The sequence below is a fragment of the Siphateles boraxobius genome, unplaced genomic scaffold, assembly GCF_051911475.1.
Source record: "Siphateles boraxobius isolate OS27281-9 unplaced genomic scaffold, OSU_SipBor_1 11, whole genome shotgun sequence".
NCBI lineage: Eukaryota > Metazoa > Chordata > Actinopteri > Cypriniformes > Leuciscidae > Siphateles > Siphateles boraxobius.
In genome coordinates this window covers 15322106-15382500 of record NW_027508711.1, presented here as the reverse complement: position 1 = coordinate 15382500, position 60395 = coordinate 15322106, and the positions used below count along the sequence as shown (strand labels likewise).

The following is a 60395-nucleotide window of genomic DNA, read 5'->3' as shown; positions in this document are numbered from 1 at the left end:
AAATCAGTCTGAAAAGATATAGCACACTAAGTCAGAACAGTCTGAAGGTCTGACCCGAGTTTGGAGTTTGTAGAGTTAAAGCTCTAGGAGGAGTAGCAGTCAGAAAATTTTGGTTAAGAAAAAGAAGAAGAAAAAGAATAATAATAAGTTTAAATAGGATTTCAGTAAGTTGGCTTTCACAAGCCAACTTAATAATAAGTTTAAATAGGATTTCAGTAAGTTGGCTTTCACAAGCCAACTTAATAATAAGTTTAAATAGGATTTCAGTAAGTTGGCTTTCACAAGCCAACTTAATAACATTGTGAAAGTCTGCTCCAAAATTATTGGAATTCAAATGCGCGACCTTAACTCTCTTTGGGAGAAACGTGTTCTTCAAAAAGTAAAAAGCCTGATGAATCAACATCATATTCTGGGGGATGAATTTGTCCTTATGTCATCAGGTCGGCGTTACTTGCAGCCCCCTAGAAAAACCAACCGCTATGGTAGATCATTTATTCCCTCAGGAATCAGTCTGTTAAATATTGAGCTGAGGAAATAATTATGGACTGATCTGGTTTTTGGCACTATGCACTTTAGGAGTTACGGATTCGGAACTTGAGATTTCTTTTATTTATTTATTTATTTATTTATTCATTTATATATATATATAATCTGTATTGGACCCAGACCATATCATGTTACTCTGGTTATGCATTACATGCTATGGCTGTGGGAATGGTTGTATGTATAGACGGTGTACTGTAGGAACTGAATTGCCCCTTGGGGATTAATAAAGCTATCTGTATCTGTATCTGTATCTGTATCAGTCCATTAAGGTTAGTGGCAAGGTCCAGCATATATATCTCCCTCTGGACACGATCAGCCAACCCATGCAGGAATCGGTCCCACTGCGCCTCCTCGTTCCAACCGCACTCTGCAGCCAGGGTGCGGAACTGAATGGAATATTCTGACACCGAGCCGTTACCTTGGCGGAGATCAGCTAGTAGTCTGGCCGCCTCCCTACCCGCTACCGCCCGATCGAACACTCGTCTCATCTCCTCGGAGAGTGCCAGGAACGAGGTGCAGCATGGGTCTTGGTTTTCCCACACCGCCGTGCCCCAAAGAGCCGCCCTCCCAGACAACAGGGTGAGAACGAAGGCAACCTTGGTCTGTTCCCGGCTGAACGTTAGTGGCTGTAACGAGAAATGCATCGAACACCGAATCAAAAAGGCTCTACAGTACTCTGGTTCACCTGCATAGCCCTTAGGTGTGGGAAGACGAGGTTCACGTTGCTGGTGACCCACTGCGCCACCCACACCGCCTGTTCAACCCACTCCGGTGGAATGGGTTGAACAGGCGGTGTGGGTGGCGCAGTGGGAAGTCTGAGTTGTTGAAATTGTTGGGTGAGCTTGGACACCTGTGTCACGAGCGCTTGAATCGCCCGACCTGAATTGGCAATGTTCTCCTCTTGGGAATCCATCCTCGAGATGCTTCGAGCGGCGAATTCGTCCCAAGTCGTGGTCTCTGCTACATCCATAATGAGGGTCAGATCGTTCTGTAACGGGTCACAGAGACGGATGTAAATGCAAAAGAATCCTTATTAAAGTGTTCGAAGACACGTAGGTCAGACACTAAACACAGGTAGTAGATCTCCACAGGTGCAGGTCAAGCGATCAGCGCTAGATGGAAGGTGACACAGGGACCTTGGTGAGCGACTGGTGCTGGTGATATCCTGTGAAGACCCAGTGCAGTGCTTGGTAATCCAGTGCAGGTGAAGAATCCAGATGAGACGAAGTACACAGGGAATCCACGATCCAACACGAACACGATCCAACACAAACACGATCCAACACGAACACGAAACACAGGAACACACCGGGGAAACCACAACGATCTGACAACATGAGACACCAGTTACTGAACTTATAAAGAGACAAACGGATTGAAACCAGCGGGCGCTGCTGATCAGCAGTGATCAGTGACCACGTCCACAGACACACACACACACACACACACACACAAACAACCGTACACGAGACGAGAGAGAGAGACAGTGAATTCATGAACCGTGACAGCATCCTGCTGCACTTCCCTGAATAAGCTTTTGAAGAAAGGTGTTGTAGGCTATTTTAAGTCTTTCTGAGTGATTGAACTGAACTGAAAAAGCTACCATCTCTATATCATGATTTTCTCTGAATTTCATAGCTCTAATATTTCAAACGCCAGACTCACCTATTTTAACTGTAGGCTACAAACAGTGGTAGGCTGTTAATTAATGTCTTTGTATTTTTCCTTATAATTTTTTTTTATATGTCAAACTGATTATTATTGTTTTACAAGTAAGAGTTAAAAGTTATATGATAAAGGGTTTTAATTTCAAAGTCTTCAATGCCATGGGACCATGTTGTCATTAAGTGCCCATTGACTTTGACTCTTGTCCTGATCCTGATCGATTGCTCCTGTCTGCCTAGCTGCCTGCTGTGTTTTGTTTCCTTCGAGGCTGTAAGCTCCGTTTAAGACTCGTATTAGCTTTGTCTTTCTTTCTGTTTTGAACCATCATCTACTACCATTTCTAGTTGTTCATACTAATAAATACAGCTTAGACAACATCTCAGATTAACCTGACATCGCTAGCTTCCGTTAATGTTAGCACAACACGCTAGTAACTCGCTAACCTGTTAACGCGCCACCCGTGCGCTCAGTTATTTATTCATTTTTCTCTCGCGCGCCCGCGCCTCTGAGTTCATAAAAAGCCCAGGTGAGTAAGAATCAGTCAACAAACACGGTGAGTAATGTCTTGCCCTGTTATTGTCACCTGCACTTCATGGTACATGTTTAGCATAGCCTTCCCCGTCGGCAATATAGGGTTTATATGTGATAAATGCAAGAAAACAGTCAGGCTGACGGAGAAGATTTCAGAATTAGAAACACGCATCCAAACTTTAATTGAGGATAGTAAGTGTGCTAGAGCTTTAGATTCTATTTTGGATGCGCCTAGCATAGTGAACTCTTTACATGATTCGGTTCCGGCTGAATTATTGCCTGTGCAACCAGGCAGATGGGTGACAGTGAGGGATCGCTCTAGTCGCGGATCAAAAAAACACTCTTCCGTTCCGATTACCACAACAAATCGATTTGCCCCACTCAGTGAAACACCCACTGAGAATTCTGTTGATTGTGCCCTGGTAATTGGCGATTCTATTACACGGAACGTGAAAATAGGGACACCAGCCAACATAGTCACATGTTTGCCGGGAGCCAGAGCGCCTGACATCAAAGCAAATTTAAAAGTGCTGGCTAATACTAATCGTAAATTCTCTAAGATTGTTATTCACGTCGGCACTAATGATGTTCGACTCCGCCAGTCGGAGATCACCAAAATTAATATTAAAGAGGTGTTTGAACTCGCAAGTACGATGTCAGGCACTGTAATTTTCTCTGGCCCCCTTCCAGTTTGAAGGAGTGATGAGATAGTTAGCAGATTGTCAATACTCAATGGCTGGCTGTCTAAGTGGTGTCCGCAAAATAATATACAATTCATAGACAATTGGAAAAGTCTTTGGGGCAAACCTGACCTGTTGAAAAGAGATGGTATTCATCCCTCCTGGGATGGTGCTGCTCTTCTCTCTAGTAATTTGGCTTATAGTCTTAGAGACAAAACATGAAAATGCTGTCAACATGCTGTTGAAATTCTGCAGCAGAGCGACGACATCTCAGATCATTATCTAGTCTCATGTAAATTACATTTAGCCAAGGCTGCAAAGCCAACTCCGTGTTACAAGTATGTTAGACCTATCACTTCTGCCACTAAAGATTTCTTTATCAATAATCTTCCTAATCAGTTTCATCGTCTCAGCATCCCAGATAGAAGAACTTGATATTGCAACAGAAACTTTTAACTCTCTCCTTTCCAGCACTTTAGACACAGTTGCTCCGTTGCGCTTAAAGAAGATTAAAGAAAATAGTCCAACGCCGTGGTACAACGAGCACACCCGGGCCCTTAAGAGAGCACCCAGAACAATGGAGCGCAACTGGAAGAAAACTGTCACATGCCTGTCCTGTCTTGTGTTGCACATGGGTGTTTTTGTTATTGTGGGCCATGTGCTCTTGTCCTTGTCTGATCCCTCCCCCTCGTTACCTGATTATTGTTTGAGTTCTTCCACCTGTCCCCTCTTGATTTGTTCCCTTCTTAAGTCTCCTCTTGTTTGCAGTCTTTGTCGGATCGTTGTCTAATGTCTCCTGTTCCCCGTGATTCCCCGTTCCCCACTTCATGTTAAGGTTCAGTTGTTTCATTCTTATTTATTGTGCTTTTCCCCCTCGTGGGTTTTTGCTTTGTGTTTGTTTATTTTTGTAATAAATTACCATTCTCTGCATTTGAGTCCTCACACCTTTTTTATCTTGCACGTTCCGTGACATAACGATCCGACCAAATGAGGACTCAGCGGAGAAGAGGGGCCATGCCAGAGACTGTTTACGTTCCGTCTGCCCAGCGAGAGACTGTTCACGTTCCGTCTGCCCAGCGAGAGACTGTTCACGTTCCGTCTGCCCAGCGAGAGACTGTTCACGTTCCGTCTGCCCAGCGAGAGACTGTTCACGTTCCGTCTGCCCAGCGAGAGACTGTTCACGTCACGTCTGCCCAGCGAGAGACTGTTCACGTCACGTCTGCCCAGCGAGAGACTGTTCACGTCACGTCTGCCCAGCGAGAGACTGTTCACGTCCCGTCTGCCCAGCGAGAGACTGTTCACGTCCCGTCTGCCCAGCGAGAGACTGTTCACGTCCCGTCTGCCCAGCGAGAGACTGTTCACGTCCCGTCTGCCCAGCGAGATGTAGATGTAGATTTATTTATTTATAATATTCAAAACACTGTAAATAGGTTCATAATCTGTAAATCTGAAAATGTCTATTCTGACTAAACCAAACTGTGATAGTTTTATTCTCATATATTTATATTTATATTTTTATTTTTTTTATTCTTATAATTTGTAGTATTATGTTTCATGTTTCATGTTGTATTTGTATTTGTATAGTCCACTGGAAGCCTCAGTACCAAAACAAATTCCTTGTGTGTGCAAGCACACTTGGCAATAAAGCTCTTTCTGATTCTGATTCTGAGAGACTGTTCACGTCCCGTCTGCCCAGCAAGAGACTGTTCACGTCCCGTCTGCCCAGCGAGAGACTGTTCACGTTCCGTCTGCCCAGCGAGAGACTGTTCACGTCCCGTCTGCCCAGTCTGAGACAGATCCGGAAATGCCCATTTGTGTGGCCGCCAAGGCACTCACGGACTATCTGGAGCGTCTGGCTCGGATCCTGGACATGCCCGTGTCTGCTGTTCCAGAGCCGGAGCCAGTGTCTCCTGTTCCAGAGCCGGAGCCAGTATCTGCTGTTCCAGAGCCGGAGGCAGAGCCAGTGCCTGTTCCAGAGCCGGAGGCAGAGCCAATGCCTGTTCCAGAGCCGGAGCCAGTGTCTGCTGTTCCAGAGCCGGAGACAGAGCCAGTGCTTGTTCCAGAGCCGGAGACAGAGCCAGTGCTTGTTCCAGAGCCGGAGGCAGAGCCAAGGCCTGTTCCAGAGCTGGAGCCAATGTCTGTTCCAGAGCCAGCGCCTGTTCCAGAGCCAGTGTTTGTTTCTGTGTTTGTGTTTGTTCTTGTGACTGTTACAGTTCTTGTGTCTGTTCCTGAGCCGGTGTCTGTTGTTCCTGAGCTGGAGGTAGAGCCAAGGCCTGTTCCAGAGCTGGAGCCAATGTCTATTCCAGAGCCAGCACCTGTTCCAGCGCCAGAGCCAGTGTTTGTTTCTGTGTTTGTGTTTGTTCTTGTGACTGTTCCTGAGCCGGTGTCTGTTGTTCCTGAGCCGGTGTCTGTTGTTCCTGAGCCGGTGTCTGTTGTTCCTGAGCCGGTGTCTGTTGTTCCTGAGCCGGTGTCTGTTGTTCCTGAGCCGGTGTCTGCTGTTCCTGAGCCGGTGTCTGCTGTTCCTGAGCCGGTGTCTGCTGTACCTGAGCCGGTGTCTGCTGTACCTGAGCCGGTGTCTGCTGTACCTGAGCCGGTGTCTGCTGTACCTGAGCCGGTGTCTGCTGTACCTGAGCCGGTGTCTGCTGTACCTGAGTCGGTGTCTGCTGTTCCTGAGCCTGAGCCACCGTCGTGGCCACCCGAGGGGTCTTCACCGCCCTGGCCGCCCGATGGGGGGTCTTCACCGCCCTGGCCGCCCGATGGGGGGTCTTCACCGCCCTGGCCGCTCGATGGGGGGTCTTCAGCTTCGCCCTGGCCGCCCGATGGGTCGTCTGCTTCGCCCTGGCCGCCCGATGGGTCGTCTGCTTCGCCCTGGCCGCCCGATGGGTCGTCTGCTTCGCCCTGGCCGCCCGATGGTTCGTCTGCTTCGCCCTGGCCGCCCGATGGACTGTGTGCTTCGCCCTGGCCTCCCAGGACTAAGCGTTCTGTCCCGCCCTGGCCTCCCAGGACTAAGCGTTCTGTCCCTCCCGTCCCGCCCTGGTCTGTCCCTCCCGTCCTGCCCTGGTCTGTCCCGCCCGTCCCGCCCTGGTGTTTCCCTCCCGTCCCGCCCTGCCCTGGTCTTATGGAGCGTCTGGTAGCCGCTCCGTAGGGAGGGGGTAATGTCTCATGCCTGTCCTGTCTTGTGTTGCACATTGGTGTTTTTGTTATTGTGGGCCATGTGCTCTTGTCCTTGTCTGATCCCTCCCCCTCGTTACCTGATTATTGTTTGAGTTCTTCCACCTGTCCCCTCTTGATTTGTTCCCTTCTTAAGTCTCCTCTTGTTTGCAGTCTTTGTCGGATCGTTGTCTAATGTCTCCTGTTCCCCGTGATTCCCCGTTCCCCACTTCATGTTAAGGTTCAGTTGTTTCATTCTTATTTATTGTGTTTTTCCCCCTCGTGGGTTTTTGCTTTGTGTTTGTTTATTTTTGTAATAAATTACCATTCTCTGCATTTGAGTCCTCACACCTTTTTTATCTTGCACGTTCCGTGACAAAAACAAAACTAGAGGTATTTCGGATTTCATGGAAGGAGAGCTCGATTTCTTACAGAGAAGCTTTAAAAGCTGTTAGATCTGCTTATTTTTCAACCCTATTTAAAGAAAATAAACATAATCCATGGTATTTATTTGAAAAAGTGGCTATACTACCGAAAAAGAAAGCTTCAAGCCCAGAAGTTTCCAAGAAACATAGCAGTAATGACTTTATGAACTTCTTCACTTATAAGATTGATAATATTAGGGAAAAAAGTATAACTATGCAACCGTCTACTACAGCATCACATCATATAATTTTCTGTCAAAGATACTAGAAAAGGCAGTATCCTCACAACTGTGTTCCTTTCTTGAAAGAAATGGTATCTGCGAGGATTTCCAGTCAGGATTTAGACCGCACCATAGCACTGAGACAGCTCTCATTAGAAGTATGTAGTAACACTTTAGTCATTACCAGTTAGTTACCATGATCTTCACTTTAGAATACAGATCCAAATAATTAGTAATTCCTTTAGAGGTATGTAGTAACACTTGAGTCATTACTAGTTATTTACCATGATCTTCACTTTAGAATACAGATCCAAATAATTAGTAATTCCTTTAGAAGTATGTAGTAACACTTAAGTCATTACTAGTTAGTTACCATGATTCTTACAGTAGTTACTAATGAAAAGCCAATCCTAAAGTGTAGTATCTTCTAATCCTTCATAAGATATTTGCACACACATATATGAGCTAGGAGACATACATAAAACATATTTTTTGTGAGGTTGGTTAAATAATAAAATCACTGTATATGGTATCTGGATGGCTGATAACTCAATATGTTCCAGTACTCACCGTGTAGGGTCTGGACCAATCGGACACACACTAATTATTCATATTCACTATATTTAATGAATATAAAGGTCTATGAAACTCTCCCCCAAAACTAACCTCACAAATGAAGTTACTTTGTCAGCCGGTTGTCCGGTTACAGAACACTTTAAGACTGATAACAGACGTTACGACCTCAAAGGAATGTGGCCACATGCGCCACATGCTTAAGAGAGAGAGACCATCTTTAATTAAATAAACTTTGCGGTGTTACTCTGATCTATGAAGGAACATGCCTCACAGAAACTGTGATGATTTACTGTCTCGTGTACTATTAGGTATAACAACATGGTATGTTTGATTGGGGTGTATGTGGTTGAACAACCACCCAACGGTCAATATAACCTCACCTGTATCATGCTTCCTAGCAAATTAATCCTCATTTAATGACACACACTTTGATGTACATCACCTTCTCTTAGAATGCAATGTGAATTTGTTATGTCTATTTGAGCTTGAATGAACAGTCTAAGCATGCTGGGGACAAAGACCATAAATCAACTAAGAGCCGCTTCCCCTCTCGGACATGTCACCTTACTCATAGGTCCATTCAAACCTTAGGGGTTGGTTCTTTTCTCAGGGTATATCAGAGGCAGGCAACAGTGACCGCCCTCTCTTAATTTTTTCATCCAGCCGCAACACTGTTCTGGTGAGACTGGGGAGCCCCTTCCCCCTCCACGGGGGCCCCAGGGCCCAGCAGGCCTCGATTCCAACCAAAGGTGGGCTCAGGCAGGAGAGAGAAGACTCTCTCACAAAGAACCAAGGACAATCTCAGGAGTTTTGGAACAAAGACTCCAACCAACAACGACTCCAATCACCCATCCTTTTGACTTCCTCACTTCCAATCATGCGTTCCTGGAGAAAGAGAACGCTCAACCAACTTCCACTTGACGCTGCCGGAACCATCAACGACTTCAATTTTCAACAACTTCAAGAATTGTTCCCATTACAAATGCAAGTATTCAATTCAATGAAATGTGAAAATGAAATTCTGATGGTTCTTCTCATAGACCCTCTTCCGGTTTCCAATTTCATCCTATCACTAACCTATTTATGTATTCATGTGTGTATGTTGTTTAGTTTATTTATATTCATATAAATATCTATATTTAGTTAATAAAACTTGTACATAATATGTATTTGGTTCTGTTTGTTTGCAATACAAGTCACTTTACGATCACGGTTTTTGCTACTGGCTCAAAGTACTGTACAGGCGAAGAAATAATTATTCTTCGGTGGCCATGGAAGATACCCTTTATTAGAATAAATTAATAATCAAAATAGTTCGTTGGAAGAACTGATTAATTGATTGTAATATTAATTCAGCCACATCAAGTTAATCCAATTAACTGACCCAAATATTTATAATTAATAATATCAAGATATTATTGATTATTAATATTTCCAAAAAGCTGAGTTCCTTACATAATGGTGGAGAATGCAGGCATCGTATTAAACATTGTATGCAAGCAGACAGTAATCAATCATATGTTGTCCCATAAGTTTTATTAACATCTCATACATGCACGTACAAGTTTCTGAGTAAATCAGCAAAACTATAGCTTGAATATGCCTTCCTACGAATGGCAGAAAGTTCACAAATGCTATAATGCATATTTAAATCGTACGATAAGAAACTCCTGATATTAGCGAAGAAAGCCTAATTTCAGATATAAATCGAGCATAAGCCTTCTCTGACGAAGAAATCTCAGATTAGCCGAGCGCATAAATGGTACCAGAACTAATTAACCTGATATGGACGAAGAAATCTCCATTTTCAGCATTTTTGAATGTGATCTGAGCGATGTTCCTCAATCACCGATTAAGGCCTTATTAAGCGTTACGTCATTGTATTCATATTAAACCGCTGAAGCGCTCATATGAAACAATCGCGTCGAATTAGTGGTATAAATTCTAGCTTAGCTAACTAGTAATTTGCCATTGTCTGTGAAAGAACGGTGCTGTTTTGATTTGTTAAAAAGAGTCACTCACACGCAACGTCGTGTCTAAGCGAGAGACTCAGTGCAAACTGTCAGCACAGCTCGATCGCTGCTCCGAACGATCTGTGTTGTTGGTTGGCATTGCGTCCGGAACGCGAGCAGGCGTTCCTATCTAGTTTTTCTGACAACAGCACCAATCTCACAGACCCTCGTGTAAACAAGCGACGGTTGTAGCCAATAGCTCCCTCAATCCTAACTTACACGCATGACTTCAGGTAAAACCCTCTACTTCGAGTGATAGTTTTAGCACCGCCTAAAAACTTAGACACGTTAGAGCGTAAAGTGTAACCTTAAACCAAAGACTATAGATTTTGCGTGATTTGAACTGAGTGATTTGAACACGAGTAATGAGAGTCAAAGCTCTTCGAGGCTTTGAATCAAAGGAGTCAACTGAGTCACAAATGACTCTTTGTTTGAAGCGCCCTCGCTGGCGACCCCTGCTGGTCAAAACAGTGGAAGTGTAGCGGAAACTCAAATCAACGGAACACCTTTTACAAACCAATCGCAAAGGTTTTATCTAAAGGTGTAATCAGGTAATGGCAATCCGCGAGCTACCTAATATCGTTTAATATGAGGTGTCTTTCAAGGCATAATATCTTGGTAAACCGTAGGGCTCGTTTTATGAAAGCTTGACTTGAAAGTCAACCAGACCCTTTATCAAATGCGTCATTAAATGTGTACGAATCTATAAAGTGATACGAGATCACATAGAGACCAGATACACAATGGTTCACGAACCGTTGAAATTTAAAACAATTTCGAAACAGCTATGACGCGTAACGAAGCCCAGTTTAATAAAATCACGTGACCTTAGCAGTGATACACTCCGAATGATTTGAGACGAATGATTCACCCTGGTGTCAGAGCTTCACGAAGCACGTCTCATAAGAGGTTTAAACCACCCTCTTCTCTCTCTCTTTCTCTCTCTCGACCCCTTCCTCTTGGTTTCACTTTCAGATTGAAACCCAGATACTTTGGGTTTTTATTTGTGTTTCTTTTATTTTTACTTAAATCTACCCCTATTTTATTTTGTGTATTTACACCTGTTGAGCCTGAATAGTCCTATTCAGTTAAATTGAATTTAATTCAATTGGGAATTTAATTAAATCAATTTGCTTAGTCAAGTTCCCCTCTAGTTACCAGAGCTATGAGAACACACAATGTTTACATACATTTTTTTATTTTTTTTTATTTTATTTCAATTTAGTTATTTACGTTTGTTTCAGACTGAATTCTTATATTCAGCTAAAGAAAAAAAGAAGGGCTTAACTAAATTTGAAATTTAATTAAATTACTTGATACGCTTCCCTTTCCTTTTAGTTTTCTTAGAGCTATAAGGACGTTCTAACTTTACCTTTACCTTATTTTAGATCACTAGTCACTATCCTCATCTTCTCTCTCGCTATAGGATTACAATATCTAGCGACTGTTGTTTCCATAGTGAGTTACACAGGTCATTAATATCCTACTTCCTGTCTGTGTTTTACCCATCCTCACTCCTTAGCACCAAGCTAAGTACATGAAGTACGGCTAAACACAAACGCACAGTAGGCCCCAGACAGAACTGGAAACACTTCCCATTGTTTCTTCTTCTTCTTTTGGACCTTGAGATGTCTGATGTGTCCCTGGTAGCTTAGTCTAACAGCAGCATAACCCATAAGTGACTACTGTTTACCTATGTCTCCTAGCTAAACCTAAATAGGTAAAACACTCCTTTCTTCCTCTTCTTTTCTGGTTTCATCCCATTGTTTTATTTTGGTTTTGCTCTATCTGTTACTCTCATAGCACAACATGTGAGAAGAACCATCAGCATTTTTGAGTAATAGGTTATGACATGTAAGAGCCCAGTCATCAGTCGATGCTGCTTAAAGCACGTCAACTAAGATACTCAAAACTTTTTTTTTTTTTTTGTTGTGTGTGCTCACCAACACTAAATTTTAGCTGCTCCACATAGCCATTCTCCCACACAGATAGCTCACCACCTCTGTAGAAACTTGCATTTGCCTTTGCCATTTCTCTCTCGTGTTCCCACAAGTGTTCCAGTAGGCCTCAGACACCCAGCCCTGCCACCAGGACCACCTGAAGACCCGGCAGAGCAGTGTCATGGACATCCTTCAGCCTGAAGCAGGCAACGACCTGCCACGGCAGAGGAAGGAACAGTTAGGCAACAATGAAAGCAGACGTCTGACACCCAGCCTGAGCCACCAAGAGCTGACCAGCATTATCTTCTCCTTGGCCATGCTCCCGCAGGCCTCAAACAGGAGGTAAATGAACTAACGCTGCCAGCCACAGGACTCCACAGAGAACGAACCCTGCTCAACGGGAGAAGGCACAGGACAGATGCAAGGACCCTGACAGAGCAGAGCAACTGAAAGAGATCATCAGTTTTCAGGCGGACGACAGCTCTGAGCACCTGCAAACCGACGGGTAAAGAACTGTTTCACTCAAAGAACTTAAAGAAATGGTTGAACTCAAAGAGAGCTAAAGCCATCAATGTGCAGCGGAAGTCCGAACACTGACTTAGCGATGCTGTAACATTATTGACGCACTCCATGTGGTCCAAAGAGAGCTGCAACAGTCCAACCCACTACAAATGGACCACACAAGAAAGATGGACCCTGCTGACCTTCACATTAGCAGCGTAAGCTTCCCCAGCCCTGCACAAAGGGGGGAGGAGCCAAAGCCCTCGGCTTAACACTTCACCAGACAGTGCCCTGAGAGCCCCTGCAGCTGCAGGAGGAAAAGGTAAATCAGACAAACCCTGAAATGGCACATGAAGTGACACTCAACAATCTCAAGTGAAAGGTCAGAAACATCCCTGCCAATCTACGAGACATTGATTTTCACCTGCAGTCTCCAACCGGTATGGCACACCGAGACAGACTCCATCTGATCTGGACACATCCAGCCCAGCTGGGCCCTGCCCAAACACCAAGCAGGACAGACCTAGAAGGCCCTGTGCTACCACCACCAACTCCGAACGAGTTGTCTGTGGAACTTACAACGAACCTGTGACGGAGGAGGACACCAGCTTCAAGAAACTTTTCCTCCAAAACCAGTTAGTCACCATATTTTCACCTGCCCCCACGCAATGCCCACTCAACGATGTGTGACCTGATGCGGAAGGCCTCTAACACAGAAGGCCTCCCCAGAAAGGGTTCCTAAGACCCCATTGATCCTGAACTGCAAAACCAGAAGCCACACAGCATGAACACAATGCAAGACTCTGCTAAAAAGTCTCTGGTCAGCATAGGACATAAAACTTTTAAAGTAGATGAAAATGGGTGCTCAAAGAGCAGCAAGACTCTGCATTAGTAAAAATAGAATTTTACTGATATAAAGAAAATCTTGAATGGACGTGTAAGCCTCACCTGCCAACAGACTATGCACAACTCTTTTGAAACAAACATTTGCTACATGCTGGTTGAATTGGCACTGCTACATTAGTTTCCATGACAATGAAGGGTTACAGGAAACACTAGCTCCAAATAGGGCATACCTTGACGCCATAGTGTAGGAAAACCACCTGAGTTTTAAACTACTGTTAACCTACAGGCGTGCATTTGACCATTGCGGTCCAACTGGAACACAACATGCGATACGCATTTTGATCACTGGTTGCTGGCTTGTCTAAATGCAGATAAAACGATAGCGGGAATTGACATCTCTACTGTAAGTGAAAGAGTCTTAGATTTCCAACTGGTATCAGTAAGTTCAGCATTAAAGCGTAAGTCTGTTTGACAAAGGAATCTCATCTCAGCAGCTTGTAAACTGTACCGATATCTATCCTGCTTTGGTTAAAGAAATCCAAATTGCAGTATTGCTAAACCTGTTTCTGAAAAAGAAAGCTCAGGACAGTGTTATATATACGTAGACCTGGGTGATGCTCCCCTTTCTACAATGTAAAGGCCTTACAAATTATTGTTAGATTGATGTAATTCACCTAAATTTTTAGCTGCATCCACAAGCAGAGAGCTACCTAGCATCCATCCAGCTTAGGCTAAGCTACATAATAACTTCTACAGTTAGCGGTTGGCATCATTTACTTGAAGCCTTAATTACAGCTTTTATGTATACAGCGCAAAGTATTCTAAAATACTTTCTTTAACCCCATTTAGGGTTTCTAATTTTTCTCTTTCCTTACTTTCAATTCTTCTCAGCTGAATTTCACCTTCACTAGTTTAGGCATAGTCCTTGCTGAGCGCTGTAGGCTAAATTTGCAGATGCCCTGGCAATTAAACCCAAGTTTAATTACATGTAAGCTGTGTAGCTAGAGAAGAATTATTATAGTTATGAGAATTTTCATCAGCATATTGACTAAACCTTTGGAGGGACTCACACGGTGTGGTCTTAAACACGCAACAGCTGTGACCCACTAGGGAGTGTTGGTCCAGGCAAATCTAAAGGTTAGTCACTAGTGCTATTGATTATTCTCAATTTCAGATCATTACCGCTGTTTTGATTACTTACTTTATTTTTTTATTTTATTCTTTTATTTCCACTTTGATAATAATAGCAGTCAGCTATTCCCTTGTCTATTCGGTCATCTATATGATTTAATTCCATTTCCTCTCTTGTTCGAATGTGGTTCTATTTCCCATTGGGCCCAGAAAGGAAACAGAGACACCTTTATTTGTGATTGTGTTTATTTTCAACAAGTGCACTCATTTTTGTGACCCTGCGACACAAGTAATTTCAACAATTACTAGGGCATAACTATAGTCCTGAGGATTGATAATAAGCATAATTTGAATAGGAAAGCTGTCCCTTTTCCTCCTATCCTTCACTTCGTCAAGCCGCAGTGATGATCCACCATTTAAGTCCAGAGAAATAATTTAGTCATAAGAACCATCTTAAGTCATTTATTTCATCTCGGCTATGCCCTTTCCAGGAAATACTCTAGGAACCACACAAGTCTTAGCCTCCTAACATCCACAGCTAAGATGATAAAGATACAAGAGACACATCACTAGCTAGATACACATGAAACACCTAACTTTATGCTACATATCTAGCGAACCCATTAAACAGTGGTTCTGAACTTTTAGGGTCATGAATTAGTCTCTCACCACAAGTGTGCCAAAATGTCACAGAGCCTCTGCTTAACCTGACCCCAACCTTCCAGCTTACCAAAGACTATGACAAACCAATGGACACTATGAGAAACCACCTCTAACCCCTCCAACCACCCACGAACGCCGTCTGCACCCACCGACAACCGGTGCCCCAGACAACTGAAATCAACAAGCACACGCTGCGTGCACAGGACAACACTCTGTGTTATGCACCTGATGACATCGCTGCGCCAAAGCTTGTGGTGCCACAGTGCAAAAGGGGGGTTCATGCCAGTGTATGCCCATGACGCAGCATGTGCTGCACACCGCAGCACCAGAACACCGAAGCAATTGGCATACCGGCGTCCTCGAAGCGGAAAGACTGTCCTAGCCAACAAAGGACGACAGTCGCTGAGATCTTTCCTCCCTTTCTCTCTCCCTCTCCCCTTTGTCTGTTCCAGGATGCTGCTGTGGTTAGTCTTCCTGTGCCTCCAGCCAACCAGAGGACAGCCGCAGTCGGTCATCTCACCAGGTCCGGTATCAGGCAGCGTCCCGAAGGAACAACCGGGACTCCTTATCACCAACTGCAGGACCCACACCCAGAGAGTGTATGTTCGACTCCACTCCCTCGCCCACGCTGAGGCCAATGTCGAACACATGCTCAACCAACTTGAAAAAAAAATGTCACACAAGCAGAGCCAGATGGACACAACCGCCACTGCCGTCGGAACTCTGTTAACATTGGCATGTCCAGTGTCAACGCACTGAACCTAGCCACCGTGAGACAACGTGTGGCTGAAATTCAAACTGAAATCCCACAGCTAAAAGGGCAACTCACAAAACAGAGTGCCTCTCTGCTGTCCATCGGCAAGACATCGAAGGGAACTGTGGTAATTCTCAACACCCACAGCGTTCGGCTGAACCAGACAGTGAACTCCATGAAACAGCTGTTTACTGTCTTCCAGAATGACTTTACTCAAACTCAGCTGGTCTGCAGTCTCTGATCCAAGACACACGCTGCCCTGCTGAGGCCAAACCTGAATCAAAGCTGGAAACCTCATCCTTCTTCAAGAACCACAATTTCACCCTAACTCCAGAATGACAGGTGATACCCAGTCAAGGCACCTTCTGCCCCAACACCTGCTGCAGAGACCTGTACTGGGCTACTGTCCACATCAACCGCCGTGGAACGACCACCACTCCAGAAGACGCGAGCAACCAGAGGCCACCATGGCCTTCCAGCCTTCTATGACAAAGGTGTGTCTGATCTGTCGGCACTTTCAACTTCGATCATGGCTGTCCTTGAGGGGGACAACAACGGTCGAAAGGGGGGGATATAGGGTCTGGACCAATGTACATTGATGTACATCACCTTCTCTTAGAATGCAATGTGAATTTGTTATGTCTATTTGAGCTTGAATGAACAGTCTAAGCATGCTGGGGACAAAGACCATAAATCAACTAAGAGCCGCTTCCCCTCTCGGACATGTCACCTTACTCATAGGTCCATTCAAACCTTAGGGGTTGGTTCTTTTCTCAGGGTATATCAGTGGCAGGCAACAGTGACCGCCCTCTCTTAGTTTTTTCATCCAGCCGCAACACTGTTCTGGTGAGACTGGGGAGCCCCTTCCCCCTCCACGGGGGCCCCAGGGCCCAGCAGGCCTCGATTCCAACCAGAGGTGGGCTCAGGCAGGAGAGAGAAGACTCTCTCACAAAGAACCAAGGACAATCTCAGGAGTTTTGGAACAAAGACTCCAACCAACAACGACTCCAATCACCCATCCTTTTGACTTCCTCACTTCCAATCATGCGTTCCTGGAGAAAGAGAACGCTCAACCAACTTCCACTTGACGCTGCCGGAACCATCAACGACTTCAATTTTCAACAACTTCAAGAATTGTTCCCATTACAAATGCAAGTATTCAATTCAATGAAATGTGAAAATGAAATTCTGATGGTTCTTCTCATAGACCCTCTTCCGGTTTCCAATTTCATCCTATCACTAACCTATTTATGTATTCATGTGTGTATGTTGTTTAGTTTATTTATATTCATATAAATATCTATATTTAGTTAATAAAACTTGTACATAATATGTATTTGGTTCTGTTTGTTTGCAATACAAGTCACTTTACGATCACGGTTTTTGCTACTGGCTCAAAGTACTGTACAGGCGAAGAAATAATTATTCTTCGGTGGCCATGGAAGATACCCTTTATTAGAATAAATTAATAATCAAAATAGTTCGTTGGAAGAACTGATTAATTGATTGTAATATTAATTCAGCCACATCAAGTTAATCCAATTAACTGACCCAAATATTTATAATTAATAATAACAAGATATTATTGATTATTAATATTTCCAAAAAGCTGAGTTCCTTACAACCGTGACTCTAGTGATTCAATGCCAGTCCAAAGGAATGGCGGAAAATTGGCCACAGGACAAATAAGGTCCCGACAACTGCATTTAAAAATTATTCAGTTGATAAATAGTTCTCTAGGAGAGAGCATAAGCTAATTATTTCCCAAATCATAAGTCTGCTATGCTATTACATATTGATAAACCTTGTGTATTGTTTACAGCAGCAGTTAAAATGTTAATGTAGTGCTAGTCATTTGTCCTGCATTAGTTATTGATTAGTTTTGCAAGAATTATGAAAAATTTTCAGTAGTTCTCTGGGAAGCATTAAAAATAGTAGCTATAGATTAGTTAATAGTGAACTACCACTTTCATCTGTGTGCTATTACTTACTAATTCATTAATCAGAATTTCTTGTTAGTTAATAGTAGTTACTAGATTGTTTATATTGTGTTACTCATTTGTTCCTGTGTAGTTATTCATTAACAAAGGAACCGTATTCTAAAGTGTTACCCTTCACTGGACTCGTGGTAGCATTCAACTTCTCCAGGCAATAGATTTTCCAGATGTCCCAAACAGTCAGAAGGGGGCTTATAAGAGAAAATAACTTTGCACTAGTCTTCTGATGTCCAATCCTTGCACTTCATGCAGAATGTCAGTATGTCCTTGATGTTTTTTTCTTGGAGAGAAGTAACTTACAGATCTCCCCCTATTAATATCGAGCAAAAAACATTAAATAACACCTAATTTTAACATTTGCTCTCCTTTAACAGCCAGAAGCAAAGCATGCTGGGAACTAGAAATCTGTTTTAACTCATTTGTGAATGTGTGTGTGTATATATATGTGTGAACATACATTTACATTTATATGGGAACATCTATGTAAAATATACTGTATGTACACAATAAAGGATAAAAAAGTGTGAATATTACATGTAATGCCATTTTTGTCTTCATTATAAATATTTTATATGTATTAATATATAGCCATACATGGCTATTATTATGCAGTATTATTATGCTGTTTATTGTGCATATTATTATTGAAAAATATAAGCACTAGTTTCCCATATATGGAAATGTATTTTGTAATATATCGCATTATATTTTGCAATATATTCCCATATATTTTTGTTCCATAAGGGCCCTTACAGAACAAAAATAGATTTCCATATATTTAGGATCAATATATTAAATGGTGTAAATATACTGAAAAAATATTAAATAATATATTTGTTAATATAATGTGTTATATATTACAATATATTGAATAATACATAAGAAATGGCTGCTTTTTACATATTGAAAAATGTATTTACAAGTGAAACAAGAAACAAGAAAACGTGGAAAATTATTGCCTTAAATATGATGTTATACTCAAAGTCTAAACTTCTACTATAAAAACAAACAAAAGAGTGTCAGGAAAATGATAGACAGTGAGCATTAAATTGTATTTTTTTTAAACAGAAACTTAACTGAACAAATAAAAAAACATCAACATAAAGTTATGACTTCAATAAACTGCATGGGATACATTACTGTATAAAGTCAAGAGTCAACTGCCAACTAAAGCAAACACTTATCTCCATCATGGTGACTGAACATTTATATTATTTTCAATAAATCATCAACATCTAAACCTCTGTTAATTATCAATAAGTACTTATGGAGACATATGACCGAAATAAAGTCAAACTTGTTAGTAATAAGTGAAGCTGGTAATGCAGTTTTGTTGTTTAACCCTCCTCTGCTGAGATCTTGAGAGATCTGTTAGTGTTTAATGTTCTGTTGGGATTTAAAGGGTTTCTGTTGTCTGAGTTTTGTGGGTCACCATTGTGCTGGAGAGTAGAGCCTGTGCTTCAGTCCAGGAGAAGACCAAGAAACATTGAGAATATGTTGCATGTTGCATTTTGCTTTATTTAAAAGGCAGTAATCTATTGCAGTGATTTTTTTTATTAATTTTTCAGGTAAGTTTCAGACATGCACAAAGTATTTGCAGTTTAATAAATACAAATAAATGCACAGTCTATCATTGTCCCAACACTCTTATGTCTTTGTTTAGCAGCTTACAACTTTTAGTAAAACCTCCTTTTTCCACGTTTTTGAAGTATGCTCATCTAGTGACATTTCACAGTGTAAATATATTGTAAATGTATTTTTCAATATATGAAAAGCAGCAATTCCTTATGTATTATTCAATATAATGTATATATAACGTGTATATGACACAATATATTCATGCAGTATGTTATTTCATGTATTTTTCAGTATATTTACACCATATAATATACTGATCATAAATATATGGAAATATATTTTAGTTCCATAAATTTATCCATTGCTGCCCTTCTTGACACCAGTCAGTTGTCCATAGGTCTTTACCTCACTGTGCGTGCAGATGCATCACACCTACCTGTGGCCAATATTGAGCAAGCTCTGCACGGATGGTGACATGAAACTGTAGCTGACTCTTCAGGAGCAGAAAGTCCTGCTTGTTGGACACTCTGGGACATCCTGAAGCCTTCTTCGCTGAAATTGAACCTCTCACCTTGAAGTTCTTGATGATCAGGTCAATAGTTCTTTCAGGTGCAATATTCTTTGTAGCAATTTCCTTGAATGTGAGGCTATTTTGATGCAAAAAGATGATGGCTGCACGTCTGTCTTTGGAGGTAACTTTTGCTAATACAAAAACACAGTGATTGGAAGCTCTTCTTCCCTCCATTTATAGTAATCAGTCTGCTTTTATAATCCAATCAGAATGATAGAGTGATTTTACCTAACTAGTACTTGTTCACATTTTCCCATGTGCTGATGATATGAACATTTGGGTTTTTGTAAATTTTTTAGCCAATAAAGATTTTTGCAATTATTTAAAATGCATCTGATCACTTTAGAAACAATGTGAATCAACACCACAACAACTGAAGCAGCAAGCTTTGCAAAACACAAAATTGTGGTTGTCACATTTATTTATATAGCAATTTTTACAATACAGATTGTTTAAAGCAGCTTTACAGAGACAACAGTAAAATAATGCAAAAAACTTTGTTTCCACAATAAAATATATATTTTCTGTCCAGTCCAGCTTAAGTAAGTTCAGTGATGTTTAATTTTTTTTTTGTAAAGTTATATATATATACAGTATATAGCTGCTCTGGAGTAAACCATTATGTCATCGTTCAGCTCAGTTCAGTTCTTGTATAATAGTGTCAGTGCAGGCAGATCATTGTTGAATATTAAATTAAATGTTAAATTTAATGTCCCCAAATGAGCAAGCCAAGCCAATGGCAACAAAGGTGGAAAAAGTCGACAGTGGCAAGGAACCAAAACTCCATCAGGTGGCAGAATGGAGAAAAAAAACCTTGGGAGAACCAAGGCTCAGTCACTGCCAATACTTTTGGCCATGAATGTAGATGTGGACATGTCTACAGGGTTTGACTCAGAAACAGGCAGATCTGAGCTTCTCTTAGCAGACTAGAGGCAATGCAGTTGAGCTGAAAGTAACATAACTGCCAAAGCCCCTGAGCAAGATGGCAAGACCTGCTGAAATTTTTATCAGTGACAGCCACATTCACAGTTTAATGTGGCACATCAAATATAGCAAACAGAAGCTCAGTCGTGAATGCTACAAGAACAATCTTCCAGAAGCTCAAACGTGCTTGCTTGAAGAACACACAAGCACACACATTTGAGCTTCCGTTTACCATATTTGATGTGTTCTATGTATGTGTTGAACAGTTATAAGTGTAAATAAAAGCCTAAATTGAATAAAAATTAAAATAATCTGTTCTGTTCATATAAAGTGATTGTCTTTTCAGAACTCTTGAGTTGAAAGAAGGGAACGGGAGACGTAACTTTGACGTGACGAAGTAATTGGGATCACTTCAGGGAGCACTATCATCTTTGAGTATCTACAGAACGAGCCAATGAACTTTGGCATTCGTGAATCGCATCACGCACCCCGCCCCGCAGCGTGAGTATTAACAAGAAGCGGGTGCACGCACTCATTATTTTTCGCTGAGGAGCCGAGATTGTGACGGCCATACAGCGATGGTCAGCAACCGTGGCGATGGGACATTATGTCTCCCGTTCCCTCCTTCAGGGAAATGAAAGCTTTAGCATAGGTTCTGCCAGGAAGACTTAATTACTGCGTTATTTATTACCTTCACATCTATCCAATCATGTCCTTATACTGGACAACAGTAAGTATAAAAGATCCGTACTTACACATGTTTGAGTTTGCAGATGCTGACATCTGATGACATCTGCTGACATCTGAAGCCACATCCACCCCAATTACCTCCAACCTCCCCACCACCACCAGGATGGTCCTGTCCATACCTCCAAGGGGGTCGGCTGCGCCCCTGCCTTCGTCTTCAGGTAGGAAATGTAGATCCGCTACCTTTGGATTATGAACTAAAGACTTATACACCAAAGAACTTTATAAACAGTTTTGCTGGGCTGTCAATAAATTAATGCTTTGTTATATCATTCTATCTCCCAAGTCTTTCTGGTAGAACGAGGGTTACATCAGTAACCAAGACGTTCCCTATCAGTCGCTCACATTCGACGTAACGTCGACGTGACGGCGTAATTGGGATTCCTATGGAAAACGCCATGGTTGCTGCCACATCCAGCATCCTACGCAAGACTCTCAGACCCCCAACTGGCAGGGGTGGAAGACCTGCGTAGAGGGAGTTCAAACTGCTGTTCCGTTATACACCACACAGTGGAACTCTTGGATAACACTGGGAAAGCGTGCCTTTCCAGGGGAGAGGGACGCTGCGGAAGCCACATCTTGCCTGAAGGGAGGTAACATGGAGAATACACATATGGTCTGGCCGGTAGGGGCAGTGCAACATACGGAATGTCACTGGGGTGGCTCTAGCCTGAGAAGGGGGAGGCAACACCAGGCAGTGACGGCAGAGCGGACTCTGCCAAGGGAAAGACACAGGCTCACCGCAGGAAGCTGGGCGAGGAAGAATTCGATATGGGATCGCCGCAGGGATCACCACATATGGAACCCAGCCTAGCACAAGATACACAAGCATACGAGCACTAGGCCAGTCGTCAGACGCTCCGTAACGTCCGACTGCCGAAGGGGTGCGGAGGAACACTACAGGGTTCCCTACCCTCTTGATGGAGGCCAATGCAACCAGGAGTACTGTTTTACAGGACTCCGCTGACTGCAAAGGCTCAAAGGTTGGTCTCTGAAGTGCCAAAAGGACCAGAGACAAATCCCAAGAGGGTATAGAGAGCGGGCAAGGCTGATTTAGTCTCCTTGCCCCCTCAGGAACCTGACGATCGGGTCGTGCTTTGCACGTCAGCGACTTACCTTCAACTGCATCGTGATGATATCCACCGCTTTTGTAGGTGGACCGCACACAGAGTTTCAGAAACTCAGAACAGCTCTTTGTCTGCTATAGAGGCCAGCAGAAGGGAAAGGCTGTCTCCAAACATAGGTTGGCCCACTGGCCCATCATCCTGGCATACCAATCCAACACGAGCTGTGCCCCCTTGGAGTGTTGCTTCCTGTTGGGCTCTGCATATTCACAAGATTCCATAATATCTGAGTGGAGCCGGTTTCATCTTGTGTGTTGGGTACAAACAGGAAATGTGAGGGAAGACTGGTAAGGCTGGAGCTTACTGCGCCATTCCCCTTTGAGTATGGCATACGAGCGCCTATTCTGCTCCTCAGGTGAGTTCCCTGACTGGTGAATGTCAAAGAACAGGTAACGAGACACTGTGTCGATGACTCTATGGGGAACACCCTCCACGTGAACCGGTGTCTAAAAAGCTATCAAATCGTGACAATCGAAATTAACCGGCGACAGCGTTAGACATCACTACTAGTGCAGGGAACGGGAACTTGAGGTGCGTCGATGACACTATAGGGAACAATGTACAAACCCATCATGCTAAGGGGAGTGCATGCAAATTATGGCTCGTGATAGAAACATCAGAACTGGCAGTTTCACCCTGAAATGCCAAGAAAGACTCCCCCTTCGGGTCACATACAGGCTGTCAGTGACCTTATTCCCTACAGTCACTGCCTCAAAGAGTCACTGCCTAACAAGGAAAAACCTACCAAGGCCGCTCAAAGGCTTGGAACCAACAGCTTCCATGGAAGGGGTTCCTTTAAGGGAATATGGAAAGAGGGTCCAAAAGGAGACCCGTCCAGTCACTTTCTAAGGGAGACATAAAGTCAACCATCATGGAGGATGCCATCATGGAGGTTGACCTGATAAAATTTACTGACCTACTCTTGCCAACAACCTGTCTGTTTCCTAAACAGAGTCTCACAAAAGCCAATAGAGAAACCGGATTCATAGAGACAGGCATCCTGGAGAGTAGAACTTAGCATAGCACTTTATAACACTTGTAAACCAAGGGAGTAATTCTACTCAATCTACTTGAAAGATTGTGGAGGCTGGGCTATCTAAAATGGGACTCTAGATAAGGGGAGTGCCTCCAGCTTTGGGGCTGATTTAGCAGGGAGGCCTCATGAGAGTCCTTCGACCTTCTGACCAGACGTTAGGGTTAGCTAGAAAATAATAATTATATTTGACCAGGCTCTGGGCTAGAATTAGGGAGGCTCTAAGGGAGCCTACAATGTGATAATCTTCGTTATAGCTAAAATCCACTTGATGGTGGAGCCACCTTCAAGGAGGCCTGTGAAGGCCTGCTACTTGATAGCGATTCTTGTTAGTAGAACTAGCCTCGGATATCATAGGTGTTCTCACAGAAATATTGTGGGCGTGGTTTTCCTAGTTTAAATTGGCAATGGACAGTGTAATTAGCCGGAGCGCTATTGACCCTTTAAACAAAGAGAGTACAATCTTAGGCTACCTGACTATCGAGGAGGCCTATAGAAAGGCCTACAACTTCAATTATCAAAAGCGTCAGCCCATGGCATGCTTAGGCTCCTAAGGGAGTGTACTCAAAACCCATCCCAAATGGGAAGACGTACTAAAGTGAGCCCCAGTGGTGCAGGGTGAATAAACTAAAGCTGTGGGTAGCACAAAAACACTAAGCCCAAGGGAAATGGAGGCCACAGCTATGAGCCCAACGACATTTAACCTTTGACTTAAAAATTAATTGAAAGGGCCTAGATAACCAACTTAAAGTCTAGCTGGGAAATTCTAGCTACAATTTATACAGCTCTGAAAGCGTAGACCTCAGCATCACTGCTTCCTACTCTCTCTTCCCAGAGAGAGACAAGCCTGACAACGCCCAGAAAGATACCCGCATGGGAGGCTTAGGAATAGCCTGCTACCTATTTTGCTTTTTATTCTACCCTTAAACATCCACTAGCATTATCGCCTAATGCAAAGGCGGGCCTAGGCTACACGATTCTTGCAGTAAGAGGATGCCAGTACCAGGAAGAAAATTAGACCTTACAGAGATAAACTGGGGATGCACTAGCTCTAAAGAGCCTAAGCTCAGATACTGAGGGGCTCTATGAGCAGCAGGATTATCTTGGTAGGTCTTATGTATAAGGTTGTTTAACTTTAGACCTCGGTTCCCTGTTTAGAAAGTATTAAGGGGTGTGTTTGATAGGAAGTAAAATAGGAATTTGGGCCCTGAAGTTCCCTTTTTTATATTGCCATAGGCCTCCTCTCGTGTTCAGATTTATGTAGTAGAGTCATCAGGTTTATGTAGTAGGTGGTGCCAAACTTGGTCACCCAGTGGTGTACAGGTTGGCTTCATCTCATAGAGAAATCTCTAGTGAGGCCACCGTGCACAGGAGCTTCAAATAGATTTTGTTCAGCAGGAGATGTCTTCCGCTCATTTGGGGTTTAAAAAAAACTGTTAGATTACACAGTGTGTAAAAGTGTCCTCTCCTTGAGAGAAAGAACGTATTATCTTGGTGTTTTGAGAAGAGACTCCTGTTTATAGTTAGAGTCTGGCCAAATCCAACCTTGAAGAAGCTGTGTGTCAGTGAGAGCATGTGAGCGGAGCGGAGTAGTTATATTTCCTCCAGAGCGGAGAGCGCCTTTCTGAAGAATCCGCTCCGCTCGCTCATTCCGCTCAGCGCCGCTCGCTCATTCCGCTCAGCGCCGCTCGCTCAACCCAGAATGCACTTTGGTGATTTGCTATTTCGAGACAGTCTGTAAAATAGCTAAGCACGAGTGAAGAAATAGGTCATGGAGTACAAATATTGTTTTTAGTGAAGTTGCAAGCTATACATTAATGCACAGTAAAAATCAAAGTTAAGAACGAGCAGGGAGAAGAAATTGAAAGGGAGTGTGGAGAGACAGTGCGAGTTAGCAAAGATTCATGTTGGAATCTAAAACAGCACATTGGCAGAAAGCACAAGGATGTGCTACGCAAACATAGTGCAGCAAAAGGTGCGCTATAGGCCTACGATAATAAATTAGATAAATAGTTAAGGTAGGATGTTGTACCCCGCTCCTTATATGCGAAAATTCGTTTTTACGTGCATATGATATATGCAGTTTTCCTGTTGAATAAAGTGCCATCTAAATCAGTGTCCCGTTATTCTAAAATTCTCATTTCACTCAGCGTCTGTGAAGTGGAGCAGGACAACGTCCCACCAGTCCTTGTTTCAGACTCTCATCCACAGACAACTGGTTTTGGGCGCGGGGTTTTATTAGGTGATAAATATAAGCAAAACGGCAAAACAGTTCATATGCTCATTGTCTCCAAATCATGACCAGAGATGGACAAATATTAAGTCTGCTGTTTAAAACAAATAAAGAACCAATAGAGGAGAATAGTTATGCACGAACAGTATATTTGTGCAGTGTGCGCATGTCAAAAAATCAATTCCGATTTGAAGCTTGTGACATATAAAGTGCACATCAACCCGAATACTTTATTTATCGTTCATGTAAACACCGTGTTCGGATTCATCAATCGGATTATATATCAAAATGAATAATGTTGTTTTAGTGTTTTTTGATATTTTGATCCTAAAATCTTACATATTGTGCCTTTAATGATTTTTTCCAAACACGTAAACAGTCCTGTCCCATCTGCCATTGGTCTGTCAACAAACTTATGCCATTTGTTGAGCTACTGTTGCTGTGTTATGCTAGTCGTGATACTCAAAACAAACAAAACAATGTTGCAGAGTTACAGAATTTGCACTACAGAAAGTCAACCTTCTTACAGCAATACTGCGTATTGAACTGGGCAAGGAAAATGTAACAACATCCTATAATTAACGTACATCAACTTTAAAAAAGAGTGAAACAGATTTCATAATTCTAGATGGAACACAAGAGCCAAAAAACCAGCCTATTTTGTGGTGTGGTGACAGTATGAGCTCTGTCCTGCCTATTTTGGAGGTGTTAATTAGACACTGTTTGCCTCTGGGACCTCATTGGCCCCTCTGCCATAAATATATCCAAGGGCCCAAGGTCCCCTTGGCATCTCATCAAACAGAATGCCCTCCAAACACTTATAAATTTTACCCCATGCACTTCACCCTTACACCCCACACACACCATTTCAGATTTATAGAGGCTTCAGGTTTACAGGCAACTTGCCTTCACACTAAATAAATGGCAGTGTTCTGCCAGGAGTAATAACCACTATACTGATGCACAAGGAGGGGGAAGTGTCTTCGCTCTCTCCATCAGTCTCAGAGCACAGGATTAATATTACCTGCTTGCTTCCAGTCCCAGGATGAGTGGTTTTACACACATACAAGTCATTCTAGTGGAGTGTATGGCCTTCCCATAATACAAAATGGTATGGCTGATATAATACACTATATGTAGCAATAAATATAGGACATTTATTCTAAATGAGCATTTGCACTTCCAGATGTTAGACAATATATAGCGGCCTGGTTCAATGCCTGAGATTTCATTTCTCAAGGACAAAAATTATGATAAAGAATGGTGAAGGTGTCTGAGAATGGCACTGCAGAAGGGCCATTTCTATAAACCACTGTAAGAGCAATATGAGATTGCTTCAGACTGGCATTAATGTTGCATCAAAACACAGTTCATTTTCAAAGAATAAATAGTATTAAAAAGTCATAAGCTTATAGATCGAAGATGCATTATTCTCAACCCCTTTTTCCTCTCAATTTTTCACTTTGAATAAAAAAACTGCACTTACAACTGCTTGGTAAAATAGCATGTATTCCAGCCTTGAGTGACACTGCTTTTATACGACATAAATCAGGCACTATATTTTCTAGCGGAATTATTCTTAAAATATATGTTTACATGAGGAGTAATGATGATACAATTTTGTGTCTTAAATATGTATGAACTAAGGTTTTTCCTCATAGTAAATAAATAAAATGTATTTTACTGACCAGTCAACATCTAGAATCTTAAGTATTCATTTTGCAATATGGTATGGAACATAACACTTTATGATTCCCTCACAGCAAGAACAATTGATAGCATGGTGTTTATTATAATAGCACACCTCAATACTATGCATGCCAAATAAATTGAATACATTGCTAGTACTCTGTCTGCCTGCTTGACCAGTTTCACAATCTAAAGAGATTAAAGACTCTGTTCAATAAAAACGGTCTGCAGTTCAACATGGACACAATGTGCCACCTAGTGACAAGAAATAAAACATGAATCCATTGGGTTTTCAGTTAGATTTATATTTTTTCATACAAAGTGGGGGTTTTTTATAGTAAAAACTATAAATTTAAATATTTTTATTAGTTTTTTATTTTATTTAGTTTATAAAACTATATTTAATATATAGTTTTTTATATTAAAACATTTAGGTAAGATTAGTCAGCCCCAGTGTTGCTTATCTTGTTGATAAGGGAAAAAAAGATATGATAAAGTGTAGGACAGGACTGCAGTCAAAAAACAACAACAAAAAAACAAACAGTTTCAGGTCTTTCAAACTGTCCGCTTAAATGTGCATTTTAGTATTTCAACAGGAAAATCTCTTTATCACACCTTTTCTATTCATAGTCTAAGTGCCAGACTGTTTGACCAGGGAGCTACTTGACATTCACAGAAACATTCAGTCTAAACTGAAAATCTGCATGTAAATGATGAAAAATGTATATAGCTGTTTGTGTCCTGTGCAAAGTATTTCAGAATCTATGGTGTTATAGTTTTGATTAAACACACATTCCAAACTGAATTTAGTTAAGAAAGAGAAAAGTGAGAAAAGAAACATTCAGTTAATATAAGAGATAAGCCACTCTATATTCAATGCAGGTATTTTCATTTCAAAATGGCATGTTTATACATTCAGAGATTTACAAACAGCATCAGTGAAAAAATATCCATCACTTTCACTCTTATAGAACAATTATGATTACCATCAAAATCAAATAGATCAAAAACAAAAAATGAACAGCCAATAACCTTTTTAAGAACGTGCATTTTGTCATAGTTTGTTCAGTGTATATACATACATCAACAAAAGATACCACCTTGTGTGTCAGTACACATGACAATAATCAGAAGCTGATGGATGAGTTAAAACATTACAAAAGAGTGTAAAGAGTGTCAGACAGCACTAAGAGGGTTCATAATTCAAATATTTGGCTGGAAGCATTGAAACAGTACTAGTTATGCACTGAAATGAGGAAGTACAGACATCTTGTCTTTGCTCTCCCAGTGATTTCCAATCAAAGAGGGGCAGTAGGGCAGAAAAGCCAACGCTTTCAGTGGAAAAACATAAAGAAATGAAAAAAGCTTTTAAGGATTTTGCTAAAACTCTCATTGCTTCCTATCATTCTCCTTATAATGCAGCCAGTTCTTGTGTCAGTTGCTCCTTCTCTTTCTGGAGTTTGATGATACTTTGTTTATTCTGTTCCAGTCGATCTTCAAGCCACTGCAGAAGCGGGCCGCTTATGGCCGACATCTGACTGCACAGGTTTTTAGTGAACACTGAGAAGCACACAAACATACAAATTACAAAAGCACAACTGTAAAAAAAAATGGTTCTAAATTCTTCAAATTTATGAAAATAAATAAGGTTAGTCCCACACCATACCCAAAAATACTTTTATAATAATGATTTATAATTAATAAATTGACAAGTTATCTTTCATTAATAAAATATTTTGCATGAACAGATTTATCTATACCAGTGGTTCCCAAACTCTTGACAGTGGCGTACCCCCTGAGGCATTTAACATCCTTCTATGGACCCTTTCTCTTCCACTAATGCCGAGTTCACAATTAGCGATTTCAGCCCCGATTTTCACTCACCGACAGGTTTTGTGAAATCACTGACAAATGCCCGGGGCAAAATCGGTGCTTGTTCATGCGAGTAACAAACACGCAGTGTGCATTATCAAAGACGCGATCTAAGACAATCGACAACGCGCCACCTATGCCCATGAGATATATGGCATCCTAAATATCTGGACCTGTCTGGGATTCAAAATCCTGCTGTGTGAAATGTGTTCTGATTGAAAATTGAATAGGCAATGACCTACAGCGCTCGGCGACCGATAAAAAATGCAGCGCGCCCAACGCTTCAGCGTGAAGAAGATGCTCAAGCGCCTCATTACACTCATGGCGTTTTAAAAATGCAGCAGTCCTATTGAAAACAATTGGGAAAATTATTATATGTATTTAAAACTATTAAATAGATGCCGCCTTATTGGGACAATAAAGCCCTCCCTACACTTACTCCTACCCCAAAACTTAAACACGTGTTAAACACTTTATTTCCACTTTTCGAATATTTTCTTAATTTTTATTGAAAATAAATGCCCTTTCCAATCTGATATGTGATGGGAAAAGGGAGAAGAGCAAATTCGGCAAAGGGCGGATTCGATTGCGTCAAAACTTTCTACCACACGCAGTTCCAGACTAATATCCATGTTTGAGCTGTTTTAACAGAAAAAAACTTGCTCTGACAGATCTTAAAATATGTCAGTGCCATTGTTTTGTCTCAAGATGCACACCAGTAATGTTTTTTTCTAAGGCGCTTTTATAAAAACTACTTAAATGTCCTAATTGAATTGAACTAAGGCCTAATCCTGGCTTAATCTAAGGCCTGTCTGTGAAACCAGGCCTAACAGTATTAAATTGCTGCTGTGAAAGCACTGCTAATTCCTTACAATTCCTAGAAATACAAACTAGATTTTATAATTGCATTACCTGATCCATTATGTATCTTTGTGATTGGATCCAGATGAGTTAAACTGAAAAAAAGGAAATTGGAAGGAAAAAATACATCCCATGAGGTCATAAGCAACCATTTACTATGTAAAATAATCAAATATATAGCTACAAGGAAATACATCAATGAAAAATTTAGTAAATTAATTTAAGTAATCTTTAACAAGGAAATGGATAACTCTGGTAATGGCCTATACCTGTGAATCCTTCTGTACGTATCCTGTTCTTCTTGACAGAGGATTCTGGGCAGTTCCACAGCAGACTCCAGACATACTTTTCCAATGGCTTCATGTGGGACTACATGGATTGGGATCTCAATCCGTTCATACCTTATCATAAGAGAGAAATGTCATTTCTATATTTATGATCAAAAACACTGCACAAAATACTTTTTCTTGCACACTACAAAAGGCAATAGCCCTGACTTGGCTTTACCATGTTTGTGAACCTGTTAAACCATTAATCAAACATTTAGAGTTATATTAAAACAAACAACTAGTCAGGGGTGCGTTTCCCAAAAGCATCGTTGGCCAACTATGATTGCAATTTCCATTGAACTCTATTGGTAACGACGGAACTTGCGACCATAGTTGGCTTTGGGAAAGGCACCCCAGGTGTGGACTAGTTTTGGTTTATAGAAACTTAAGCTAATAATTTAAAGGCTTATGTTTCAATGCCATAAACTAGTTTAAAATATGCATGATGCATAGATCGAAGTTGCAAAATAAAACTTTAAAACATTATTATTAATTCATGAATGCGTTTTTTTAAATAAAAATAAGTTTATTTACTCTGAGCCTTTCTGGGCCTGTACTGACTGGAAACAGGTATACAGAACTCTACCGGTCTGCAAGAGAAACAGAAAGAGCAGCCAAGGGTAAAACAAAAATCTGAATTTTATTGTTTCCTGTCAGGATGGTTTGCTTAACATACCTTTGTGTTTTTATCTTCTATAAAGCATGAGAAGATGAGGCCAACAAAACCCTGATCCATCATCTGATACATTGCTTGAGTCCTAACATCTGTATAATGCAAAGATCAAGTCAAATTAAAAGAAATAAGGGAATATAATGAATAATTATATGCATTAATAAAAAAAAACATTATAAATATTAAAAAAAAAATATATATATATATATATATATATATATATATATATATATATATATATATATATATGTATATATATATATATATACGATGATACTAACCAACATGTGATGGCCACACAGTGATGTGTGGATGAGAATGGTACCAGCCCACAACCCTCATGGGACGTCCTGTCATCTCAGCCAACCTGTGCTTCATTTTAAGAAAATATGCTTAAACAGTATCTGGTCAGGAGGATTACACTTTATTATAAATTTCATTGAGAAATCATGTTTTAACACTGTACAGTATAATGATTGAAGGAATAGTTCACCCAAAAATTTAAATTCTGTCATCATTTACTGACCCTAAAATTGTTCCAAATCTGTATGATTTTTTCTTCTGCTGAACACAAAAGAAGATATTTTGGTGTTGGTAACCAAACAGTTAATGGGGACCCATTGACTTCCATAGTATGGGGAAAAATACTATGGAAGTCACTGGGGTACATCAACTGTTTGGTTATCAAAATTCTTCAAAATATCTTCTTTTGTGTTCAGCAGAATAAAGAAATTCATAATATTCTTATATTTCCAGCATATCAATTTGAGTGAAAAGTGTATTTGAAACATGTACATGAGTTTCAGAAGATCTTGTAATGAATTTGGTATGTCCTCCTTTCGCCTCAGCAGCAGCACACAAGTTTATACAAAACCTCATGATCTGTGTTATTCAGGATGATCTGAGAATGATCCATAAATTTCACAAATTTGCTTGATTGTTGACCAAGAAATAGTGCAGAATAGTTCTTTGTTTTAAATTGTTTTAAAATCCTAAAACTTTGCTTATTACAAAGCAAAATTACATTTTGAGTTTCAACATGTCTCAGACATTTTAGACCCACGGTATGGAAACATCTAACTATTGAATGTGAATTAACTAATAACTGGTTTAACTATCATATAGTAATGTTTGTCGGTAACTCATTAACGAAAGCAATAGAGTGATGCAGGGATGACGTCTGAACCTGGAAGACTAATTCGCCACTGGTTCCCTCAAAATTTTCCAATAGGGTATTATAATGGGGTTTTTCATGTGTAAAATAAAGCTTGTGGTAAACATAGCTTGACAATATTTTGACGTTTTGTTCTATAATCTAAAATGCACACACAAACACCCCAAAAATTGTGGTGGCTCGTTGCGATCGCTCTCCGTGTTTGTACAGTAGCGCTCCTTTGCTTATTGTTCAGCTTCTCTCAGTAAAAGTAATCTTGTACTTGTTCCATTTAAGTCCAGTTAAAATATTTAGTAGGTTAGCACTTTCTCAATATATAATGTCAGAGCTGCATTAGCTACAGAGGGCCATACTGTTGTTGTGTTATCCCTTAATGTGATTTCTATGAGTGTATGGAATGTGATGAATATGTGCAGTCTTCACAACTGAGCACTCGAAGATACTTTAAAATATTAGCCCATTTATTCTAAGTTAGTGCAAGCAGTTCTTAAAAAAGTATTAACGTAAATACACTTTTTTTTCTCTGGCGATTTGTATTTGTTATTATTTGTACGCCCCTGAGTGTATCCAAAAACATGGTGGCGATTACCTAGACTGCAATGTGCAATGAGGTAGTTAACCCCATAGGAAAATCTTTAAGGAACTGGCGGCGAATTAGTTTTCCGTGTTTTGACGTCATCCCTGCAACACTCTTTACAACTGTTAAGGTCTATTCAAACCAGGAACGATAACTACATTAGCGTTTACACCAGCAGACATGTAGTTCTGTCATCTGACGCTTTAAATGCTCAAGCTCTTTACAGTTTGGTGGATTCTGATTGGCTGTCATTGTTTTTATCATTCATCAGCTTTAAAGAATCATTCTGAAAGTGATTCTAACGATATCGTTTCTCTGTGCCGTTATCTTTATAGGTGTGGTGGTAATGATTTTTAGAACTATATCTTTATCATTTATATTTATAGTTATCATCATTTGTGTGAACGGGCCTTTACCCAGTACAGTATACAGATAATATCCATGGCAGTGTTTAATGTATGCCACGGTATTGAATGTATTTGCATTGTTCTCCAGACTGAGAAATACCATGGTACTTGCCAAAACAACACGTTGACACCATGTTCTTAAAGAATATTGCATTTTTTTTTTTTTTTTTTGTTAATGCGATGTTTGAATTGCAGAATGGGATCCCCTTACACAGATCAAAATAATATATGATAAGTATATATCGTTTGTGAAAGGATATCTCCGCTTCAGTGGATGCTGCTGAAAGCTGCTCTGGGGAAATCTCCACTCTGTCTTTCCTCTTGTCTGATCGTCGCAGAATGATGACAGAATGAATGTGCACAATGCGGTTTGTGTCCACCTGATGGAGATAAGTCGTTTACACAGTTAGCCTACAAAGTTTCATAAACACATCAGTTGCAATTCAAGAACATTTATACAAAACAACACATGATCAACGCCAGATATTCAAACCTCGCCAATGCAAAGCCCCATTACTTCCTCCTTCTCCGTACTCAAAGCATGATTCATACATACTAGAAATGCGTCTGACTCTAAATGTACCGCGTTTACTGCCATGGTAAGTATTACAATCTAATTGTTAATCTTTTGGTCTGATTTATTTGTTTGTTTATCACTGTCCAACACTTCCACATCAGTAAAGCGCATGCGCAACTGCTTCTTCTTCTTGGTTTTAAATGGCGGCTGTCTACTAGCGTAATAGGTGCATTTACCGCCACCTTCTGCTCCGGATGTGAAACACAGTTCTAGATGTATCAGCCTTGTCTCCCTAATAAAATCAAAGACATGTATTTCACTTGACCATTTTATTAAAACCTTAATATTTAATTATTCCTAATTTCTTCTATCATATTGTTCCTTTATAGTTCATATTTGATACAGTAAAGAATTGCATGAGGTATGGTTTCTTCAACATGACATTATTCACATAACCCATTTGGATGTTTCCCCTATAATTCAACTCCTTCCGACAGGAAACTGGATTGAAAATCACATAAATGTATTTATGGTGACTGGGAAAGGAAATGTTAGATTCACTTATTATTTTTGTTGTGTTTGACAAGCTGATTTTCAGCAATTCAGCAGTTTTGACCAGTTACAATGATAATTCTTGAAAATCAGTAATGAAATTTCTAGTAACGATGGTAATTCTTGATATCAGGAATTTTCACAAGTAAAAACGTACTCGGTTACAAACGTAACATCGGCTCCCTGAGAGTAGGGAACGAGTATTGCGTAGATATACGCAGTGGGAAAACTCCTTTTGTCGAGAATATTGAAGCCATTATTTTATAACGCAGTGCAGCTGCACAGCGAGCACAGAGCAGAGCGTCTAGCTCTCTCATTGGCTGTGCTGCAGCAACTGCCCGAACCTATGGCGAGGCGACTGAGACGTGCGAAGCAATCGGGTCGCTTCGCGCCTAGGGCGCGTCAGAACCCGCCAAAATGGCCTTGGCTTATGCCAATATAAGCAGACCATTTTGCCACAGAATCAGGTTAAAACTGACTGAAGCGACAGCACCTGAGCCAAGCGTAATAGCATGGCAGGCTACGCAGTACTCGTTCCCTACTCTCAGGGAACCGAGGTTACGTTAGTAACCGAGTACGTTCCCTTTCGAGAACGTATAGGTCGCCTCGCCATAGGTTCGGGCAGTTGCTGCAGCACAGCCAATGAGAGAGCTAGACGCTCTGCTCTGTGCTCGCTGTGCAGCTGCACTGCGTTATAAAAGAATGGCTTCAATATTCTCGACAAAAGGAGTTTTCCCACTGCGTATATCTACGCAATACTCGTTCCCTACTCTCAGGGAGCCGATGTTACGTTTGTAACCGAGTACGTTTTTACTTGTGAAAATTCCTGATATCAAGAATTACCATCGTTACTAGAAATTTCATTACTGATTTTCAAGAATTATCATTGTAACTGGTCAAAACTGCTGAATTGCTGAAAATCAGCTTGTATAATAAGCTATAATAAGCACAACAAAAATAATAAGTGATGACTGAGCACTTGCTCTCCCTGATCCGCTCGATGACCTTGTGGGAGCATCGAGACCGGAGGTAACGCATAAAGGGGCAGCTGGGCCAGTTGTGGGCCAGTGCGTCCCTTTTCTTTGAAAAGAATATTGGGCAGTGAGCATTGTCTTCTGAGACGAAGAGGTCGACCTCTGCCTTGCCGAAAGTGCTCCAGATCATCTGAACCATCTGAGGGTGGCGAGACCATTCCCCTGGGGGAACATTGTCTCTGGATAACATATCCAGGCCCTGGTTCAGAATGCCTGGTACGTGAACAGCTCTTCGCAAGTTGGCATGTGCACAAAGGAGGAGGAGTCTGGCCATAACGTCCAGACTTGCCGATCTGAGCCCGCCCTGGCAGTTTATGTTGGACACCACTGACATTTTGTCTGTGTGGACCAGGACATGGTGTCCCGCCAGATCTGGGAGGAAGGTTTTCAGGGCTAAAAGAACCGCTCTCATTTCGAGGCAGTTGGTATGTGGGCAATTATCCGGGCTCGACCAGAGGCTGGAGATTGGCCTGCCCTTGCACAGCGCCCCCCAACCCAGGTTGGAAGCATCTGTTGAAACCACTTTCCTTCTTGAGACCAATCCCATGTCTACACCTGACTGGAACCAGTTGTGGCGCTTCCAAGGGGTCAGGGCTCTGACACAGCCGTGATCCACCCTGATGCATAAGCGCCACGCATGAGCTGGCACACGGCGTTTCAGCCATCGCTGTAGGGGATGCATGTGCAGTAGGCCTAGTTGGAGTACTGATGACGCGGTGGCCATAAGGCCCAAAACCCTTTGAAACGTTATGAGCGGCCTGTGAGAGCCCGCTTTGAACGACGTCGCTAGCTGCTGAATAGTAAGGGTGCGGTCTGGCAAGAGCCGCGCTTTCATTGTCTCAAGTCCAGGAAGACTGTATGCTGGCTGGGAAACAGCGTGCTCTTTGCAAGATTGATCCTGTAACGAATGGCCTTAATCAAATGCCCTAGTCATCAGAAAACCTTCCCCCTCTCCCCTGTTGTCATCGGCCCTAAAACCAGTTCTCTTCAAAGGTCGTTATCCACTGAACGATCTCACCAAAAGATTGTGTCTGCAACCCTCAAAGACAGCACAGGAGACCAGACAGCCCTACCAATCTGGTCAAAAACTATAGAGATAAACTTCCAATACACAAGGACACTTAGTCTATTCATACACACAAACTTACCCAAATGTTTATTGTATTTCTCCTGTGTTTTATGCCTGCTCCTATGTTTTATTAGTTATGACTAGTTATGATTCTTTAGTTATGTTAGAGTAACTTCCAATGTTGATATCCAAAGATGATGTATGTATCACTGCTTTAATGTCTTCGAATCCCATCTTTCTTGTTATCAAAATAATCCTCTTTTGATTTTATAATCAGAGGTGTACAATATGTTATGATAAATTGCATCATGATATTTTTACCATACTTTTGTGTAAAGACTGCACAAATTCTCCATGCCAGCATGAACATGCAAATGGCGATAAGATGGAACAAAGACTTTCTCCCATCTTTGATTGGCCACCTCACCAAAATCAAGAATCTCCTGCATTTGGACTTGTTCAGCAACCAAAGTCAATGCAAGTACCCGTTCGCAGCCTCTAGATGCGTTCTAAGTTATTGTGCCCCTTTAAGGGGATCCTGTTTCTTTGATGTTTCTCGTAGGTTGTGGTTAACTGATTGTAATCTTGCCATTCTCTTTTCTTCTCTCTCTCTTTCTTCACTTTTCTTTACTTTCTTGATTATGTATACAATCTTTGCTTAGTTTAGTTGTGTGTGTAGCCTACCGTATTTTTGTTTATTAAACCATTATATTAACAATTTATTGTCTCTCACTCACAAAAAGATCGAAGTCACTTAAACATCTTGATCTAGCTATACCTATGCTATTACCCTGCTAGTATTTTATTTATTTTAGTTGGAAAAGGTTATTCTTTCTTGGCCAGGAAGAAAACTGATTTCCTATAATTGATAGTTGATTATGATTATGATTATGATTATGATTATGCTTTCTGTTCATTGGATGAACTGATTAAATATTTATACTCTAATTCTGCTACAGTCAATTCTAAAACATTCAAATATTTATAATTAATTATAATTCGTTAAAATTCATTATATATATAAACTTATATTTTAAACTGTAACTCGTTACAATCCTGAGCCCCAGGCATTCTAGATGGCTGAGGAGCCAGGATCTGTGTGTTAGCAGCTCGCTCTCCGATTGGGCTAGGACAAGCCAAACATCGAGGTAGTTAATGATGTGCATTCCCCGCTGTCTCAGAGGAATAAGCGCAGCATCAATGCATTTTGTGAATGTACGTGGTGCCAGAGACAGACCAAACAGTAGGACCGTATATTGATAAGCCTGCCTTCCGAATGTGAATCTCAAGAATGGACTGTGGTGATGGGGTATTTGGATATGAACGTGTAAGGCCGTCTAACTCGATCCAATGGCGGTATTCGAATTAGCGGTGAAGGTCTTTGCGTGTTACTGTCTTTTCTCGTGGCAAAGTATTTTTGGTTAAATGCAATACATTTTATCTTATGTATTAACTCGTTTCATCTGACTCCATAAAATGAAAAGGTTTTTCAATAATATCTGTGCATCATTAAATATACGTTAATGTTTGACTATTCCTTTTAACTCCAATGAAAATAAAGTCAAAGTCTGTTAGAATAATCAAATATAACAATTTATTATGTCAGGTAAATGTATTATTACAATTCCATAATCAATTGAAAGATAATCAATGCAAACCATCAAATGTTCTAGAACAAAGAGGAAAATCCTTTACCCGACACTGTATGGCTACGTGAGCTGAGAGTCCTTCAACCACACGGGCTAATCTGAATACAGAAAACAGCCCTGAGCTCTCGTTGCATTTTCATTATATAGCCAGACATTATTTGATATGTAAAACTTGAGTTTAGTGGAAATGTACTGTATTCCCCCACCATTACTGGGGGTAGAAGTTGACCATCTGCTAAGAATAGTGGAAATTAGCATTCATGAATTTACACCTTTGGGAGTGCCTAGAGACCACATTCCTTTGTGTGCCAGTTATTCCTAAACTCTTAAAAACCTTATTACCTTTTGTTTTACTTCTTTGAGAATGAGACATTTGTACCAGTCGCACCGAGACATTTCAAATAATACCAAACATGTATAAACCTTGATGAAAATCATTCACATTAAACCATTTAGATTCTTGTGTGAGTTTGGGAGATCTCTGCCAGGATGAAGAATGGGGGAGAGAAATGTAGATTAGGATGAGGGAGGTGAGACCTTCGTCTCAATAGTGCATGAGGGGGAGTTCAAATGTTAATTTCCTTTGTTTTCTCAGAGAGTGGCCCTCTCTTAAAGTCCTTACAGTTTTTCCAGTCTTACAAACGTAGGCATCTTTCAGATCCACTGAGAATAATCAATCCCCTGGGCGAATTTGCGCGAGGATTTGTTTGGTTGTAAGCATTCTGAATGGCCGATTCATAAGGGCCTTGTTCAGGTGTCTAGATCTAGAATTGGTCTGAGGCCACTGTCCTTCTTCCGAACGAGGAAGTAGTGACTGTAAAACCCCGACTCGCTTAATGATGGGGGAACTGTATCGACAGCTCCTTTAATTAGTAGGTTTGAGACTTTGGTGCTAAGGACGCGAGCTGCGTTGCTTCCCACCGTTGTCTCGACTACTGTGAGAAAGCGCAGGGGGCCGGAAGCGAACTTGAGCGAGTAGCCTCATTTTTATGTTTCATTACCCAGTTTGAAACCCCGGGGGTGGCCTGCCAGGCCTCGGCCCGTGTGGCTAGGGTTGAATGAAATCTGGGGGCGGGTTGCTGTGTGACGGGGACCCGACCGCCCTAACTTTGGGAGCTAGAAAAATATTATTTTCTAGTGTGCTTAGGTTTGCTATAAAGGCAGCTTTTATTATCAGTGGCGCATGCCTTGTAACGGGCTTGGTGAGTGATTTTTGAACATTTCCAGCCAGCCGAACTCTGAGGGGGGCTGTTAGGAAAACACTCAGTTCTTGCTCTGTTTGAGCTGCTGTAAAAACAGCGTTTTTCTGCAGTGGTGCGCGCCTTACAGCAGGCCCATTGACTGCAGTTATATGGGGGGTTAATTGAAAAGTTCCTTTTTTTGTGCTTTATTTGGGTCACTGTTAAAACAGCGTTTGATTGTAGGGGTGCGTGTTTTGTAACAGGCACACTTACTACAGTTAAAACATCTCCAGGGCGGTGGTTGTAGTGGCGCACAGGGCCAAGTCAGTGGCGAGTCCCCAAAAGCCTCAGGGTCCAGGCCAGTCTCATCCATAGAGCGGAGGAGCTTGGCCTGAAACACTTGAAGTATAGCCATAGTGTGCAAAGCCGATGCAGCCTGGCCGACGGCGGTGTAAGCGCGACAGGCGAGGGCAGATGTCGTTCTGCAGGGCTTGGATGGGTGCACTGCCTTAGTTCTCCATCCGCTAGAGGTGGGCGGGCAGAGATGCCACAGCTTCCTCTAGGGGGGGCAACGTGTTGTAGCCCTTCTTCCTCAGCGCCATCGATAGTTGAGAGCGTTGCGGAGGCTGAAGTCTTTAAGCGCGCAGAGTCAGGGGCCAATGATTTGGTCAGCTCGGCGTGCACCTCGGGAAAGCATGGTGCTGGTCTTTTTTATCGAGGGGACTGCTGACGCCCCGGCAGAATCCACCTGTCGAGACGGCTTCTGGTGGGCTCACCAGAAGTCACCCATGCCATTTGCACTGATGCATCCCAATAACAGGACAGATGTTTTCTTTTGCACCTGTCGCTGATGAAAGTCTGGATGGTTCTTTACATCTTTGGGACTGAGAACTTGAGGTTTGCTTTTACACTCGATCACGATCCCCTCACCTATATTAGTCAATTTACCTGCTTATTGTGGACTGTTTCAAAAGAGTTTAACTTGGATCGATCATCTTTTCACTTTTATTTTGCCTCTGTCTCAACTTTTTTGGAGTGTATTGCTGCCATAAAAATCTAAATTTGTTTATATTTACAAAATACATTTAAATTGGTCAGTGAAAACTTTAACCTTTATTTAACTGACAAAAGTACTAGGATTTTTAAAGAGAATTAACATATCACATATTCATGATTTTATTGCATTTTACAAAATGTCCCAACTTTTCTGGATTTGGGGTTGTATGTTTTGTTATATGGTGTTTAATATAAACAAATAATAATAGATATATTTTTAGAGGTTTGACTCATTGTCCTTAAACTTTTTATAATAAACACCATTGGAATAACCATTTTGAGAATATTAATTGGGAATTGATTTGGATTTATAATAAAAAATACTGTCAACAACAACAAAGTTAGTGATCCAATAAAACTGATCTTTCTGTATCCTGTGGATTCTGTAACATTCGTGCAGAAAAGAGACTGTCATTCCACGTCACATTAAAATACCAAGCATTATTCTCCTGGTTAGACAAGTATGTCCAGTTTCCCCTTACCTATTCCTAATTGCAACACAGTTCCTTAGCGCACATATCAATAGCAGTCCTTTAAAGGGTAGCAACTCTAAAATAAAAATGAGTCAATTAGCGGACGATATAGCTTTATTCTTAAATGATTCGTCACAAATTCCAGTGGCTTTTGGGTATTCTTCAGTCCTTTTTTGAAGCCTTTGGATTAAATATAAATTTTTAGAAATGTGAAATGCTACCAATTAAAAACTGCTCAATTGAGGATATGTTAAAAATAGCGAAACATATCTAGGTATACAAATTACTAAAGATGGATATGTTCGGCAAACTTCAAACCTATTACCAAAACTTACCAATTACTTAGCTAATTTCTTAGCTCTGTCTCGTCTGGCCTATGCAACTCAGTCTCTTTTTGTGGATAAGCCCACTTCTAAATTAAGAATTAATGTGTGTGTGTGTGTGTGTGTGTGTGTGTGTGTGTGTGTGTGTGTGTGTGTGTGTGTGTGTGTGTGTGTGTGTGTGTGTGTGTGTGTGTGTGTGTGTGTGTGTGTGTGTGTGTGTGTTTGTGAAAAATCAGTCATATTAAACTTTTATAATAATGGTGGTCTGAATTTTATTGATTTTGATTCCCTCAACAATACATTTAAAATGAATGCTCACTATCCTGTTAAGAAATGTATACAAAGATTTAAAGCTGACATTGAGCTAACATGCTCTTTTTGTTTAAATTCTGATGAAACAGTGGTTCACTTGTTTTGGTCATGTCACTATACTCAGAAGCTTTGGAATGATATTGGTGTATTTGTCAAGAGTGAGATTGTGGCAGGCTTTTCAATACATATAAGAAACATTATATTTGGGTATTTTGATTCAGACACTACAAACGAAAATATGTTTTTTTATTAATTAAAAAAATCCTAAGCAAATTTTACATCCACAATTGCAAATTTTCAAACTGTAAACCGGTTTTTCTGTCTTCTTAAAAGAAATGGAAAATTATTTCAATGTGATTTCAGTATCTATAAAAAGAAAGCTATAAGGACTGTTAGGATTTGCTCTGCCTTTGATCTCTTCATGTGAACATTTTTATGTGATGTAATGGCCCCCTCTCTCTTTTTTATTTATTTATTTTTATTTATTTATTGCTGTTGTATGCTTTATTCTTTTGTATGTTCCTGACTGAGAACATGAACGTGAAGGAAATTTTACAGCTCTTTCAGTCAAACTGGCGGATAATGATTATTTGTAGCGCAACCTTATGATTTGACATTAGTTCGAGCCTTTTTGCAGGGCTCTCAAGTTTTATCAAAAGTTTAGAGTGAGATTTAAGGGAGGAGCCACCCAAATATTTGCAGCAGCGGTCCCTCGACCCAACCAAATTCGCTTCAATTTTTGCTAGCAGTTCAATTTTGCCTATTGTTTATAATTGACCAGCAAAAATGGAAATTATAACAATTGTTAAATCTGATAAAAAGACAAATTCATCCAAATAAAATAAATAGTTATATTTAAAAAATACATATTTATTGAAAAAATAAAAATAAATTTGACCCCAAACAAGCCAACTGAACATCAGTGCTCAATGTACATAACATTGTGTCATAACAACTTGCCCTGAGCATGTATGTCAAGACCTAAACCGGTCACCTTTACAGGTGTCATCGGATGCCCATTTTCCACAAATTGGTATGATTCTTTTGGGTCTTCATGTAAAGTTTGTAACATACTTTGGTTAAAATTTCTCAATGGTTGTGTAAAACAACACCCTTTTTACCTCTTCAAAAACAGCTCTGTTCACAGTGACCCGTTTCGGTGCATGTCTCTTTAAATGATAATGAGCAACAACTTTTTGGATTTTTGAGGATTAAAAAAAAGTGAATGGATTTTTTTCATTGCATGGTGATTGTGTCCACACACTGCAAAGACACATTTATTTGCAAATACCTTATAAAAGTGTATTTTGCATCCGATGACCTCTTTAAAAGCAGTTGGAGAGTTTTTGAATGCATCAAAAATAATTTAGCACGAATTTGGCTATACTCCTCAACATCAGCTCTCACTGTCTTTGATCACAGGCAAGAGATATCGTCCAGGAATCGTAAAATCAAAATGCTAAAAAAAAAAAAATGAAGATGTCCCCAAACCGCATTCATCAAATCGTGCTCTTTCAACTTCCACTCCGTGTGTGCGCGTGTTGTCTAGTAACGAACGAGCTTGCAGCGGGAACACATAATTTACCCGGGAACAACTAATTCTAATTTCTGATTGGCTGGTAGCTAGCATTTAACTCTGTATAACTCGAGACAGATGCTATGAACTCGGCAGACAACTTCCCTCCGTTTGCCTGCGCCTCGTCCATTAATTGTATAGCGGGACAAGTTCCCTTATATGGCGCTTACTCCGTGCCAAAATCAAACATCCGAACGACCGATCGAACGTCTATCCGAATGTCTATCCGAACGTCTTGTACTTTTGTGCGTCTTACCGAGCGGGTGCCGGGTGACCGACGTGACGACCTGACGTGACGTCAACGTCTTGAAATTAGCAGTTTTTTAACCATGCAAGTATCCAAGCTGATGTGTAAAGACTATAAATGGACATGAAAGGCAATACATATAAATATTGTACCCCTAAAACAACACTAAAACATTTTTCCTGTGCATGTAAGGCTATGTGTTTTACTTTCAAAGAGCAGAAATACTGTAGGATAGCCTATATACAGACATTCAAACGTCTTAATATGACCAATATAATCATTTTAACTAGTTTTTATTGTTAATTTTATTGCTCAATCAATGTACAATGTACAAAAAACTGATCCAGAAGGTTTTCATAAATATAAATATTAGATTTATATCTTTGGAAATGTATATAATAATAAAAATTTTTTTTTTTATACATGTATACATTTATATTTGAAACTGTTGTGGCCTGTGAATCTACAGTTTAAAATATTTAATAATATAGATAATAAATGTTATGAACTTAAGACCTATTTATGCATCTTTATTGTTTGTGTTTGTTTGTTTGTTTGATCGTTTGTTTGTAAACAATGTTGTGTTGAGAATAAGAGTTTCTGTGTTGGAGTTTTGGGGGTCACCTGTGGATTGTAGTAGCACCTCCTAGTGCTCCAATAATAGGATATTCCAGAAATGTAAAAGCGACTACACTTTACTGTAATATGAAATGTTGTTACTATAAGTTTTATATAGCATGATTAAAATAATGAATTTACTTTTCCAAAAAATATTACAAGTAAAAAAAAGTCAATACTGTCATGGTGCTCTTCGGTCACTTTTGACCAAACTTTTCTGTTTTGAATTATAAAATTCACAATTATACGCTAATGAACTGGTAGGGCTATTACCACACAGCATCATTGAGTCAGGAGACTGAAATAAGAGGTTAAAATGAGATCAGATCCAGATGGATTAAGCTGTGATAAAAGATTTGCTGTTTATTTGTTGAATTTGAATGTTACGTGTAACAAAATGCTTTCTCTGTATTCAGGGTTGACTGTAATAATAATGCAAAAACGTGTACACTTCAAATCAAAATTTATTTATTTTTTATAAACTTCGACAAAAAGTAGGCCTATTATTTGAGAATAAAAAAAAATACATTCAAATCCACAGCTTAAAAGTAAGTAATTTTGTCCAAAAACTAATTAACAAGCCTTTCCAGAGAGCTATACTGGCATCTAGTGGTAACACCATGAAATTACAGGTTTTATTTTATTTTCTCTCAACAGATCTGATTTATGGCGCCTATCTGATTTAAACAATTTAATTTAAAAGGCCTAGTTTCTATATTAATCTGAAATACTGCATTAATTAGAAAATATTTTTTTTTAAATTAGAAAACAAATTTTTTGGTATTATTTTTAATGGGAAAAATGTACCATAATTATTGCATAAATATTAATTAATTTTTTTAAGTTGGCTGCCAAAAATATCAATATTGGGAGTTGTCACTACAGAAAATATGTATTTATTAGTTTGTTCAATATTAAAATAGTATAACATAAACCTATTTTAGTTAATACTTTGATGTATACGTTACAATTCAACCTTTACAGTGGACCTGCCTATGTTCTCAACCGCTAGAATCTGATTTTTCATAGTCAGCTCTGGATGTTTTAATTGAGGTTATACAATATAAACACATGTTCAGTTTCCATAGAAGACAAGTTGATTTTGGTGTAAGGTCTTGAATGAAATAAAGAACATCATTTTTATTTGCATTTACAGAGATACTGTATCTACTTGATCAAAGATATCTTCCTGAGATTCAGACATATCTTAACCTCTATAGAGTAGGAATAAACATGTTTATATTTATCTGAGACCACAATTGTTACATTTGTAAAATCAATTTGTCTGATATAAATGTTCAGTAGCCTAGGCTATGGACTTTTTAATTCATAGTCTATTTGATTTGTAGCCTATATGCATACAAAGGCAGATAGGGCTGCAGTTTTCGCTGCATTTGAATGTGTTAAAGCGTATTTCCATGAAATATGAGACATTGTCTGTTCCTAAAACTTCCGTTTTAATGGGAGATAGAGAAAAATTATGTGGAATATCTCGTGCTTTTCCGAATTAGCCGTCAATGCCCGGTTTGTTAGCCTAATAGCCTCTGCTATATTTAACTTTTAATAATACACAGCACATAACTTTCTAAATCAGCCAATAATCAAATGTGGACTAGTTAGAGGATACAATAGAAGCATAAGAAGTTAAACTAAGGTAAGAAAAACACAAACGTGTTACAACGTGTTTTCACACGTAAACAACATGTTGGGAAGACCATCGGTTACTCGCACTTACGACCGGTCGCCATGGGAACGCGTTAACAACACGTAAGCACATGTAGGAACGTGTTAAAGATGATTTTATGGAAATAATCAATCATTTCGTTTTGCCTCATTGTTTATATGTGGTAGACATGAAAATCAACGAACCTTAATTACAAAGTAAAGTATATTCAGCTGATTAGCACTGCTATATTATATCTAAATGTAATATTAGAACTCTTATACAAATGTTTTTAATAAACCTTTCACTTTAACATTTATGATGTCTATTTGTGAAAGATAATGATAATTTAGTAGGCTAATTTTATTAAGACTGAGATTATGCTTGATTAGATTAACTTTTTATTAAAACTTGTATGCATGTTTTTAATCTATATTACAGTTTTCCTGAATTCCTGAAACACTTCTTGGAACCATCATTCACTTTTTCAAAACCTTAAACACAAAAACAAATTTTCAAACTACATTCAGAGAACATCTGACTCTTCTTTCAAAATAATAAAAAAAAATTACTCAAAACCATTGTATCTGTGCTCAAAATCAAAAGGTGCTTTCAGATCATGCACACAAGAGTCAATAAAAATATATATATATATTTGCATTATTATTACAGTCAAACCTGAATACAGAGAAAGCATTTTGTTACACGTAACATTCAAATTCAATAAATAAATAAACAGCAAATCTTTTATCACAGCTTAATCCATCTGGATCTGATCTCATTTTAACCTCTTATTTCAGTCTCCTGACTCAATGATGCTGTGTGGTAATAGCCAGTATTATTTTAATTATGCTATATAAAACTTCTAGTAACAATATTTCATATTACAGTAAAGTGTAGTCGCTTTTACATTTCTGGAATATCCTATTATTGGAGCACTAGGAGGTGCTACTACAATCCACAGGTGACCCCCAAAACTCCAACACAGAAACTCTTATTCTCAACACAACATTGTTTACAAACAAACAAACAAACAAACACAAACAATAAAGATGCATAAATAGGTCTTAAGTTCATAACATTTATTATCTATTATTAAATATTTTAAACTGTAGATTCATAGGCTAGCCTACAGTATTTCTGCTCTTTGAAAGTAAAACACATAGCCTCACAAGCACAGGATTCAGGAGAAATGTTTTAGTGTTGTTTTAGGGGTACAATATTTATATGTATTGCCTTTCATGTCCATTTATAGTCTTTACACATCAGCTTGGATACTTGCATGGTTAAAAAAACTGCTAATTTCAAGACGTTGACGTCACGTCAGGTCGTCACGTGGGTCACCCGCTCGGTAAGACGCTCAAAAGTACAAGACGTTCGGTCGGTAGTTCGGATGTTTGATTTTGGCATGGAGTAAGCGCCATACCCTTACTCTTCAGCGTGAGAAATACAAGGTGTGGCGTGTGAGCGTGTGAACGGGTTGAAATGCGTGTGTCTCTTGAGAGCCCTGTTTTTGAGTGGAACTTCCCCAAATCGGAAGTGCCACCCATAAAACCAGTCGGCTCGTTAGAATAAAAAGTTCCTTAGGCCCCGTCCACACTACTGCGTTTTCGTTTAAAAACGGAGAATTAAAACGAAAACGATCTCCGTCCACACCAGCGTTTTAGCTGCGTATTAGAATTGATCTCCGTCCACATTAAAACGACTGAAAACTCGGATCACGTGACCATTCTCCAACACTGTGCATGCGCGTGCCGGTGTAAACAGGAAACAGATTTGATGAGGAAGCAAGTAACGTTAGCTACCTCTGCAAAGATTAGAAAATGTCGAAGACCAGAGATTTCTTTTCATGGACCGCCGCTGCACACGGGAATTGTCATAGATCGCTCGAATAATAGTTTGCCTCCGGCGCATGTAGGCAGTTATAGCATTGTAAAATGCAGAATTTGCTTGCACAACAGCTGCTAACAAAGACATCAAAGTCAGTAACGCTTGTAATTCGTTATCCATGTTGCACTCACTAACATCAGCTACGTAGTCCAGGATGTTTTTGTTTGTTTTCTTCCGGTGACGGGACATGTGATGGGTGGCTGACGAATCAGGGAAGGATACGTCATGGGTGATGACACCCAATCATAGAGCCGAGCGTGACCTTCTACGTCATCGTTTCTAAACTCCTCCGTTTTGTCCCGTCTAAACTAAAACGCCCTCCGGAGATTCAAAACGAAAAACGGAGCTGCAGCGTTTCTAAACTTCTCCGTTTTGGGTCTTCGTTTTTCCCGTTTTAGTGTGGACGGGAGGTGCAAACGTAGCAAAAGGTCTCCGTTTTTAAACGAAAACGCAGTAGTGTGGAAGACTCTTGTTTTCCAACCGGAATAAATACAGTTGCAAAGTCAGCGGCACGTCAGTGACGTCATTGCTGTGTTTACTAGTGTTTGACGGAATTATTCCTCGAAACTGGAGCTTGGTTGTTCATATCCTAAAATAAGATGTCACAAAAAGATCCTTGTCAAAAACAGGCTTGTGCCATACAGAAATGTTTACAAGGTAGCAATGTTAAGTTAACCTTGCTATGCATGAATCGCATGCTGTTGATTTGAAGCATTTAACCATTTTGTGACTTGTATTTTTAACAGCCAACAAATACATTGAAATGCTTTGTGAGGATGTGATTCGAGACATGAGGAAGTGTTGCGAAGTCCATGAAAACTCTGTCTGCTGCTCTGGATTTACCAAGGAACACAAATCAAAAGACACAAAGACATTAATTCAATAGAAGGATATGTATGTGTGTATACTTGCTGCAAGAGATCAATGTAGACTTTCAAGGACATGTGAAATACATATTTATCGGACTATGTAATTGTGTGGATTTAACAATCATTCTTCTCCTGTCTCTAATATATTAAAAATTTAAACTTTCATTTAATCAGTGAGCTGCCTTTGGCTGTCACTTTGTATTCAACCTAGTAGTAGTTTAGTGAGAATATTGTTTATTAATTTAACATCTAGTGTCCATCAGAGTACATTTCTTTTTTTTATATGTTTATAGTTCATTTCATATTTTATTTAAGTGACACTGAACACCAGTTGGTCAAGTTAAGATTTCCTAAAGTTTGAAAATACAGCAGGGATTTCTATAATTAGTCACATGAAACTCAGATCACAAAATCAAAAAGAAACTAGAATATCATATCACGATGTAGTAAGCATTAGCTGTAATTTGGCAAAATAGTGATGGATTACATAAATAACAGCAATAGAAAGAAGAGAAAAAAGGCAAACCAGCAATGTTTAAAACCTGATTGTCAATTTACATTTAACATTTCTGCCATAATCAGTTAAAATTGCAACTTTTATTGAGCCTTGGTCTTTTAAATAATGTCCCGATTTATTACAAAAATTGCTCAAGTTTGTACAGTTAAATGTACATAGCTCAGTAACCATATTTCTGCAAGTTAAGATATGGGTTTTTAACTGGGGCAGTTTCAAATGTTGCAACTATTAACATAAACTGACTTTAAAGTCATTTTTCAGAAATTGATTGTTCCAAAATAATATACAGCAAAATGTTCAAATACATTTAACAGGTGTTAAGTACAAACTAAAAAAAAAAAACAGTGTACATTCAAAAACTGAAACCATACATTCTAACAAGCTTAAATGTTTTCTTATGATCAGATAACCTATTAAATAGAGAACTAAGAAGTGCTGAGTTAAATACAAGCTGTGAGTTAAATACAAGCTGCAATATCAGACAAAAGCTGTAATCTGTTGTATACATAGTTAGAAGACATCCTCAATGAGAGAGCTCCTATGAAGCCAGGCCAAGCAGAAATCCTCCAGCAAAGCCCCCTGTGAGAACAATGTTCTTCTTGACAAATACCTGCACCTATATGGAAAGAGTAAATTTGACGCAATTCAACTCAAGGGCTGTAAATCAATGACATTAAGGGATTAAGGGATGGTCACACATTACATTTTTCGTTTCATTGACTTCCATTCTTTTTATGCATGTGAATGTGGGACAAAGAAAACACAAGCTCTAGTTTGCTAAACTCTGACCTGCGAATTCGTATCACATGAAGACGTGTGACTAAAAGGAGATCGATACATCATGGCGTGACTTCTTAGCTGAATAAAAATTAAAAATAAACAGCAAACCTTAAAGCTGCCGGTTTGTAGTTTTCCAATAAAATTGAATTCAGTGGGCTACACAAATATTGCCACCCTTGGTAAAAATGAGCAAAACTGACTGAAAATTTGTTTTAGCAATTTCTAATATTAAAAATGTTCACAAAATATTTAAAATATTCACAAAAATCTAACCTTTAATTGAATACACATTTTAATGTGGAATATAAAAAAGTTCTTCTCTAAATTGTGTGCCAAAATTATTGGCATCCCTACAAATTCTAACGAGTAGAAATCTAACTGAATTATATTCCTATTCATGTGGCATGTTTTTAAGTTCACCTCAGTGATCAGTGATTCCTGTTTAACTGGGCTCTAAATATGAAGTGACAAGGACCAAATTCCTAAAGTCATCCATCATCCGAGAATACAGTAATGATGTGTGACAAAAGATTGTTTAGCTGCACAAATCAAAAATGGCTTGGAGATAATACTTTAAATGTTGGAAGACTCATTTTCCACTATCTGGGCAATAATTAAGTAGTTTAAATCAACTGGCGATGGTAACAATCTACCTGGAAGTAGGGCTGCGTGATATTAAAGAAAAATGCAATGTGTCATAACTCGTTAAATTATGCAATATGTGATATGATAATGCTTTAAGTGTGTAAAATAAATTAGTTATATTTAAGTCGATTTAAAAACTGAAAATTATATAACCAACCTATAGCCTACATGTTTCACAATCTTTTTTGTGAGAAGAAAGCATCCCTACAACATAAATTGAACAGCAGTGTTTTACTGTAGCATTACATAAAAAGTACACGTCATTTTAACGTCACTGTGAACCAGGGGGTTTAGGGTTTCAGGTAGGCCTACATTAGGTTTATTTAACAACCAAATTTGATTAAATGTAAAAATAAAACACTGCTTAGTCTTCACTGTATGAATTAAAGGGTTAGTTCACCCAAAAATGAAAATTATGTCATTAATGACTCACCCTCATGTCGCTCCAAGCCCGTAAGACCTCCGTTCATCTTCGGAACACAGTTTAAGATATTTTAGATTCAGTCCGAGAGCTTTTTGTCCCTCCATTGAAAATGTATGAACGGTATACTGTCCTTGTCCAGAAAGGAAATAAAGACATCATCAAAGTAGTCCATGTGACCTCAGTGGGTTAGTTAGAATTTTTTGAAGCATCGAAAATACATTTTGTTCCAAAAATAACAAAAACGACGACTTTATTCAGCATTGTATTCTCTTCCGGTTCTGTTGTCAATCCGCGTTCAACAGTCCGCTGATGTAAGACGAGCTGACGTGTTATCTGGTGCGCCCGAGCTTCGTTTACAGTCTGAGGGAGACGCACGCTGTAAACAAAACAATCTTTGCAAACATGTCTAAGGATTTCCACACAGGGGAAGACTTGCATTTTTTTTTAACCAGACATATTTATTTGAACCCGAATACACAGACGCACCAGATAACACGTCAGCAGCGTCTTACGTCAGCAGCGTCACTGGCCTCGTGAACGCGGATTGACAACAGAACCGGAAGAGAATACAATGCTGAATAAAGTCATCGTTTTTGTTATTTTTGGAACAAAATGTATTTTCGATGCTTCAAAAAATTCTAACTAACCCCCTGAGGTCACGTGGACTACTTTGATGATGTCTTTATTGCCTTTCTGGACAAGGACAGTGTACATACATACATAGATTTTCAATGGAGGGACAGAAAACTCTCGGACTAAATCTAAAATATCTTAAACTGTGTTCCGAAGATGAACGGAGGTCTTACGGGCTTGGAACGACATGAGGGTGAGTCATTAATGACATAATTTTCATTTTTGGGTGAACTAACCCTTTAAATATATACTGATTAAATCTACAAAAGTTATTCAGTCAAGAGCATTGAGTGATTTTCTCTTTGTCTTTTGCTTTTTTGGATTAACATTAAGCACACAGACGGAATTTAAGTTTACTAGGCTGCTGTCACTTTAAGAGCTGCACAGAACCAATATATTGTTACATGCGTGCTTTGCTACGCAAACCACCAAGATGGGCATTTTTACATAATTTAGTGTGTATTTGGCCATATAAGCTGCGGAAGAGAACTGAATTGTCCTTGAAGCGGCTCTCTCTGCACGAGTACTTCGCTTATTGCATTTAAAAACATCAAGCATGTCACATGCATGTAACAGTCATGTGTCCAGTCTACTCTCTGCTGTCTGTGTCAACCTAAAACTTGCAACTTTTTGTAATCTTTTGGAGTATTGAAATGATGCAGTTATCACAAGCCGCTGGGATCGCCTGGTGTGACATATTTTAGTGTCAAGCTCAGAAACCATTCCTATGTTAACATGGGGATTCGGATTCATTTGATGAACAGACTTGTAAGCGCACTATATATATATATATATATATATATATATATATATATATACACATTTGGAAAAAAGCTTATGTTATAAAAGGCAAAGTGTTACACACAGGCTGTATAGGCTATGACTAGACTGCAAATACCAGATTAAGACACTCTTCTCCACTCCTCAAATACATGAAACATTAGCCTTTACACACTATGGGTCTCATTCATGAAACATTCGTAAATATACGAGTAAATATGCGAGTGAATTGCGCGTAAAGAGACCTTCCCGAAAACTCTTCTCCTGATTCACAAATACTTCGTAAACGTCAGATGTGATAGTGAAATGTGTGTGTGTGTTAATGAATTCCAATCAGTCGTAAATGGGATGCGCGTGCACGTTCATTCTCAATAACCATAAATCCCGCCCATTAAATCCGACTGACAACTATATATGGGCATCATATTATGACATGAATGCGAATGAAAAAGAAACAGATGCAGAAATTGCATTTTTATTATCAGAAGTTCATTCAAAACGCCACATTTTATTTACAAGCGTACGTGGCGTATCGGGTCCTAAAAAAAAGGAAGATTGGCAGCATATTACAGATGCAGTCAATGGAGTTTCATCTGTTAATCGAACATTCCCAGAAGTGAGAAGAAAATGGTTCGACATTAAGCTGGAGACCAAAAAACGAATTAGTTCACTTCGGAAAAATCGTATTAAAATTGGAGAAGGACCACCATCACAGATGCTATTACTGGCTCTCATAATAAGAAAAACCGTATGTAATTACTATATATAATAATTTTTTCAAAATGCAGTGAAAATATGTACCCGATTAAGGTGAATTAAAATGCAGCCTTATTAATTAGCAAAACGCTCGGGTGTTAAGCGCACTATTTACGCGTGGCTGGGAGCAGGTGTAGATTTCTTGCGTACCAACTAACATTTGGAAAATACGAACATTTTAATGAATCTTTCAAAATTTACGCCAGAACCACTTTACACACAATTTACACAAAAATTTGTTCTGCTCGTGTTTCATGAATGTGTTTTGAATAAAGAAATTGCTGTACTTATTCAAAGAACCAGAAATTAAGAATTTGCTTAAAGAAAATGCTATTTTATGACAATTTTGATATTGTTGGCATGCCAATTAAACACATTAAACAAAATTCTGACAAATTCTCATTTCTGCAGTTGTGGCAACTGAGAGAAAAACACAAAAAAAGTTGCTTTATGTTTAGACTGATTGTATTTTACCCAACCCCTACATACTAAAATGTCGTATTTTCTTACCTCATTAAATTTTGTTCTCATTTCTTTAGGGGGCTTGTCTGAATTTAGCTTCAGTTGCTTCTTGGCCATGTTCACATCATGCTCAACTCTTTTCCAGTCTACTTTAATGTAGCCTGTGTGATGAGCAATCTGAAAGTACATTTGAAGATTATACAGTTATACGGTGCTTAAACAGTCAAAACAACAATTATGATAAGCACTTGGTTGATTTTTTTTTTTTTACGATTTACCTGGAGCAAAAAGAAGCCACCACCTACAGCTGATGCTGCAAGCTTCCCAACTTTCTGAAACAAGTACCCTGCACACCTGAAAGACACACAGGTTTGTTTATACTGTACTCAGTGCTTCAATGTACATCACTGTTCATATAATGACTTACCAGCCAGTCACTCCTCCAATGGCCAACTGTGTTGCAACAGAGTATTTCTCAGCAGCTGGTCCAGATTGATTTTTGCCAAACATTTTGTTCCACCACCTTTGTTTCTTCACATGCTCTGCCAATTCCATTACATCAAAGGTTTCAGTGTCTGTCAGAAAACAGTGATGTACATTCAGCATATTTAAATCTGCTTGCAAACCACATGTTTAATATTCCAGAAAAAGCTCTTTCATCATAGTGCCCCCCACATTGAGACAACTGTTTAACATTACATTAACAAATAGATATTTTTATAATGTTTTACAGACATATTAAACACAGCACAATTTACTTTTGTTAAAATATTTTTTTCTAAGAAAAATCAGTAAAAGCTTATATGAAACTACTTAGTAAGGTATTCCTTTCAAGAATTTTGTTCAATTTTATGAGACTTTTTCTTAATATTATGATCAGTTGGATCATCCTGACATTTTACTTTTTTACTTTATGCCCCAATAAAATGTTTTATTTATTTTAAAATTGAAATGAAAAAATATTAAAGTCACTGCATGTACATCCTTGTTCCTAACATCTTGTGTCATACACAGAAGAGCACAGAAAGCAACTCAGCAAACATAAAGGCTACTTTCATTTTCTATTCTGGGCAGAAACTGACTAATACAAATCAAGGTCGAGGAGTAAGGCAGTTAGAAAAACATGAAAAACTCAACCATATTAAATGCACTGCTTTTGTTCTCCATCCAGGTGGGATAATAGACTTTGGATAAAGGCGCTACCAAGAGGGAACTGTGGGAAGTCAGCGTCTTTACGTGACTGTAGCCTTGGCCAAAGAAGTGACCTTGCTGGACTTCAGACATAAGCCAGACACAAATAGCACACCACACCACTGCAGCCAATACACTGACAGACCACAGTATCACTTTCAGAGAGATCTGAAGTAAAGAGACACGTTTAAATCGAAACTGCAATGCAATGAAGTTGAATTATAAAACCAACAAGTTTGACTTGTCATGACTTGGCACACTCACACTAATACAAAGCCTAAACTTTTCTTCTTTAATCTTTAGAATCTGTTTCATTTTTTTTTTTTTAGCTTGTTTAATTCAATCTGTCAAGCAAATGTTTCTCTGTCCTTGAGTGGACGATTTCGAACAGACTTTTGAGAGGTATATATTTTGCTGTTTTTGTAGACACATTCAGAGCTTCTCTTAAAAACTCATGTAAAGGGCTAGAGGGGTGTGTGGTTACAGGCCTTGGCTAGTGTTAAGATAACGAGCGTCTTACTATATTTTAAAGGTTACATAATTGTGATATACCGGTAACTCTCTTCATCGTTTAAACTGTATCTATACGCGTTTAAAATGGGTTTTAATGTAAGTTGTATAGGACGTGTTCATATGATTACGTATGTTCTCGTAATGTAGCAGATCTAAAGATCATTTCGTGAGGACTAGGTTTGCTAGGTTTGTTAAACAGAAAAATTAAGTAATGTACAGCCTAAAATTTGTATTAAGTGATAGAAAAAAAAAGGCATAGTACATACCCTTTTCAGACATCCTGCGTTTTCGGTTTTCTTCTTATTCTTGGTGGATAGCTCTTTTGGAACATTACGGCCACCTACTGCACTGTAGTAGTAACGTCACTCCCATGAGCGTGGAGGGAGACTGGGCGACTGCTTAAAGGGATAGTTCAGCCATCACTTCAAAAATGACAATTTGCTGATAACTCACCCTCTGGCCATCAAGATGTAGGTGTATTTTGACCTGTAGGTGGCTTTTTACATTATTACCTGTAATCCACAGCTTCGGCAAACAGTCCTGAGCGCATTTACGGCAGTCTGTCACGCGTGAGCTTCCTGACTCATAATGATATAAAGCTGAGATCAAACCCCCTGCAATAAAACAATGGAACTCAGTCATCTCTAGAGAAGATCTCTAATGAGCCGGCGTCTGGTGTAGACCCAGCTAGCAGGGAACGTTCTCAGAACTTTGGCTAACATTCCCTTCAAGTTTGGTTAATGTTTTAAAGAAAACATTTGAAGGTAATGTTCAAAGGATGTTTTAAGGATGTTTTCTCATTTCAAATAATGTTCCTGTAAGGTTAAATGTAAACTGAGATATAACGTTTTAACTGTAACATTTTGAGGATGTTTTGGGAATGTTGTTGAGATAACAGATAATACAATGTTCTCAATAAAACATTGGTACAATGTTCCATAATAACAGAGGAGGAACATTATCATATCAACGTTCGCAAAATGTTTTGACGATATCATTTGAGGCCTGAGATGATGGAGTGTTTTTTATAAAACGTTCTTATAATGTGACGCGTTAACAAAGCAAGAACATTATAACTGTAACATTTTCAGGATGTTTTGAGAATGTTGTTGAGATAACAGATAATACAATGTTCTCAATAAAACACTGGCATAATGTTCCATAATAACAGAGGAGGAACATTATCAAATCAACGTTCGCAAAATGTTTTGAGGATATCCTTGAGGCCTGAGATTACGGAGTGTTTTTTATAAAATGTTCTTGTAATGTGACGTGTTACAGTTTTTTACAATCGCTATGACAACTTTTTCAATACTTTTAACAAATTCCCTAAACTCTTAACACAGTTAGCACTACATCCGTCAGTGTGTAAGCTATACTATTAACACATTTCGTGTTGCTTTAACACAAAATGCATACAATTAACACAAATTTAAAATGCTTGAAATTCTTTAACACACAAGCTCAAACAAGACCAAAACAATGGATTTTTACTGGCAAATTTACCAATGCTTTAACACTGTGTGTCAGAACAGAAAACACCATGTTCTAAACCTAACCTTACAGGCGAAAGTCAAGGAAACAGCTGTTTATATTGTGAATTGAAACACAAATATATCCACTGTATTTTATTCTATTGTTACTGAGAAACAGTTGATTGAATTATGCAAATTTATAAATTTATTTTTATTTATTTTATTTATAGCAGCAATTCTGTCTCTGTCTTCGTATTTTCATTACAGCAACCGTACATTCTAAAGCACTCTGAGATGGGTCTTTTTTTATTGAATTTCTGCAGCAAAAGACCTAAACCCAACAAAACAAAAATGTAGAAAGGCTTCAAAAGAAACTGCAGTGCGAAACACAATCTATGATCAATAAAATATTATGTCTGTTTTATAAGGGCAGTCCTGACACATATAAAATAATGCAGTTTCTGTAATTCCATCTGATGTTAGTGTTTTTATGACATTGTGCTGTGTTTGACTAAATCTCCCTGATGGACGAGAACATGTTAGTGTTTTGAAATATTATTTGATTTTGAGACATGTTTGCAGTTTTTTGGTAGACATAGTGAATTGTTGCTAGTGTATTATTGTATTTTGAAAATTAGTGTTGGAGTTTAGTTTACAATGTGTGATTTTGAGCATGAAATTAACTGTTTTGCCAGTTGTGTGTTGTAGGTGTGTTGGTGTGTTAAGAGTTTAGGACATTTGTTAAAAGTATTGAAAAAATTGTCATAGCGCTTGTAAAAAACTGTAACAAAGCAAGAACATTATAACTAATATTTTCAGGATGTTTTGAAAATGTTGTTGAGATAACAGATAATACAATGTTCTCAATAAAACATTGGTAAAATGTTCCATAATAACAGAGGAGGAACATTATCAAATCAACGTTCGTAAAATGCTTTGAGGATATCATTGAGGCCTGAGTTGACGGAGTGTTTTTTATAAAATGTTCTTGTAATGTGACGTGTTTACAAAGCAAGAACATTTTAAATGTAACATTTTCATGATGTTGTTGAGGTAAAAGTTTGTAGAATGATCTTTTATAAAACATTGACACAATCTCCCATAATAAGGAGGAACATTATCAAATTAACGTTCGTAAAATGTTTTGAGGATATCATTGAGGCCAGAGATGATGAATATTTTTTATAAAACGTTCTTGTAATGTGACGTGTAACCAAGAACATTATAACTTTAAAATTTTGAGGATGTTTTAGGAATGTTGTTGAGATAACAGATTATATGTTCTCAATTAAACAATTGGTACAATTTTCCATAATAACAGAGGAGGAACATTATCATATCAACGTTCGCAAAATGTTTTGAGGATATTATTTAGTCCTGAGATGTTTTCAATAAAACATTCCTTTCAATTGACTTTTTAACAAAAGTGGAACATTTTGCAAGAAACATTTTGAGGATTTTTTAGGGATGTTGTTATCTTTTATAAATCATTAGCACAATAACAAAGGAGGAACATTATCAAAGCAACATTCATCAAATGTTTTGAGGACATTATTGGCCTGAGATGACAAAATCTCATAATATGATGTGTAACAAAAGCTCATAACATTTTAAGGATATTTTAGGGAAGCTGTTTAAGTAACAGATTTGTAGAATTATTTTAACCTATAAAATATTGGCATAATGTTCCATAGTAAAAGAGGAACATTATCAAAACAGCATTCGTAAAGTGTTTTGAGGATATTACTCTGTCTGAACTGTGTGAATTGTTGCGCGAAATGTGTTTACAGGAGACGAAAAGCTGATTGGGGGCCACCGTGGATCGACGTTTAAAACCACCAATCACAGCGTGATTTCCCCATGACGTAAGAACATTTGAAATCCACAAACAGCGCAAAGAAAGTAACGTTTTTGTTGAAAAAATCGGCGCAAAATGTCCGTTGTCTAAATTGGCTATTTCGACACATTGGCCCAAACAACAGAACTCCTGGTCAACGGAACAGAGCTCTTTCACAACTGTAAGTTTTTTTGTGTGTATTTTCCAGTTTAACGTTACATATAGCTTTCTCTTATCCTTGATATATCAATGTCTTTCAGTGTTAGATTTTACTTTCTTAGAATTGTATGACAGTCTTATCAAATCTGAGTAACGTTAGCCCTATACATGGATTTCTCGGCGACGTCATCACTGCTTGCGCACGCAGCCAGGGGGCAAAAGACCCGCGGTCTTCGTACCGGAGTAAAGGGTTTCTGATGGCAGATACATTTTGATAGACGTACCCTGCCATGCATTTGCATTTAGCCATAAGGATGTAACCAAGGCCCTTATGGACATACACCCAGGCATCATAAGGCTTGGCTTTAATGCCTTGCCTTTGACTAGGGAGGACATCTGACCTCAACACGCAAAAATTCGGTGCAGCATCAATGTATTTGACGAAAGTATTTCAAAGTATTTGACGAGCTGCACATGACCACATAGTAGCCACGTAGTTGTAGGCCTATGCATCAAGGGATTTGTACGCTCGAATCATTTCTCTTGTATAGCCTACACACTTGGTGTCTGAATTAGATAATTATATATATCAGGCCATACAATTGCTGGCCACTTCTTGTCATCCACAATCCAAAGATCGTCAGGAATTGCATAGGGATCCGGCAAGATCTCACCATTGCTGAGAGTAAGTTTTTTAATATAATCGCCACGGTCGGAGCTAGGTAGCCTCCCACATAATCCATCGTCAAATCTTTGATTTACAGTAGAGTAACGTTTTATGTGTGCAGTCATAATATGTTGCAGGTCGTAAAGTAACGTAAACAAGGTTAACTTATATAAAAGCAAATTCGGGCTCTATAGAGGCTATTACACTACCAACTTAGTCTAACATGATAATTCATACATGCATCACAGTATGTCCGGATTTTGATTCGTAAACAGTTGGACGTTTTATAATGTTATATGAAACACAAACAAACAGATCCAACTCTGAAATTGTAGTTTATTATTGAGTCAACAAGAAATTACAAACAATGCGATATCTACGTTAATTACAATGTTCTTTTACATAACTCGGCATAACAGATAGCGGTTTTTTGCCCCCTGGATGCGCGCGCATCCGGTAGTGTTTGTATTCAAGGAACCCATGTACGGTTTCAACGGCAACAACATAAACAAACGTTACTACGCATGCGCGCTTTTGTGGCCCAAACTTAACTTCCGGTAGAATCGATAACAACAGAGTTCATCTGTAGCAGAGCCGGTGTTCTGACGATTTGTGCTGCCTTCGCGAAAAAATGCTACCCGAGCGCGAATCGATCACAGATAATCTTGATTCATTCTCTATTGTTTCCATAATTGTGTAAATCTCACAATATTATGACATCGTTATTTCATTTAAATCAGGGTAGGTGTATGGGGAGCATATTTTGATGTTTTAAATGAACTAGCAATTATCATTTTTGATATAACAAGTGAAAATGACAGTATTATATGAAATGCAATTATAATAAAATTCGAAGTTAAGAGTGCAGTATACTGTACTGTTTTTATTTTTTAAAACGGTGTGAAAAGTAAAAAATTATCATCAAATATTAATCTTTGACCTGTCAAAGTTTCCTAAAAGTCTCCACAGCAAGGATGCATAGATTTATGGGCGTGGTAAGCAGAAGAAAAATTAGTCTGCACATGCGCATAACCAGTAAGTAGCACATCTCGATGGGTAGCATGAATCGTCAGAACACCTGTTTTTCTACACAAGCA

General features: G+C 39.3%; 3 protein-coding genes across 3 annotated transcripts; 1 reads left to right on the top strand and 2 right to left on the bottom strand.

Annotated features, from left to right (window-relative positions):
* Window positions 1-28382: 28382 nt before the first annotated feature.
* On the bottom strand, window positions 28383-34119 carry brcc3 (BRCA1/BRCA2-containing complex, subunit 3). The gene is made up of 8 exons (XM_077197419.1): window positions 33924-34119; window positions 33691-33810; window positions 31554-31641; window positions 31276-31364; window positions 31134-31189; window positions 30540-30671; window positions 30322-30365; window positions 28383-29097 (listed from the first exon to the last, which is right to left on the bottom strand). The coding sequence occupies exons 1-8, from the start codon at window positions 34026-34028 to the stop codon at window positions 28949-28951; spliced, it is 783 nt and encodes a 260-aa protein (XP_077053534.1). The 5' UTR covers window positions 34029-34119; the 3' UTR covers window positions 28383-28948.
* Window positions 34120-48121: 14002 nt separating this feature from the next.
* Window positions 48122-48563, top strand: cmc4 (C-x(9)-C motif containing 4 homolog (S. cerevisiae)). The gene is made up of 2 exons (XM_077197276.1): window positions 48122-48247; window positions 48337-48563. The coding sequence occupies exons 1-2, from the start codon at window positions 48190-48192 to the stop codon at window positions 48474-48476; spliced, it is 198 nt and encodes a 65-aa protein (XP_077053391.1). The 5' UTR covers window positions 48122-48189; the 3' UTR covers window positions 48477-48563.
* A 113-nt stretch (window positions 48564-48676) lies between these two features.
* On the bottom strand, window positions 48677-55555 carry fundc2 (fun14 domain containing 2). Its single transcript, XM_077197275.1, has 5 exons — window positions 55427-55555; window positions 53884-54031; window positions 53735-53810; window positions 53505-53633; window positions 48677-49592 (listed from the first exon to the last, which is right to left on the bottom strand). Exons 1-5 carry the CDS (start codon window positions 55437-55439, stop codon window positions 49515-49517), a joined length of 444 nt encoding a protein of 147 aa, XP_077053390.1. The 5' UTR covers window positions 55440-55555; the 3' UTR covers window positions 48677-49514.
* Between the last annotated feature and the right edge of the window lie 4840 nt (window positions 55556-60395).

Coding starts and splice junctions, on each gene's coding strand:
- fundc2 (XM_077197275.1), bottom strand. Junction 53,634..53,734: donor GTGGCTTCTTTTTGCTCCAG/GTAAATCGTAAA, acceptor ATGTACTTTCAG/ATTGCTCATCACACAGGCTA. Junction 49,593..53,504: donor TGAGAACAAAATTTAATGAG/GTAAGAAAATAC, acceptor CTTTCCATATAG/GTGCAGGTATTTGTCAAGAA.
- brcc3 (XM_077197419.1), bottom strand. CDS start 34,028: ATGGCAGTAAACGCGGTACATTTAGAGTCAGACGCATTTCTAGTATGT. Junction 33,811..33,923: donor TGGGGCTTTGCATTGGCGAG/GTTTGAATATCT, acceptor TATCTCCATCAG/GTGGACACAAACCGCATTGT. Junction 29,098..30,321: donor AAAGATACATAATGGATCAG/GTAATGCAATTA, acceptor TGTGCTTCTCAG/TGTTCACTAAAAACCTGTGC.
- cmc4 (XM_077197276.1), top strand. CDS start 48,190: ATGTCACAAAAAGATCCTTGTCAAAAACAGGCTTGTGCCATACAGAAA. Junction 48,248..48,336: donor CATACAGAAATGTTTACAAG/GTAGCAATGTTA, acceptor TATTTTTAACAG/CCAACAAATACATTGAAATG.